Below are 63,834 nucleotides of genomic sequence, written 5' to 3' on the forward strand. Positions count from 1 at the left end.
TGAATTTGATTAGAATTGCAAGCAGTAGAAATATTTTGTTCATGCCACAAGATGTACTGGATCCTGGCAAATGGGTTACGGAACAAAACTGTCCAAATTTAGAGGTGCCGGATCAAATTAAGCACTGGATTTGGCATTGGTGTGTTCTCCCTCCAGAAGCAGCCCCCAAATAGTCTTCGGTGGGGTTTATCGGCAATTGGCATCCAACATTATTGTGCATTACCACCACCTACTGTACGAGTGTGGGCCAGAGAAACTAAAGCCTACCTGCCAGCCCAGTTTATCTTAAATTATATATATTTCAGACAGTATCTAATCATGTTCTACTTAGTAAGCTCTTTAAACTAGTTTCCTGTATCCCCTTCTCCCTCACACTGGATCKCAGMCTCTTTCCCTCTCATACTGCCCACACTGTATTAGTACATGCTCCAGTATCTATAWTTCCTGGCAATAATCACACTTTCCTGTTGGATGCTTTCCTATCACATTTAAAGTCTTATTTAACCCTTAATCTTGTAAAAATAGCTTCCTCTCTTCTTTCTCTTCCTGCCATCCTCCCCGACTTTCCTCTGTACTTGGAATAGATACCTGCCCTTAGTCTGTTCCATTGCTCCCATAAGCTTGACACCTGTAACATATTCGGGACATACGCCCGTACAGGATACTTTTATAGCCTAACATCACTTTGCAAAAACTCAACTTCAAAACTCAAAAGAAGAGACAATGACTCTTCGGTTTCCCAACTCTTGCCACCCTGTTTGTGTCGCCTCGAACGACGASCATCACATACAGCGGAAATCTTTCCCCTCAGCTGGTCAACTTTTACATTTACTGCTACCCCAGTTACCACTCCTTTCATTGAGAGCGAAACAACTCACTTTTCTTGCCCCCATTTGTTTTACTCCGAGTGCATTCTCCCTCAGACCAACAGAAATAATTATCACTAGACCACTTCCGGTTACCCTCACCGATTCCACATTACCCAACTCTTTTTTCACCCATCGTGAAACCACAAATGGATCAGCCAAAAGTCCACTTTTTCCATAAACTTCAATCCTACTGTCACAGACTCATCTTTTTCCTGACCCTCGGTGCATACCTCGGTCTTCGATGACTTCACCACATCTACCACCTCCGATATGTCACCCTCATTCACTTCCATTTCTCCTCCTGTCTTCAGCTCCCTCTGCGTACACTTTATACCATTCTTTAACAACCCATCTCCCTTTTYCCCACAATTTTTACCCAACTCAAGCTCACCCTATTCTTCCCTCTCTCTCTTAGACCTCCTCTCCCTCTCCCTAAGTATACATCTCGTTACGATAATACTGCACTACTCCTGACAACCATTTTGTTCTTGCTTTCTCTAGGGACTCCATTTCCACTTAATTTCCAAACTGGAGCTGCAAGCTCCCTTTTCAGTAGTGTGGTAGCTCGTTATTTCAATCATGCCCAGGTGTGGCAGACCTGGGCCAACTCAGTATCCAAGGAGACCAGCCAAGGGGGAGGAGTCTACAATAAATCAATCAGAAAATAAAAAAAGGAGGGAGAGGCACAGCAAACCATTGAAAATAATGTAACATAGAGTAAAGTACACAAATGATGCTAAAGGTCACTGCAAGCTCTAAATAAATATAAAATATACACAAAAAGAGCTGGTTTCCAATTGGGGGAAAAGCAAGGGAGGGCAACATGTGACAGGCACTTAACGGCACTATCAGATATAGAATAATGAAGCCAACTAGGCTAAAGCTCAATGGTTGCTTCCCGCCAGTCCCTGTCATGAAGCTCAAATCAACAACTGGGTGAGCCTGGAAAAACTCTATACTGAAGTTCATTCAGTTCAATCTATAAACTATTATATAAGATTCTTGATTTTGGCTTGAATGCCCTCAGTCTGGGGTACACGAAGAGTACACAGACATGGAAAATAGACTTCTCTCAAAGACCTCACACTATCTGCTCCTCCTCTGAAAACAATGGTAGTATATATTATCAAGATCCGGCTGAACTTGGTTGAATGTTTCCATCTGACTAGAGTTCTCTAATCAGTTCTGGATTACTTAATGGAACACTCAGGATCATGGTGGGTGGAGGCAGTAGGCTACATTCACAGACTAGTCTTATTGTCTGTGAATGTAGCCTTATTGAGACATAATCATGCTGTTAAAACTCAAACCACATCCGCACAAGTACATAAAAAATGCCTTTTGAGGCTAAGATACCATGTCTTGTTTTGATGTCTCACGTCTGTGCTAATATGGCTAAAATTAGCTAGCTATGTAACCAACAACTGTAACAATGTATTTGAGAGACAACAAGTGCTTATTGGGCATAAGTATATATTTTTTCAATAAACATTTGCAGACTAAATATAGTTTACATGTTGTCAGTATCACAGGAGTTTGATGGCACCTTGGGGAGAATGGGCTCGTGGTAATGGGTGGAGCGGAATATGTGGAATGGTATCAAATACATCAAACATGAGCTGTGTTCGAATACCTATACTAACATACTGTATACTACATACTTAATGAGTATATACTATATACTATTAGTTTATTTTAGTATACTGTTAAACGAACGGTATCCTTTCAGTTGAGCGTATTAGAGCTTCGCCTGTCTACCGGAAGTTGATGCTGTTGCTATTGTAACAGTATAACTTTAGTATGTCCCCTCGCCCCGACCTCGGGCGCAACCAGGGACCCTCTGCACACATCAACAACTGACACCCACGAAGCGTCGTTACCCATCGCTCCACAAAATCGCGGCTCTTGCAGAGCAAGGGGCAACACTACTTCTAGGTTTCAGAGCAAGTGACGTAACTGATTGAAACGCTACTAGCGCGTACCCGCTAACTAGCTAAGCCATTTCACATGCGTTACACTCACCCCCTTTCAACCTCCTCCTTTTTTCGCAGCAACCAGTGATCCGGGTCAACAGCATCAATGTAACAGTTTAACTTTACGGCGTCCCCTCGCCCCGACCTCGGGCGCGAACCAGGGATCCTCTGCACACATCAACAACTGACACCCACGAAGCATCGTTACCCATCGCTCCACAAAAGCCGCGGCTCTTGCAGAGCAAGGGGCAACATACTTCTAGGTTTCAGAGCAAGTGACGTAACTGATTGAAACGCTACTAGCGCGTACCCGCTAACTAGCTAGCCATTTCACATCCGTTACACTATGCAACCTCTTGCTAGCTTGTTAGCCTAACAAATGACTAGCTAGACATTTTACGACTTCAGGTGTATTATTCAATTCAATCTGGAGTGCCAAAGTGTGCTCAGAGTGCGCTCTGGGCGTTCGTAAATTCAGAGCATTGTCAGATTGTCTGTTTGTAAATTCAGAGCGTTTCGCTCTCGAAGCGTTCAGAGCGCACAACGACAGTCAAGCACCCAAGCTAACTTGCTAGCTACTTCCAGACACAAATGAGAGAACACCTCACTCTGATGATTTTACTCGCCCTAGCAGAGCTGGTTATGCTGTTTCATGTTGTCCAGAGCATTGGTGATTGTAACTGTGCTGCTGGCAACAATTTAATTACGCTTTTTTGCCGATGTTTACTGACACCGGCCATATTCAGCCAACATAACGTGTAAGTTAACTTATTTGAAAAGTCATTACTTTATTACATTGCTCAACATTTTCTGAACATTTGTCATAATTAGTTAAAGCAATTCATTGGTATCCGCTCTCGTTGGACTTCAGCTGCATATTTTTTGGCCATTTTCTCCAAATCTTAAAACGGTGTGAAGCCGCGCCCCTTTCTTAAAGAATTGCATTATGGGCCCTGAAAGGACTGAAATAGTGTCCACTGCTTGTATACTTTGTATTTTGGCGAATGTAGTACGACATCTGGGAACTTTTGGCATACTAACTATATCCATACTGTGACCATTAAGCATACTATATACTCAAACTACGTCACAACTACTACGGTTTGTGCGGTTAGTATGAGTATTCAAACACAGCTATGGATTCCATGTGTTTGATGCCATTCCATTTGCTCCGTTCCAGTCATTATTATGAGCCGTCCTCCTCCACAGCAGCCTCCACTGGTCAGTATTCCTTTGATTGTAAGCCAGGCCTGTCTGTTTTGCCTTAACGTTGTGCATATATTGGTTTTATTGGTTAACAACCCACCGATCTATATTACTCTCACCTCGTTTGAGCTCATCTGTTGCAATATCTCTATACGAGTCATATATGAATGAGTATAACCAGTCATAATGTCCATGATCTGCAGCCATCATGTCAACACAGACGGTTTAACCATTGACTGCAGCCAGGGCACATCCTTCACTCATCTCATCCTGCTTGTATGTGTGTAAAAGGTCACCACCAACTCTCTTAGGTAACTAGCTAGTTGTCATTGACAGGGCATTGTCATTGACAGGGCATAGTCCAGAGTTTCTGTGGTGAATTATGTAGGTTATTCCATGTAGCCAAAGTCCATTCTTCTTTAAAAAATAAAGTGGAAAAATATATTATGTGAAATGTCCTCGAGAGTGGATAACAGTGTATTGCAAGGTCTGAACAAGGGGGGAAACAGCTAACTTCCTCTAATTCTAMAMATTTCGCCATGGGGCAAAGAGAAAATGCTCCTTTTTTAAAGGAAATGTCCTGCAATTCTACACATATTGCCATTGGACAATATGCCAATATTGACATTTTGCAATGAGGCAGAGAGGCTAATTTCCTGTAATTCAACTTTTTTTGCCATCACTTCATATGCTATCTAGGGAGGAGGATTTAGCATTTTTAAAGCTAATTTCCTGTAATTCAACTTTTTTTGCCATCACTTCATATGCTATCTAGKGATGGGGAACCACCAGCGGTGGATTAAGGCCACCTGCTTATGCTTGTGCAGAAGGTTGACTTCTGAACATACTGCAGGTTATTACATAAAGAAAATGAGAAGTAAAAACAGGTTTAGCCCCTGGTTCGACCGTGATCTGGCAGAGTTCCTCAAGAATTGCATTTGGCGAAAGGCTCGGCACACGTATACTCAGGCTGACTGGCTCTCGTTCAGGCAAATGAGAAATGAGTGCATCAGGCTATCCGGAAGGCCAAAGTKAGTTACTTTAAGAAGCAGTTCTCTCTCTGTGGGTCTAATGCAACTAGCCCCGATGCTCCTCCCTCTTTTTCCCCTGCCCTGCTACAAAGTTTCTCCCTGCAGGCGGTCACTAAGTCCGAGGTGTTAAAGGAGCTCCTTAAACTTGACCCCCCAAAAACATCTGCKTCAGATGGTTTAGACCCTTTCTTCTTTAAGGTTGCTGCCCCTATAATCGCCAAGCCTATCTCTGACCTTTTTAACCTGTCTCTCCTCTCTGGGGAGGTTCCCTTTGCTTGGAAGACAGCCACAGTCCATCCTTTATTTAAAGGGGGAGATCAAGCTGATCCTAACTGTTATAGGCCTAATTCTATTTTGCCCTGTTTATCCAAAGTGTTGGAAAAACTTGTCAATAATCAACTGACTGGCTTTTCTTATATTATTCTCTCTGGTATGCAATCTGGTTTCCGCTCAGGTTATGGATGTATCATCGCAACCTTAAAGGTCCTCAATGATGTCACCATTGCCCTTGATTCTAAGCAATGTTGTACTGCTATTTTTATTGACTTGGCCAAAGCTTTTGATACAGTAGACCATTCCATTCTAAGGAGTATTGGTGTCTGAGGGGTCTTTGGCCTGGTTTCTCAAAGAGTGCAGTGTATGAAGTCAGAACATCTGCTGTCTCAGCCACTGCCTGTCACCAAGGGTGTACCCCAAGGCTCGATCCTAGGTCCCACGCTCTTCTCAATTTACATCAACAACATAGCTCAGGCAGTAGGAAGCTCTCTCATCTATTTATATGCAGATGATACAGTCTTATACACAGCTGGCCCCTCCCGGGATTTTGTGTTAAATGCTATACAACAAAGCTTTCTTAGTGTCCAACACGCTTTCTCTGCCATTAACCTTGTTCTGAACACCTCCAAAACAAAGGTAATGTGGTTTAGTAAGAAGAATGCCTCTCTCTCCACAGGTGTGATTACTACCTCTGAGGGTTTAGAGCTTGAGGTAGTCACCTCATAGAAGTACTTGGGAGTATGGCTAGACGGTACACTGTCCTTCTCTCAGCACATATCAAAGCTGCAGGCTAAGGTTAAATCTAGACTTGGTTTCCTCTATCGTAATAGTTCCTCTCACCCAAGCTATCAAACTAACCCTGATTCAGATGACCATCCTACCCATGCTAGATTATGGTGATGTAATTTATAGATCGGCAGGTAAGGGTGCTTTCAAGTAGCTAGATGTTCTCTGCCATTCGGCCATCAGATTTTCCACCAATGCTCCTTATATAACGTTTCAGGTAAAACCCAAGTGCAGACTGTGCTGAAGTAATAATGTTTATTACAGCAACAGGCAAACGACAGGCAGGGGTCGATAATCCAGAGTAGTGGGTCAAAGGTACAGGACGGCAGGCTCAGGTCAGGCAGAGGTCGGTAATCCAGAGTAGGGGCAGGGTCAGGCAGAGTGGTCAGGCAGGCGGGCTCAGAGTCCGGACACGGAAGGGTCAAAACCAGGAGGGCGAGAAAAGGAGAGACTGGGGGGGAAAGCAGGAGCTGAGAGAACCGCTGGTTGACTTAACAAACAAGACGAACTGGCAACACACAAACAGAGAACACAGGTATAAATATACAGGGCACAATGGGGAAGATGGGCAACACCTGGAGGGGGGTGGAGACAATCACAAGGACAGGTGAAACAGATCAGGGCGTGACACCTTATAGGACACATCACTGCACTCTATACTCTTCTGTAAACTGGTCATCCCTGTATACCAGTTGCAAGACCCACTGGTTGATGCTTATTTATAAAACCCTCTTAGGCTTCACTCCCCCCTATCTGAGATATCTCCTGCAGCCCTCATCCTCCACATACAACACCCGTTCTGCCAGTCACATTTTGTTAAAGGTCCCCAAAGCACACACATTTATGGGTCGCTCCTCTTTTCAGTTCGCTGCAGCTAGCGACTGGAACGAGCTGCAACAAACACTCAAACTGGACAGTTTTCCTCAATCTATTCATTCAAATACTCAATCATGGACACTCTAACTGACAGTTGTGGCTGCTTTGCGTGATGTATTGTTGTCTCTACCTTCTTGCCCTTTGTGCTGTTGTCTGTGCCCAATAATTGTTGTATCCTGTTTTGTGCTGCTACCATGTTGTGCTGCTGCCATGTTCTGTTGCTACCATGTTGTTGTCATGTTGTGGTTGCGCATGCTATATTGTTGTCTTAGGTCTCTCTTTATTTTTATTTTTAATCCCAGCCCCCATCCCCGTCGGAGACCTTTTGCCCTTTGGTAGGCCGTCATTGTAAGTAAGAATTTGTTCTTAACTGACTTCGCCTAGTTAAATAAAGGTTAAATAAATGAAATAAAATATTACACATCCAGGCACACCTCACGTGTGTTTACACACTCAAGCATATACACACACACACACACACACCAACACACACACACACACACACACACACACAACACACACACACACACCACACACACACACACACCACATGCGCGCGCACATGCGCATGCAATTCCTAGTGTACACACACACGCACATTCCTAGTGTACACACACACACACAAACACACATGGCATGCACATTCCTAGTGTACACACACACACACACACACGACACACACATTACTGCTGAGTGATCCCGCAATCCAGCCGCTTATTCGCATAAGTAGAACACGTTATGCGAGCGCAAAGTTGTACACATCCTAGGTACACACACAGCACACACACACACACACACACACACACACACACACACACACACACACACACACACACACACACACAGAGCTTTGCATTATACACTTTACTTTTGTATTGTGGTTTCTAGGCAGTTGACCTATATTCAAACTGCTACTTTTTTTCATTGATATTTATTTGGTAGGTGGTATTGATTTAGTACATGTGTATGCGTATGTGTACCACTTGATAAAAGCCAGGACAGGCCCGTTATCATGAGGAAGCAAAGGGTGAAGATGTTACCTCGGATTTTGAACACAATCTGGCAGCCTTTCAGTACACAGGACAAAGTTTGACTGGATAAGCAGCAAAACAAAGTATTAATTTCTCACGACCACTCTTTGACCTAGGCAAAACGGCAAACAGACACCATCTGAAAAACAATTAGCTAATTCTAAACATTCAAATAAATAGTAAATTCCTAGAATTCTGGGAGAATTGCAATGAACCGTAAAGCAAAGTTGTGATGATGTGACGAGAGCCAAATCACTATCAATTCAATATCAGTTCCGTGGTAGGATTGATATGAACAAAGCCTGTAATCTGACCTGGATGCATAGGGTTGCCATTTTCAACCCACCAGCCTCCCATGTTACCCTACCTCTCAGGCCCCATCAATTATTCAGTAGGCCAGGGAAAGTGCTGGTCTCCAGTCCCYCACTGAGTCTGGGACAGCAGTAGCAGGATCGTCCAGGACCGGGATGATGCTAAGGAAGTTAGGGCCAGGAGTCTGCAGGTGGCCAACCCTGCTGCTTTGGTGCCTGTATGTCTTCGTGGAGGAGCACACTGTCTATGGCCACAACAGAACTGTGGGAACCAGGGAGATGGAGAGGCCATTTTGTGAACAAGGTAGACACACTGTATGTCTCTGCATGCTTATAYAGACCTGAGAATAATTATGATCCTATTGTGAGGCTATTGTGTTTTAKCTGTGTGTGGCATGAGAGASAMAACCTGACTTTGCCACCTTGKRACAGCGCATGAAAACCCTTAGTGGTACACTACCACTACCGTTTTGTGGTAAAGCTCTATTCATTCAAACAGGATACTATTGTCCAGTGGGAAGTCCCACACCAGTGCCTTGTCCGAAGGGTACGTTTGGGCCGACGGTTGGTGCTAGATCCATGGACAGCTGTCTCAGCTGCCCAACCAACCACTATTGTCCGCGACCTGCTCTGACCTCCGGCATACCCTGTGGAGCCTGGGCACAGCAGCCCCTACCTGGCCAGGACAGATGTGTGTGTCTTGGAGAAGGGCAAACCTTCCAGGTGTGTGTTTGTGTGTGTGTGTGTGTTTACGTATGTTCTTGTGTGCGTGTGTGTGTGGGCGTGCGTGTGTGTGTGTGGGTGCAAAGCCCTTCCTTTTTGTTTTGTATTGTGTATCAATGACTCTGTCCTGTCAGTCCTCCGTAGTATCAGGCACACAGGTTGCATGCAAGAACAGTTAACACAATATACAGTATATCCACTTGGTTCATGGGTTCAATCTGTAGCCCGCGGCTCAGAATGTTTCATATCAAGTTTCAACATAGCCGGAGTCTAATTTCCATCCGTGTCAGTCACCCAGTGACTGTTGAGCCTTCCACTCAGCAGCTCATGTTCAAAGGGGAAATGACTCTAGGTACTCTGAATGACTTCCAGGTATTGGGTGTTGATCTAAGCGTTTGAATGTCAAATCAAATCAAAATCCAATTGCATTTGTCACATGCTTCGTAAACAAGTGCGTGGGGAGAGTCCAGTGTGTGTGCTTTGAGTCAAACGAGTTTTGCAAAAGGTCTAATGTCCATTTGTGTGTGTTTGTGTGTTGGTATGTGTTTGTGTGTGTGTTGGTGTGATGTGTGTGTGTGGGTGTGTGTGCATGTGCCAATTTAGGCCAGTGATGGGCAGTGCCCCTGTGCCCTAGGGTACCGCCTCATGGGCCAAGGGGACACTTGTTTGCACAGTGTGTATGATATTTGTAGAGATGGAAGAGCAAGGACACAACATGGAACCTGTCTGGACAGGCAGCAGTGGGCACAGCACTGTACCCAGCAGGTTAGGAGAAGTTAACTCACCCATGCATGCACACACACACCCTGCACACACACACAGAAACTCTACATTCTGTGTAGAGTGTACATTCTTTTCCTTTAGTCTGTAGGTCAACAGATCCCAAGTGTTCCTCTCTTCCTCTCCCAGGTGTGTCTCTCTCCAGGGGACTACCAGGGCTTTGATGGAGCTCTGGGCCTGTGTCTGTGCAGGGAACCCCCAGAGAGAGCTGTGTGTGGGGGYTGGTGTAGGAGCAGGCCAAAGCTGGCAATGCATTTAGTGTGTGCTGCTGTAGACTTGCAGCTGGTATTTAGCAACTCTGAAGGCCAGGTAAGCCATGATGTCTTGAGCATGTGTAGGAAAGAGTTGCATGGCAGACCCATTATGCGCACATACTCACACAAGGCACCACGCACACACACACACACTGTATGCAACCAATAAAAATGTGGATTTGATACACACACACGTACGATTATTTGTCTCTCTGAAATTAAACCATCAAGCGATGTCTGTCATTGAACAACCCCATGCCATGATTAGATAGTGAAAAAACACACTGATCTCTTTCATAATTTCTTTAAACAATAAAAGCTAATTTACCAACATTTCTGAACATGGATATATAGCATTTTGGAATGAAACTCTTCAATTACAAACACTTGATCCTGTCCCCTTAACTCCAACCAACATCCATAGGACCATTTTATTGAAAAAGTGATAGGTATACAGTACACTAGCTTGAGTTAAAACGTAGCTTGTACAACCACAGAAGATGCACTGAATAAACTTGGAAATCACATACTTGGATATCATATGCTTGGACATCATAGACAGCCACATAGAGTAACAACCTGACATAGTTATCAGTAAACGGCCCTGTGTGTTCTCTAACAGGTGAGTGTCTCCGGGAGTGTGCTGCTGGAGACCGTGTTCAAACGCTGGGACTCCCAGGGGACCTTGCAGTGTGACGGTCGCCACAATGTCTCCCTTCCTGTGTACACAGTGCAGACAAATGGTGAGCTCCTCAGATACAGCGTGCGACCAGTTACAATAGGCCCTTAATACATGGTAGGACCAATAATAACAATGACTGTCTTTGTGTGTGTGTCTGCTTTAAAAAAAAAAGATGCAGGGTTCCTTGGTCTCCTCAATGACATCCCAGCGGCGATTCAGAAGCTATTTCCAGAGAAAAGCGTGGGAACGCACATCTCTACAGGTTACCTATCATCAAAGAATGATTCAAMACCTACAGTGCTGTGAAAAAGTATTTTCCCTACTTTTGCGTATTTTTTATAATGAATGTTGTCAGATCTTCAACCAAAACCTAATATTAGATAAAGGGAACCTGAGTGAACAAATAACACAACAGTTACATACTMATTTCATTTATTTCATGAACAAAGTTATGCAACACCCAATGCCCCGGTTTGAAAAAGTATTTGCCCCCTTACACTCAATAATTGGTTGTGTCACCTATAGCTGCAGTGACTCCAACCAAACGCTTCCTGTAGTTGTTGATCAGTCTATCACATYGCTGTGGAGGAATTTTGGCCCACTTCTCCAGGCAGAACTGCTTTAACTCAGTGACATTTGTGAGTTTTCAAGCATGAACTGCTCGTTTCAAGTCACAACATCTCAATTGGGATTAAGTCTGGACTTTGACTAGGCCGTTCCAAAACTTCAAATTTGCTGCTTTTTAGCCATTTTCATGTAGACTTGATTGTGCGTTTTGGGATCATTGTCTTGCTGCATGACCCAGCTACATTTCAGCTTCAGCTCACAGATGGATGGCCCGACATTCTYCTGTAGATTTCTCTGGTGCAGAATTCATGGTTCCTTCTATTAAGGCAAGTCGTGCAGGTCCTGAGGCAGCAAAGCATCTCCAAACCATCACACTACCACCMCCATGCTTGACCGTTGGTATAAGGTTCTTACTGTGGAATGCAGTGTTTGGTTTTTGCCAGGCATCGTTTTTGTTATTTGTAAAGTCAGGTTCCCTTTATCTAATATTAGGTTTTGGTTGAAGATCTGATAACATTCAGTATAAAAAAATATGCAAAATAAGAGAAAATAATAAAGGGGGCAAATACTTTTTCATGGCACTGTAAATGTTATCCTAATTTTACTGTCCCAACACACTTACTGATAAAATATTCTCTCTGTGATTCATTCGTTAATCCATCCATCCATCTATCCATTCCTCCGTTTGTTTCTTTGTTCTTTTGTTAATTTGTTAATTCATTAATTCAACCATCCATCCATCCCTCCATGACTATTTTCAACCAGGTGACTCTGGTGTCAGAGAGGAAGGAGGGGCTGGGTCTGATTGGTCCAGCAGATCGACCATCTGGGGAGGAACCATAAACTCCAGCTCTGTGGGGATTCTGAACCCCACTGCATGTCTACACCTAGGGGACACACTGCTCTTCACTGTCACCAGACAACACTACCCTCAGTATGATGTGTAAGTCAATCAAACTGCTCCTGATAGTGGATTTTCTACACTTCGCTCTCAGAAATGTGTTTTTTATTTGCATAGGACTTGAAGATTTTTACAAATAAAATGTCAAACCTCTTCATCTGAGACAGGGTGCTGTTGCAAATCCAACGCACTTCTGAAAGTGCAGTATGGAAAAGCCACCATCTGCAACAATTATTTTGGCCTTTGCGTGGGTATCTTTCTATGAGCAGTATTTTCTTTATCCTTTTTTTACTGCTTCCTGTCTTGTTGTCCAGAGAGAACCTGTACAATACCAACCGTGACTTTGACTGGGGTTCTCTGAGGCTGCTGGCTGAGGACCTGACACTGGCCAGGACTCCACCGACACTCTTCTCCTTGGTCTTCACTCAACCTGGGGTGTACGCCTTCAAACTCAGTGACCATCAATACAAACACATGGTATTACCCTGTTTGCTCGTACAGAGCCTTAGAGGTCCATACCTAATGAACAAAATGGGTGAAAGATGCAATAGTTGTATAGTAATGCCCTGCTCCTCTTCATTTTTTAAAGTGTGTTATGCAGTAACTTTAAACGGATAAAAGTGAAATCCATAAGCCTTCCCAATATCTAAAGCCAATATGCTCACGTGCTCCTCTTACAGTATGTGAGGGTAATGCCAGCAGGTGGACAGTGCTATGAGGCTGGACCGTTCTTCCCCACTGTCCCCCATCATCTGACAAGGATGGGCATCGCCAAGAGACGACACCTGCTTCTACGCCCTGACTGGTTGGTGACAGGAGGACTGCTGCTTGGTGCTGTGGTCATCCTCAGCCTGTGTGTGACACTGCTGGTGAGAGCACTTCTTGGCGTTGACAGGCACACACATATGCGTCCTCACAGGCATGCCTTGATTGCAAGCGCACACACACGTCAATAAACATTATTGGCAAGTATAATGGGGAAATTTCCGTTTAGAATATGCATATGTGTAACAGTTAAGAACGTAGTGGAGATTGGGGTCAGTCGAGCCAAAGGGTTAGTTGAGTCACCCCTTCTTTCTAGGAAACTATACATAAAATGAATCATGTGACCAAATATTTAGKAATAAAAAAAGAAAGAAAAGTGGTAAGCAAGGTAGGTTCAAAAAACAGATTTTCACAAAGTCAGATTAATGTATTGTGTTATAGCTTTCATGATGCTTGTATCTAAGCCCAAACTGATCATTTTAATACTGTTCTATACATCAATTAGAGACTCTATAAGCTTATACAGTATATGCAGTCCTAAACCAAGCATGAAAGTGCATCTGTGTAGCTGTGTGGGATCATATAGTCAAAATGGTTGCTGTGGGGCAGTGGTGGAAAGTACTTAAAGTAAAAATACTTTAAAGTACTACTTAAGTCGTTTTTTGGGGGTATGTGTACTTTTATATTTTTGACAACTTTTACTTTTACTTCACTACATTCCTAATGAAAATAATGTACTTTTTACTCCATACATTTTCCCTGACACCCAAAAGTATTCAATACATTTTGACTGTTTAGTAGGACAGGAAAATGGCCAAATTCACACACTTATCAAGAGAACATCCTTAGTCATCCCTACTGCCTCTGATCTGGTGAACTCACTAAACACAAATGCTTTGTTTGTAAATTATGTCTGCGTGTTGTAGTGTGCCCCTGGCTATCCATAAAATAAAATAAGAACAAGAAACTTGTGCCGTCTGGTTTGCTTAATATAAGCAATTTGAAGTATTCTTTTAATGGATGACTTTCACTTTAACTTGAGTATTTTTCTATTAAGGTATCTTTTACTTTTACTCAGGTATGACATTTGGGAACCTTTTCCACCAGTGTATTTTTCCTTTCTGTATTGCACATGATTTTCAGTGTTCTATTTGTGACACTCAAGGTGCGGGTTGATGGTCACTAGACCTTGATACTGAATGTTATGGATTATTATGATTGGGATCTGTTGATTGCAGCCAGAATGGAGGTACAAGGACACTGAGTATTCACTGTTCTATTGTATTGATGACATTCTGTAGCAGGTGACAAATTCACTTGCTTTTTTGTTTCGACTTCCTACAAGCCTCTCGGGCTGCTGTTGACTACCTTTTYGATTCTAGTGGAGCAAAGGTCACGCACATTGTACACACAATTCTGTTTTTACACACAAGTCAGACAGATTTGTATTCCCATGTGTAGATCTTGTTTCGGGAGTATGGCTGGCCAGAGAAAATGGCCACCAGAGCCCAGTACCGTACACTCCAGCTCCAGTACCCCATGGAAGACTACTCCTCAAAGGGTTCCAGGGTGACGACATTAAAGAAGTACCACAGAAACCTCCAGGCCAGGATGACAGAGGCCTCTGTACAGCCCGGTACAGTATAATATATCCTCCTCATTCCCACTCACTCTTCACCCACCATAGCCCATGTGCAAGCAAGCTACCCAACCACCTTATTATACAACATTCCCAGGAACCGGACCATAGTATAACAGCTCACACCTGTACCCTTTACTACCTTACACAACCCTGTTTACACATAAGGGAGACTGACCCTTAGACACCCAAAAGCCACAACCAATCACACTGGTGTGGTGCTTGCAAAATACCACCATTCACGTGAATGCTCACGCAATATCAACAGCCACACATACTACAACTGAAACAATCTTGATCAAGTTGGACAATCAGCCCAAATACGCTTAGATTTGTTATATTTATATTTTGGCAATATATATTTTTTCAATTTACATTGCAACGAAATCACTGCAGTGGTGTAAGAACAAGACCAGTATACAGAAAAATATGCCCAGTAGCTGATTCAGCAYAATATAGAATGGGAAACTTGTTTTATGTGAACCAATGATATCATAGACAGGACAATCAGTGCAAGACAGTACAATAGGGACACAATGTTACAGCAATATCAGTAGTGTGGGTAAAATCACTGGGGAAGACAAGCCAGAAAAAAGCCACATTACAACCTATGTGTTGTGATAATCGCATTGTTTGCTGTATAACCTGTTCGTTCTATCAATCAACCAATCAATCCAATTTATTTATAAAGCCCTTCTTACATCAGCTGATATCTCAAAGTGCTGCACAGAAACCCAGCCTAAAACCCCAAACAGCAAGCAATGCAGGTGTAGAAGCACGGTGGCTAGGAAAAACTCCCTAGAAAGGCCAGAACCTAGGAAGAAACCTAGAGAGGAACCAGGCTATGAGGGGTGGCCAGTCCTCTTCTGGCTGTGCCGGGTGGAGATTATAACAGAACATGGCCAAGATGTTCAAATGTTCATAGATGACGAGCAGGGTCAAATAATAATAATCACAGTGGTTGTAGAGGGTGCAACAGGTCAGCACCTCAGGAGTAAATGTCAGTTGGCTTTTCATAGCCGATCATTCAGAGTATCTCTACCACTCCTGCTGTCTCTAGAGAGTTGAAAACAGCAGGTCTGGGACAGGTAGCACGTCCGGTGAACAGGTCAGAGTTCCATAGCCACAGAACAGTTGAAACTGGAGCAGCAGCACAACCAGGTGGACTGGTGACCGCAAGGAGTCATCAGGCCAGGTAGTCCTCAGGCATGGTCCTAGGTCTCAGGTCCTCCGAGAGAGAGAGAAAAAGAGAGAGAATTAGAGAGAGCATAATTAAATTCACACAGGACACCGGATAAGACAGGAGAAATACTCCAGATATAACAGACTGACCCTAGCCCCCCGACACATAAACTATAGCAGCATAAATACTGGAGGTTGAGGCAGGAGGGGTCGGGAGACACTCTGGCCCCGTCCAACGACACCCCCGGACAGGGCCAAACAGGCAGGATATAACCCCACCCACTTTGCCAAAGCACAGCCCCCACACTACTAGAGGGATATCTTCAACCACCAACTTACCATCCTGAGACAAGGCCTAGTATAGCCCACGAAGATCTCCCCCACGGCACAACCCAAGGGGGGCGCCAACCCGGACAAGAAGATCACGTCAGTGACTCAACCCACTCAAGTGACGCACCCCTCCTAGGGAMGGCATGGAAGAGCACCAGTAAGCCAGTGACTCAGCCCCTGTAATAGGGTTTGAGGCAGAGAATCCCAGTGGAGAGAGGGGAACCGGCCAGGTAGAGACAGCAAGGGCAGTTCATTGCTCCAGTGCCTTTCCGTTCACCTTCACACTCCTGGGCCAGACTTAACTCAATCATAGGACCTACTGAAGAGATGAGTCTTCAATAAAGACTTAAAAGTTGGGACCGAGTCTGCGTCTCTCACATGGGTAGGCAGACCATTCCATAAAAATGGAGCTCTATAGGAGAAACCCTGGCTCTTGCTTAGAAATTCTAAGCAAGAGCCAATAAGGAGGCCTGCGTCTTGTGACCGTAGCGTACATGTAGGTATGTACGGTAGGACTAAATTGGAAAGATAGGTAGGTAGTTCTTATGCCTTGCTACCGTGATATATAGGCCTAAGGTCGAGACAATAAGAAGACACAGTGGCAGAATAAATTCAACCACAACTTTGCTTCATCACAAAACCAGAGAGAAACCTCTGTCCACAAAGCAAATTACATGTAACAAACAGTTACATTACCCACAGCATAGTCAGGCAAGGTAATGTTTCCGACATTTTCGGACTACTAAACAACTATTAATTTAGAACCACAGAGAGTTACCGTAAGTCGCAAGGAAACAGGAGCTGCCTCCACTATTCCAGCACCATTTCAACTTCATTATTTCAACATCATCAARTCACCTATGCTTAGTCTAATACAGTGACAACTAGAAGATACCAAAAACAATTTAGTCCAATCAACAAAAGCTAAATATGATTTGGCTGTCCATGGTTCTGATTTCTCTGTGTACGCGTGCTTGCGTGCAAGTAGAAAAAAACATGTTGACTCACCCAGTTTGTAGAAACGCCAATGCCATCCCCCTCTCTTCCATGAGACGAAACAGTCTATAACTCRGTCATACAATACGCTTTTAGTTTTTAGTTTTTGTTATCCTAGGCTACCTGGCTAAAATGCTTGCTCGCTAGACTAACTTCCTTTCATGGGCAACGTTAGCTTGTTAACATTAGCCTACTACAACTAGCTACATATTGAACTTCTATCCTCTCAGGCYAGGGGCACAAAGGATGACTTTATGGTTGGATCAGAATCACCAATAAAATCATTGGCCAGTATGGAGAATTAAGTAAAACCCACAAGTCCAAATCCCTAAGTTATGAAAGGGACAGTTTTAGCTAGTTAGCTAGCCTCCAGAGGACAACAACACAATGAGATGCAACAATTCTAGTTTTTTCTGTATTTTGATGTTTTGCTCTCGATGTGATGTGAATTGTGTGAAGCCAAATCCAAACTGGCTTCCCTTGACCCTTTTTTTGGTGTGCCAGGACCGTTCACAGTTGAGGTCAGTCAGATTAGCTTTTATTTTTTACTTTATTTTATCAAGGGAGGCCAAATGCTCGCTGGCTTCCCTTGAGTTCAATGGCTTCCCTAGCATTCAATACTATGGGCAGAAACGTCATACCAGACAGCATCAAATAGGCCTAGATTTGTGGAAGGTACTACACAGTGCAAAGACCCCTTTGCGCACTCAACGTCTGTCGAGATATGTTGAGTTTCCTTGTAGCCTATTGCCTGAATGCAAAACAATGTTCTGTCTGTTTGCTAATTTTCATGGCCTAAAATAAATGTGTTCATATGGGCAGAATATTATCTATCGGCTATAGTAGAATATTATCTATAGGCTATAGTAGAACACATTTTTATCAKTTATGAAAATAGAACATTCCATGTGAAAACAATGTATCTGTAAAAGGCCGACATTTGGACGTTTCAATTAAAAAATACTGTCTCATGACTATAGAAACTGAAACATTGTGATTTTAGAGACAGAAAGTAACAATAGGCTATGATKAAAGAGTTAGGCTATACACTCTTAGAAAAAAGGGTTCCAAAATGGTTCTGACGCAGAACGCGTTTTGGTTCCAGGTAGAACTATTTTGGGTTCCATGTAGAACCCTCTGGAAACGGTTCTACATGGAACCCAAAAGGGTTCTACCTGGAACCAAAATGGGTTCTTCAAAGGGTTTTCCTATGGGGACAGCCTGAAGAATCCTTTTTGGTTCTACAGATGGCACCTTTTTTTCCTAAGAGTGTACTGGGCTCTCACCATCGTCCTCATTATCATTGTTCACATCATTCAAATTGAATCAAGTCACAATTAACAGCTTTGGTATCGACATCAGTGAGCAGGCTTTCCGAGTGAGGAGAGACACATGGGTAAGCCTACCAAAGGAAAACGTCTGAAAACAAAAATTATGAAATTCAAGCCACAGAAATACAATGTTTATGTAAAATGTCTATATGTCCCCCTAAATTTGAAGTCTAATATGTCCATTTAATATAAGAAAACATAACCAAATCCATTTGGCTACTGTTGTTTCATTTAGTCTCATTATGATATGGAAAATGTAGTCTATTTAAAAAAAAATACAGAATACCAGATTTTGAGTTGACTCCACAGGCTATTATTCTATCAAGATCTACCCGAGGTTCAACTTGAAGGCAAGGTCATCTTAAAACTATTTTGATACTCACCTCAAGTCTTGATAATATGAATGAGAATGTAGTCCATTTTGTTTTGAAATCAGTATTTAAAGTGTTGGTCCCATGCTTCATGAGCTGAAAGAAAAGATCCCAGAAATGTTCCATATGCACAAAAAGCTTATTTCTCTCAAATTTGTGCACACATTTGTTTACATCCCTGTTAATGAGCATTTCTCCTTTGCCAAGATAATCCATCCACCTGACAGGTGTGGCATATCAAGAAGCTGATTAAACAGCATGATCATTACACAGGTGCGCCTTGTGCTGGGGACAATAAAAGTCCATTTAAAATGTGCAGTTTTGTCACACAACAGTGCCACAGATGTCTCAGGTTTTGAGGGAGGGTGCAATTGGCATGCTGACTGCAGGAATGTCCACCAGAGCTGTTGCCAGATAATTGAATGTTAATTTCTCTACCATAAGCCGCCTTTAACATAATTCATAATTTTAGAGAATTTGGCAGCACATCCAACCGGCCTCAAAACCGCAGACCACGTGTAACCACGCCAGCCCAGGATTTCCACATCTGGCTTTTTTCCCTGCTGGATTGTCTGAGAAGGTGGGGGGGGGGGGGGCTGAGGAGTATTTCTGTCTGTAATAAAGCCCTTTTGTGGGGAAAAACTCATTCCAATTGGCTGGGTCTGGCTCCCCAGTGGGTGAGCCTGGTTCCCAAGTGGGTGGGCCTATGCTCTCACAGGTACACCCATTGGCTGCGCCCCAGCCCGGTCATGTGAAATCCATAGATTAGGGCCTAATTTATTTATTTCAATTGACAGATTTTCTTCTATGAACTGTAACTCAGTACAACATTCTGCCCATATGAACTAATGTATATAGGCCTAGGCTACAATGTGCCCATATAAAGGAATGTATATATAATATTTGTAGCCATACGTGATTTAATGAAAAGCAGCAAACATATGCATTTAATAAAAGACTCATGAACACAATCTTGCAATAGTCTACAGCTGGCTTCACACTCACAGCTTCCCCAGCGCTTCACAGCTTCCCGGGTAAACTCGACATATATTGTAGCCTCACGGGATTGAATGAGGAGTGGAGGAAGAAGTTCAGTTCAGCTGCCGTGTTCCAGGTAAAATATGACGCACTGTAGCGGTGCTTCAGGTGAGCTTCATTCATCCTCTTGCGAATTGAATGAAAAGTGTGATACACTAAAGCCTGGCTTCCTCTGACACTCATGAACACATGCCTCTGAATACAGATATCAGTTAGTCACAGTGGGCCAAAACCTAACTGGAGAGCTGTGCACGTAACTCCGACTTTCATGTATATCATTCATGGACATCAGTTTGAGACTAAATTTGAGTTAAGAGCATGGATCTCAAGTTAAGATTCGGCTTATTAGTAGTAATAAGCTAATAAAACAAAATACCTATTCAGGATAACCTCCCTTGTTGAATATTTATCTTTGTAGCCCTCATATATATATATACAGTATATGCCATCCCATTGGGCACACACTGGTTGAATCAACACTGTTTCCACATTAAACCAACGTGGAATAGACGTTGACTTGACGTTTGTTCCCAGTGGGATTTAGCAAATGCTTTTATCCAAAGCGACTTACATATGGGTGGCGCCAGCGGGAATCGAATCCACAGCCCTTGGTTTGCAAGTGCATACTTCATGTTATACATTCTGTGTTCTRTGTAATTCTGTGGTAGCCCTGGGCTTGGAGGCAGATGAGTTCTGGGACTATGAGCATCAGGTGGACCTGGAGGCCTTCAGCACGAACACCTTCTACAGCATCCTACTAAAACACAGTGTGTCTGTCACCGCTAGACTGAGCCAGCTCAGAGGAGAGGTATAACCTTGCAGAAATGGAATAACAATAGTATTATAATGTAACTCTATAGGATTAGATTTTTTTTTATAGATTGAGCAACATGATCTCACAAACTCACAGCTATTTGACATTATATACAGTATGTACATGTATTTCTATAGGTAAGCCAAACCTCTCACTCTCACCTTCCCAAGCCTCAAATATCCCGAACGTAAAGTCCAAGTAAATCGAGACAATGTCATATTGTATAGTCTTCTCATATTGTATGACAWATTGGAATGCTTGTGTTTTTTGGGTTACACCTGTTTTTTTTTTACCATATTCAGGGCCGGTCCTAGCCTTTTTGGGGCCCTAAGCACCTCATGGGCAAAACATTTTAGTGGCCCCACTTTTAAAAACGGAGAGAAGAAAATGACGTTTTAAAATAAGTTTGCTGCAATTCTACAGATTTTGTCATGGGTTGGAGAGAAGATTTAGCAATTTTATAAAAGATTTTATGCATTCTACTCATTTTGTTATGGGGCAGAGAGAAAAATCTGCAGTTTTATTGCTCATTTCCATCAATTCTACACATTTTGCCATAGAGTGGAGATACATTTTTGTAGTTTGAAAGAATTTTCTGCAATTCTACAAATTTTCCCACGAGTTATGCCATGTCCTTTATTCCTCGGAGAGTGGGGTTACAGCCAAGGTGTGCCATTATCAACGGCAACCCTGGAGCAATTAGGGTTAAGTGCCTTGCMCAAGTGCACATCGGCACATTTTTCACCTTGTTGTCTCGGGTATTTGAACTAGCGACCTTTGGAGGTCAGGGCCCCTGCGCAAGTGCCCTGCATGCCTGGTTGGTCATTTGACCATGATTAGTACAAGTTTAGATAGCTGGCTAAACWAATTTACTGATCTAGAAATGTTTTGCTGACATGGCTCAATTGAGTGACTGACATAACAAGAGAAACACGGATGTATGCTTATGCACAACCAAATTGCACCTTGGTGTATTCTGCTTTTATAACTCAACAGTAAGTTGAACATTTATTTTGGGGTCTGGGGCCCCTTAGTGCCACGGTGCCCTAAGTGGTCACTTATCTTGCTTATGCCTGGGGCCGGCCCTGACCGTATTGGTCTTTCCTGTTTGTGGTTAGAGTATCGGAGAGTGGTTAGGATTATTACACTTCTCCGGGGAGCTGGGCCGATAACGATGTACAGTAATATGAGCAGCGTGGACCCTGCACGTCTTTGTGAACCCTGTTTTGGAGACAGAAACTTGCTATGCTCTACAGTGTTTGTTTGTGTGTGTGTCTGCAGGTGAAGGACCTGTATCAGGGGGTGATGGGCAAGCTGAAGGGGCTCCAGCTGCAGCCGGGTTGGTCTGCAGTTGGGAAGACCAGGGAGGGCTATGAGAGGCTGCGGAGGCAGGTGTGTGTTGCCCTGACCTGAATCAAATACATGATACTTGCGCTGTACAAATACCAACGGAGCTAATGAAATAGTCCCAGAAGTGTAAACCTCAAGCTAAATCAAGTGCACCTTGTATTTGACCCAGGTCTCATTGTTTCACATGCATTGCATTCTATACTAACATTGTGGTAAGTAAAGTACTGCAATACCAGATGCTATCCCCCTGTTGCCATAAGAGGGCATTGTCATGTGCCACTGTGATCCACTGTTGCCTCCATCTCTCCCACTAAACACCACCAGGTGGAGCAGGAGGTGATCCGACGCAGGTCCCTGGCCCAGCAGCTCAGACATCTCTTGGACAGTCAGCTCGGGGTCTTGAGGACGGAGCTGATGGCCCAGCAGACGGTGCACAGGACCTTCGGGGCCCATCTCAGGGAGTGTGTGAGGCTACTGGGCCAAGCAGTGGACAACACTGACCACCCTCTCTGGGATGAACACCCACAACAGTAATGTCTGAATCTGTGTCCCTTGTCTCTTCCTGTCATGCTTGTGTGTTCTGGAAAGAGCTTTGAACTACAGCTGTTTTTAATTGGCCAGGGATTTTTTATGAGAATGTTAGTTTTTCTCAATCCTGTACAAGCATGTCTTGGACCAATGTTATCATTTTACAAAACACAGAACTCGGTGGCCTTTTGCAAAACTCAAAACATAAATACATTCAACAAAACTATATTATACTGTCAACATTTCTAAATGAATAAATTCATCAAAAGACCATGACTGCCTGCAAAAAGATTAACGCAACCATGCTTATCTCTCGAGTCCAAGCAGACAAAAGAGAAAGTGAGTCTGTCTCTTTAAAAATTCCAGTAGATTAACACATTTTCTTTGTAGTCACTAAATCATATTGGTCAAAATTGGAAGAACAACTATCCAAAGGTGCAGAATTATGGGTAATTACTCTCCTTTTATGCATATTTTATACACATAAAATAAAAAATAACAAGCACATTGTGTGCAGGATTCATTCATTGGTATCATCACTATCCAAATCCATGTATTCAATACATAGCCTGGTTAGTGCATAGTTTTGTAGATTTTCCATTGGCGCACAGAAACACAATCCACAATAGAAATAAGGAACGGTTAATGTATTGCRGGAATACAACTTCTATGAATGTACAGGCCTCAATCCACACCAAAGCAAAGCTGTAAAATGGCAGGTCACAATGTTGGAGATGATGACTTAGAAGTAACCCAACTTCATTCTATACATGTCTGCAATATTGTAAAAAAAWAATAATAATACATGTGTCCCTATTGTCTAGATATTTCCCTATACTGTACATGGTATGACGCTGATAGCGTGATTTAGAATTTAGTAGTATAACGCAGTAGTATTTACTTATTGCCAGAAAGAGTGAACACATTTCTCTTCTGATGAAAATATGTGTTCATATTCGGTCAACAAAACACTTAGATGACATTTGTATTTAAAGTTCAGCAAAAGTTGGTCTAAGATATGCAAGTCAGGTCCAAAGGCCAGAAAATAAGACGTTCTGTAAATGTATTTTAAGAATTTGATTATTGCTGTTCTGTTATTGATACGTTTCAATACAGACGCAAAAATTGCTTGTACATGATAAAAAAAACGAACTCACCTCTCATTGGTCTGTTAAGATCAGGGGTGTCAAGCTTGACTCCTGGAGGGCAGCACAACAAATCAAATCAAATTGTATTATCACATGTGTCAAATATAACTGATGTAGACTTTACAGTGAAACACTTGCTTACGAACCTTTCCCAATGATGCAGAGTTTAAAAATAATATTACAAAATTTAAAAAAGAGTAACCAACAAAACTTAAATACACAAGAATGGAGCGACAGTACCAGTCAAAAGTTTGGACACACCTACTCATTCAAGGGTTTTTCTTATTTTTTAAAACTATTTTCTACATTGTAGAATAATAGTGAAGACATTAAAACTATGAAATAACACATATGGAATCATGTAGTAACTAAAAAAGTGTTAAACAAATCTAAATATTTTTTATATTTGAGATTCTTCAAAGTAGCCACCCTTTGCCTTGATGACAGCTTTGCTCACTCTTGGCATTCTCTCAACCAGCTTCATGAGGTCGTCACCTGGAATGCATTTCAATTAACAGGTGTGCCTTGTTAAAAGTACATTTGTGGAATTTCTTTCCTTCTTAATGCTTTTGAGCCAATCATTTGTGTTTTGACAAGGTATGGGGTGGTATACAGAAGATAGCCCTATTTGGTAAAATACCAAGTCCATATTATGGAAAGAACAGCTCAAAGAAGCAAAGAGAAACGACAGTCCATCATTACTTTAAGACATGAAGGTCAGTCAATGCGGAAAATGTCAAGAGCTTTGAAAGTTTCTTCAAGTGCAGTCGCAAAAACCATCAAGTGCTATGATGAAACTGGCTCTCATGAGGACCGCCACAGGAAAGGAAGACCCAGAGTAACCTCTGCTTTAGAGGATAAGTTCATTAGAGTTACCAGCCTCAGAAATTGCAGCCCAAATAAATGCTTGAGTTCAAGTAACAGACACATCTCAACATCAACTATTCAGAGGAGACTGCATGAATCAGGCCTTCATGGTCGAATTGCTGCAAAGAAACCACCACTAAAGGACACCAATATGAAGAAGAGACTTGAAATGTTTGGGATGAGTTGGACCGCAGAGTGAAGGAAAAGCAACCAACAATTGCTCAGCATATGTGGGAACTCCTTCAAGACTGTTGGAAAAGCATTCCAAGTGAAGATGGTTGAGAGAATGCCAAGAATGTGCAAAGCTATCATCAAGGCAAGGGGTGACTACTTTGTTTAATCTCAAATATACAATRTATTTTGATTTGTTTAACACTTTGTTGTTTACTACATGATTCCTTCCATATGTGTTATTTCCTAGTTTTGATGTCTTCACTATTATTCTACAATGCTGAAAATAGTAAAAATATAMAGAAAAACCCTTGAATGAGTAGGTGTGTCCAAACTTTTGACTGGTACTGTATATACACGGAGTACCAGTACCAGATCAATGAGCAGCAGTACGAGGTATTTGAGGTAGATATGTACATGAAGGCAGGGTAAAGTGACTAGGCATCCGAATGGATAATACTTGTAAAATAAAGAACAGAGTAGCAACAGCAAATKATTATTGTGAAAGTGTGTGAGTATGCGTGTGTGTGCTGTGTCGGTATGCATATGTGTTATGTGTGCGTATGTAGTGTTTGTGAATGTGTCAGGGTTTTGTGTGGGAGTGACAGTGTTGTGTATGTGAGTGAGTTTGTATGTGTATATCATGTCTAGTGAGTGTGAGTAGGGTCAGTGCAGATAGTTTGTGTACCATTAATTGACGATTTAGCAGTCTGGCTTTTAAGAAGTCTTATGGCTTGTTTGTCGGATTGTAGCAGAGTGAACAGTGTAAGGCTTGGGTGGCATTTTTTCAGGCCTTCCTCTGAAACTGCCTAATATAGAGGTCCTGGATGGCAGGGAGCTCAGCCCCAGTGATGTACTGAGCTGTCCGCACCACCCTTTGTAGCACTTTGCTGTCAAGAGTGGTGAAATTGCCATACCAAGCGGTGATGCAGCCAGTCAAGATGCTCTCGATGGTGCAGCTGTAGACATTTGAGGATCTGAGGGCCCATGCCAAATCTTTTCAGCCTTCTGGGGGGGGGGGAAGAGGAGCTGCCGTGTCCTCTTCACGACTGTGTGGGTGTGTGTGGTCCATGTTAAGTCCTTAATGATGTGGACGCCAAGGAACTTGAAGCTCTTGATTTGCTCAACAACAACCCTGTCGATGTGGATACGCACGCTCTCCCCTCTTTCTCCTATAGTCCACAATCAGMTCCTTGGTCTTACTGACATTGAGGGAGAGGTTGTTGTCCTGGCACCACACTGCTAAGTCTCTGACCTCCTCCCTGTAGGCTGACTCATCGCCGTCGGTGATCAGGCCTACCACCGCTGTGTCATCAGCAAACTTGATGATGGTGTTTGAGTCATGCGAAGCCATGCAGTCGTGGGAGAACAGGGAGTACAGGAGGGGACTAAGCACACACCCGAGGAGCCCTAGTGTTGAGGGTCAGCGTGGAGGAAAAGTTGTTGCCTACCCTTACCACCAGGAGCCGGCCTGCCAGGAAGTACAGGATCCAGTTGCAGAGGGAGGGGTTCAGTCCCAGGGTCCATGAGTTTGTTTATCCTTGCCTTTAACAGCAGTTATATTATKACCAATTAACAACAATGGAGAAATGAAAACCATCAGGAATACAGCAGCCCTTGAGAACAGGAGCTATACAGCCAAGTTAGATAGACCTTGCTATGCTTTGTGATGAGAGCGTTGTGGTACACAGTTAGAACCTTGAGTTTTCCCAATGCCTGACAATGTGACCTGACCAGAAAAAAAACTCTGGGCCCTATGATCTTTAATACAGTGCTGTTCAGAGGGTGGCGTCACTGGCATCTGAGATGGCAGAGCAGGTGTCGGGGGAGTGCCAGCGGCAGGGGGCATGGGCGACCCTGGGAGAGGGCACAGGGGCGAAGCTTCTGTGTCCCGACACTGGCGCAGTCCTTAGCAAGGAGGACATCATAGGTGAGACCTCTTACCATACTGCACCAGGCTTGAAACCGAAGGCGTAATCATTAAATAACGGTTACAGTATCTTACAGTACAGGCACACAACTGCAATAAACAGTCGTTCTAGAATCTATTATCTGTCCCTAGACAGATAATAGGTTATACTCTAGGCTCTATTATCTGTCCCTGCTAAATTTGAGAAGTTCAGAGAAATACATATTTTATATGAATGAAGATAAATAAATAGTAGTTACACACAGGAGTCACCCTGATTTGTGTTGCGTTCACTCCAAAGCTGTAGCGAGTGAAATGACACCACCTTGTGGTAGAAAGATGTTATGTATTTGTCAATGGGACAAAAGGGACAATATATCATGTAAATCAGCCTACGTTCCAGTCAGATTAATTTTGCTTCATAGACACATTGGCTGTGGTAAGAGACTTAAGTCGGATTTACTGAAATATTGTTATAATGTTTGAYATACTGCTTCCTATGAGGTGGATCAAATCCTTCTCCAACTTCATTTCTTCCAGCCCCTGACGGGTCGGTGCGTGCCTGTGGAGCGGTCCATACAGACTCTATCACAGGTCTCATACTACCGAAACCCCACACCCACATGCTCCTGGCCAGCGGGCACAGTATGCCAGTGCCCCCTGACTTCTTCCTCCACCCTCAGACTGGCAGACTGCTGCCCGTAGCTGGCAACGTGGGCTATTACCCAGCCAGCTCTACCCTAGTCTTCACAACAGACTCATGTACAGGTGAGTCAAGAGCGCTGTGTGGTAACCACAACTAGAGATCGATAGTACATGCATGACGACTTCGTAATGCACTTTAACTTTGTAAGTTTACGTACAATAAGTTCACATACAAACAATTCACACTCTTTCACTTTTTGAAGGAATAGTAATAATTTAGATTCACTCAAATCCAAATGTATGATTTAGATAAGGTTGTAGATACTTAAAATGTCCTGCTCCTTGTTATCAGGGGATATGAGAAAGTGGGAGTTTCCCCTCCTGCCGTTTGTGCCATACCCCCTCTCCCGCCATTCAGCCCAGCCCGTGACCACCCAACTGAGGGGCCTCCGCCCTGGACAAAGACTGCTGCTAGGGAGACCCATGTGTGACCCTGACACAGGCGTCCTGGTGCCCATTTTAGCTGTGACCATCCACCCTCAGACTGGGCTGGTGTACCCCCTGGGAGGTGTGCATGTGTGCCCCCTCACCCGACTGCCCCAGCCCATCCAGGTGGGGTCTCCCATGTTGGACCCCATGACAGGAAATGTGGTGCTGACTGCCGGAGTCAGTCTAGATCCAATAACAGGTCAGTACTGCCTGGGTGAACAAATAACCCACATAAATGCTGTAGTATTACTATATTTATATAGTATTCACTGTAGTGTTTTACAGGCTTTACTAAAGTGTTTTTGCGGTCACCTTATAGGCCTACTGTCATTAGCGTATAGCCTGTCATTAACGTATGGATTGGTTGCGCATTGGTGTCTAGTTTTCTAGTGAAATTGTTGACTGGAGCAAATCGAGTCTGAGTCAATATCAAGAGACCAGAAGGGGGACAAGAGGTCGGAGATAGTCAAGACCGCGACCAGAAAAGTCAAATTCAAGACCATGATTGTAATTTTGTCAAATCACCACCATAATAAGAGTTCAACATGTACAGTATGGATTTATAAAATAATGATTATAATAATATACAAATAATTATAACTTACTTATATTGTTATTCTCAATGATTTTCAGATTTAATCTTTTCTTTTCTTTTTTTTAAAATCAGGATTTTTCTTTGCTGGTCTAGCTAGCTATAAATCTAGCTAGCTAAGTCAGCCATTGGCTAGGCCATCAGAAGCTAGATAAAGGCATCTACCATTCAACTTTACAAAAACTTATGGAAACTTCTGCCTTCTTGAAGGCCAACAAGTCACTGAGCAACAGCGAGCAGTAGTTTTCCTATGGTCCAGCTAGCTATCTTTTTTTGCCGGCTAGTTTGCAGAGGCTGCAGCAGGTGTTATCAAACAGGATGTTGTTGCTCATTTGTTAGCTTCTCCTTTTTCAAGAATAACTTTCAAAAATAAGTTAATTTTCAAATTATCATCATCTGATGAGTGGGACTGTGTTTTTTATTGCAGCGTGCTTGCTGTTGTTAGCCATCTCTTTGAAAATAACTTGTGTATGAAACATCGTTGCATTTAACGTAGAACTGACAGCATTTTAGCAACATGAAAATGTATTAAAATCTGTTCATATACACCCCCAGGAAGAATATGATACTGAAAAAATATTTAAAAATCTGACAAGCGACCAATTTGGTCATTTTCACATTTTCATAAATTCTTAGAATGTTTGGGAATTACGTATACTAAGGCATTTGTGAAAATGTTACAGCAATCAATATAGAGTGAGAAAGCGGCCGTGGGTTTGGACAATTAATAGACGCTGCAGTGGATAGCGATTTACATTTGTGGAAAGTGATTTACGTTTGTGGATTGGTGATTTACATTTGTGGATTGGTGATTTACATTTGTGGAAAGTGATTTATATTGGTGGATTGGGGATTTATATTTGCGAATACATTTGGTATGATGTTGATCCCATACACCTCACTCTGACCATTTTACTCACCGGAGCAGAGCTGGTTAGGCTGTTTACATTTTATCTACAGCGTTCTTGACTATGTCTAACTTTTCTTGCCTAATGTTTACTGACACTGGTCATATTCAGCAGTTGTTGCACGTTTGTAAATTCATCAGTTGTTCTGCGCTCTGGCACAGTCAGACGAGAGTGCTCTGAAATCGGAGTAGATAGCCAGAGTGAATTTGCGAACGCAAGAGATATGCTAACTGTATAACAGTTGTTCAAGTTATTGCTAGCTAACCAAATGACACCTGCATCTCTAGCTGTGTATAGCCACCGAAAAATAACATGATATGAGGGGAAAAAGTCAGTCAGTCAGTCACTCACCCACTCATCCAATGGCAGGACATGACATCCTTCTAGCACAGGCCTGGGCAATTATTTTCCATGGAGGTCCACATTAGAATATATTTTTTGCCATTACGGCCCAGAATCTTATTACAAAATCAAATAAAATGTTATTGGTCAAATACATATGGTTAGCAGATGTTAATGCGAGTGTAGCGAAATGCTTGTGCTTCTAGTTCCGCCCATGCAGTAATATCTAACAAGTAATCTAACAATTTCACAACAACTACCTTTTACACACAAGTGTAAAGGAATGAATAAGAATATGTACATATAAATATATGGATGAGCGATGGCCGAACGGCATAGGCAAGATAGAGTAGATGGTATAGAGTACAGTATATACATATGAGATAAGTAATGTAGCGTATATTAAACATTATATAAAGTGGCATTGTTTAAAGTGACTAGTGATACATTTATTACATCCAATTTTTAAATATTAAAGTGGCTAGAGATTTGAGTCAGTATGTTGGCAGCAGCCACTCAATGTTAGTGATGGCTGTTTAACAGTCTGATGGCCTTGAGATAGAAGCTGTTTTTCAGTCTCTCGGTCCCAGCTTTGGTGCACCTGTACTGACACCACCTTCTGGATGATAGCGGGTGAACAGGAAGTAGCTCGGGTGGTTGTTGTCCTTGATGATCTTTTTGGCCTTCCTGTGACATCAGGTGGTGTAGGTGTCTTGGAGGGCAGGTAGTTTGCCCCCGGTGATGCGTTGTGCAGACCGCACCACCCTCTGGAGAGCCTTGCGGCTGTGGGCGGAGCAGTTGCCATACCAGGTGGTGATACAGCCCGACAGGATGCTCTCGATTGTGCATCTGTAAAAGTTTGTGAGTGTTTTTGGTGACAAGCCGAATTTCTTCAGCCTCCTGAGGTTGAAGAGGCGCTGTTGCGCCTTCTTTAACACTCTGTCTGTGTGGGTGGACCATTTCAGTTTGTCCGTGATGTGTACGCCGAGGAATTTAAAACTTTCCACCTTCTCCACTACTGTCCCGTCRATGTGGATGGGGGGGTGCTCCATCTATGTTTCCTGAAGTCCACGATCAACTCAACTTGTTTTGTTGACGTTGAATGTGAGTTTTTTTCCTGACACCACACTCTGAGGGCCCTCACCTCCTCGTCGTTGTTGGTAATCAAGCCTACCACTGTAGTGTCGTCTGCAAACTTGATGATTGAGTTGGAGGCGTGCATGGCCACGCAGTCATGGGGGAACAGGGAGTACAGGAGAGGGCTGAGAACGTACCCTTGTGGGGCCTCAGTGTTGAGGATCAGCAGGGTGGAGATGTTGTATCCTACCCTCACCACATGGTGGCGTCCCATCAGAAAGTCCAGGACCCAGTTGCACATGGCGGGGTCGAGACCCAGGGTCTGACGAGTTTGACGAGTTTGGAGGGTACTATGGTGTTAAATGCTGAGCTGTAGTCGATGAACAGCATTCTTACATAGGTATTCCTCTTGTCCAGATTAGTTAGGGCAGTGTGCAGTGTGATTGCGTCGTCTGTGGACCTATTGGGGCGGTAAGCAAATTGGAGTGGGTCTAGGGTGTCAGGTAGGGTGGAGGTGATATGGTCCTTGACTAGTCTCTCAAAGCACTTCATGATGACGGAAGTGAGTGCTACAGGGCGATAGTCGTTTAGCTCAGTTACCTTACAGCAGACTGGGATAGGGATTGATTGAATATGTCCGTAAACACACCAGCCAGCTGGTCTGCGCATGCTCTGAGGACGCGGCTAGGGATGCCATCTGGGCCGGCAGCCTTGCGAGGGTTAACACGCTTAAATGTTTTACTCACGTTGGCTGCGGTGAAGGAGAGCCGCAGGTTTTGGTAGCGGGCCATGTCGGTGGCACTGTATTGTCCTCAAAGCGAGAAAAGAAGTTGTTTTGTTTGCCTGGGACATCGGGGTCCGCGATGGGGCTGGTTTTCTTTTTGTAGTCCGTGATTTACTGTAGACCCTGCCACATACCTCTCATGTCTGAGCCGTTGAATTGCGACTCTACTTTGTCTCTATACTGACGCTTAGCTTGTTTGATTGCCTTGCGGAGTGATTAGCTACACTGTTTGTATTCGGTCATGTTTCCGGTCACCTTGCCCTAATTTAAAAGCAGTGGTTCGCGCTTTCAGTTTTGCGCGAATGCTGCCATCAATCTATGGTTTCTGGTTGGGGAAGGTTTTAATAGTCACCGTGGGTACAACATCACYGATGCACTTGCTAATAAACTCGCTCACCCAATCAGCGTACACGTCAATGTTGTTGTTCGACGCTATCCAGAACATATCCCAGTCCACGTGATCGAAGCAATCTTGAAGCGTGGAATCAGATTGGTCAGACCAGCATTGAACAGACCTGAGCACGGGCATTTCCTGTTTTAGTTTCTGTCTATAGGCTGGGAGAAATGGAGCAACAAAATGGAGTCGTGGTCAGATTTCCCGAAAGGAGGGCGAGTGAGGGCTTTGTATGCACCGCGGAAGTTAGATTAACAATGATCCAGAATTTTGCCAGCCCGGGTCGCACATTCGGTATGCTGATAAAATTTAGGGAGCCTTGTTTTCAGATTAGCCTTGTTAAAATCCCCAGCTACAATAAATGCAGCCTCAGGATATGTGGTTTTCAGTTTACATAGAATCCAATGAAGTTATTTCAGGGCTGTCGAGGTGTCTGCTTGGGGTAGGGGATATACACGACTGTGATTATAATCGAAGAGAATTCTCTTGGTAGATAATGCGGTCGGCATTTGATTGTAAGAAATTCTAGGTCAGGTTAACAAAATGACTTGAGTTCCAATATGCTGTTATGATCACACCTCGACTAGTTAACCATAAGGCATACACCCCCCCCTTCTTACCAGAGAGATGTTTGTTTCTGTCGGCGCGATGCGTGAAGAAACCAGGTGGCTGTACCAACTCTGATAACGTATTCTGAGTGAGCCATGTTTCCGTGAAACAGAGAATATTACAATCTCTGATGTCTCTTTGGAAGGCAACCCTTGCTCGTATTTCGTCTACCTTGTTGTCAAGAGACTGTACATTGGCGAGTAGTATACTTGGGAGCGGTGAGCGATGTGCCCGTCTACGGAGCCTGACCAGAAGACCGCTCCGTCTGCCCCTTCTGCGGCGCCGTTGTTTTGGGTCGCCTGCTGGGATCCGATCCATTGTCCTGGGTGGTGGACCAAACAGAGGATCCGCTTCGGGAAAGTCGTATTCCTGGTCATAATGTTGGTAAGTTGACGTTGCTCTTATATCCAATAGTTCCTCCCGGCTGTATGTAATAAGACTTAAGATTTCCTGGGGTAACAGTGTAAGAAATAATACATTAAAAAAACAAAATACTGCATCTCTGTTGGCGCCGGTGTCACGTTCTGACCCTAGTTATTGTGTTAATTGTTTGTTTTAGTGGGTCAGGATGTGAGTTGGGTGGGCATTCTATGTTATGTGTTTCTATGTTGGGTTCATGTTAACTAGCCTGATATGGTTCTCAATCAGGGACAGGTGTTTTATGTTTCCTCTGATTGAGAACCATATTTAGGTAGGCTGTTCACACTGTTTGTTTGTGGGTGATTGTTGCTGTGTCTGTGTTTGTGCACCACACGGTACTGTTTCGTTTTGTTTAGTCTGTTCGTGCGTTCTTCGTGTTTATGTTAGTTCGCATGTTCAGGTCTGTTGATGTCGTTTGTTGTTTTGTAGCTTGTATTTTCGTATTCGTTATTATAATTAAATATCATTATGTCTACATACCTCGCTGCGTGTTGGTCCGAACAATGCTCCTYCTCGTCTGAGGAGGAGAACGACTTCGACAACCGTTACAGCCGGAAGTTACAGGATTATACATAATGTGTATGACTGTGTTGACAGATATATCTAATGTAAATCACAGCTTGATATGTTACTTATTTTACTTTTTGAACATGCAGAGAAATCAACCACATCCATGTTCTCCTTTTGGTAGGTATTTTCATTATTAAACATGCATTGAACTACATGGAGGGAAAAGTACACTGTGCATTCAGCACCACGGACAGAACTCTTGTTAACGGGTATGCACAAAAACACAAGAAGGAGAGAGAGCTCAACATTACATTTAAACTACTCAATCAGTGTGAGGAGTGAAGTCTCTGATGGGCATTGACTAGAGCAGTGAAGTCAGGTATAGTTTCTGACGTCGCTATGTGCAGGATTGATGAGAGGCGAGAGTCAGTAAGAAATGATCTGTGACTTGACTTGTTATATTTCTTCACTGAAAATGTCTGTTCACATACATAGGTTGACCCAAACAGTACAAACATCTTCTGAGCATGACTCCTAATCTTTGTAAAGTTTTGTTCGAGAGATGTATAGTACCTCGTCAGTGTCAATTAAATAGTTCTCTAATCACTGCTTCAGACTGAAGATCGATTAGCTCAAGTTGCAGGTCAGTGGGAGCGTTATCCACATTGAAGGTGAAAGGAGAGGAAACCAACAGTATGTCATTTTCCAACACTTTGAAATCCTCAAAACGACAAGAAAACTCACCGTTCAAAGCATGCAGCAGCGATGTATACTTCTCCCGCTGGTCATCTGATAGGGAACAGACTAGTAGTGTCGGAAGATGGGTGAGATTGTTGGCTTCTACTTGGCGGGTCAGTAGTAATTTTCCCTTGAAGGCTTTGACAAGGCTGTACATCTGATGTGCAAAAAGGCCCTTCCCTTGTAGTTTGGAATACCGTTCATTCACGAGGGCCATGATGTCCACTGTGAAGGCAAAATGAGCCAACCATTCTTTATCTTGCAGTTTAGTGAAATCCACATATTTTCCTTTTGTTTGCAGAAACTCAGCAATCTCCGACTTCAGGTCCCACACTCTTTTAAGCACCTTCCCCAAACTCAGCCATCTCACGTTTGTGTTGCAGGGGAGATCTGTATGTCCTGACTGTCTCTTCCAACAGGGAGACAAACTGCCTGTGGTTTAAACATTTTGCTCTTATGAAGTTTACCACTTTAGTGACTGTATCCACAACATGGCTCATTTTCAGAACACATTTACAGAGCACCTCCTGATGAATAATGCAATGCAGGAAAATCATTTTCTGATCTGGGTTCAGCTCAGCTACTTGATCGTGTATTCTTTTCAAAAGGCCAACGTTTTTTTCCTGTCAAGTTTGGGCACCCATCAGTGGTCACACTGAATAACTTTTCAAAACTCAGTCCCAGTTTTGCCACACACTTATTAACCTCCTCCAATAAATATCTCCCTGTGATTGTGCTCTTCAATGACTGCACTGAAGCAAACTCCTCTGTAATTCCAAAGTCATTTTGCCTCGTAAGAATATCAACAACTGTGCCGTGTCACGTGTATCACTGCTCTCATCCAGGGCCAAGGAGAAATAGGTGATATCCTTTACATTGTCTTTCAACTGTCGTTCCATATTCTCTGCGATGTCCTCATCACTGTTCGTCTTGACAGCGAAACATTTTCAAACAGCTCTTTCTTGTTGGGGCAAAGTATTGCTGCAAAGTCAATTAAACATTCTTTAATGAATTCACCCTCAGATTAATGTTTTGCTATGTTTAGCAATTTTGTGGGACAGTACATAGCTAGCTCTCACAATTCCGTTGTTTGCTGAATGCAATTTTGTGAAAAGCCCTTGCTGCTTTTGCAACTGAGAAAGCAACTCTTTCGATGCACTTGCCCTCTGCTCAGAAGACATATTTCTCTGCATGCTTCGTCTGGAAGTGTCGGGACAAGTTGTAGTCTTTCAAGACAGCGATGGTCTCTTTGCACACTAAGCACACAGCTTTCCCTGATACCTCAATAAAGAACTATTTCGATGTCCACTTTTACTGGAACACCCTACATTCATTGTCTACTTTCCGTTTCTTTGAAATCTTTGAAAAGCATATTTTTTTTTGTTGCGCAATTTCTAAATAGCTACTATTTGTAACTGTGACGTATGTGTCAGCCTGTCCGTCACTGTCTGTCCTCATGCAGTTGTTATTTATACGTGCCTTCAAAATATATGTCCCATAAGAGGTGGGAGTTAAATCATTACACAAAGGCGAGTATTCATTGGGCTTTTAATTTATCCAAATATGTCCAAATATGCAAAACAATTCTAATGAAGCTAGCTAACTTATGGCTAACATGACATTAGCTGTTGGGTTGATTGAGAAAACAAAGAAGTCACTGTTGTGATTCTATATGGCCAGATTGCTAGCAAGAATGACAAGACACTGCCATGTGGGGGATTGTAAGTGGCTCATTTCAGCATGTTTCATCTTGTTATTGATACAGAGTCTTGTTTTATGGTGTTTTAACTGATTTCATGTAAATGCAAATATGGCAAAAATTCGCTAGCTAGCTACTAGTAACCAACAACTGTAATGATGTATGAAACAGCAAGTGGTCATTGTGCACATGTATTTGTTTTCAATAAACAATGGAGACAAAATATAGTTTACATGTTAACAATCTAAGCCAAACTCGTCTGTTTGTTCCATGGCTGCACGTGTGTCAATTTTGTTGTTAAAGTGACAGAGAACACAGGTATTGTGGTTAGTGATATGTTAAGACAGTTGAATGTTAATCAGGCTTTAGATTGAATGAATTACTAATATCAATATGGAGCATTAGTGATCCCATATTTAACCTAGCTAAATTCAGGTAAATATGATTTGCCTGTTGTCCATATTGCTTCTGTGTTTTTCTGTTCAGAATAATCCATATTGTTATGGCACTGATACTATTCTGTCTCTGTAATAATAGGAGATCCATCTTCAGAAATCAAGGAAGAGAGAGAACAGAGAGAGGGGAGGCCCACAGAAGAGAAACGTATAATATTCCTCTCAAGCCAGAGGGAGTAGTACTTGCTAAACATTACCTCTTAAAAAAAAGAAAGACGCCACTTCTGACATGTCCTGTGTGTATAAACTGTTAGATCCTGATGCTCTATACAGTGCCTTCAGAAAGTATTTCAACCCCTAGTATGACAATGGCGCCAGAGGAGATGGCTGCCGTTTTTCGGTCTCCTAAMCAATTGTGTTATTGTGTATGTTTTCACGCGTTATTTGTTACTTATTTTTTACCTCATATTTCTGCCACCGTCTCTTATGACCGAAAAGAGCTTCTAGATATCAGGACAGCAATTACTCACCTCGTACTGGAAGATTTTTTCTTTAACGAGTCGGACGCAACGGATTTACTTCAGACACCAGACAAGGCCCTCATCCCCATCATTCGCAGGAGAAAGACAGAGATRTTKGGGATGTAGGTCGGGGTGCCTTGGAAGGATCCGATGGCGAGTGGGTAATCTGCCTTTACCATTAGTCCTATTCGCCAACGTATATAAAATAGATGAACTACGATCACGTATATCCTACCAACGCCTGAGGTAGAGTATCTCATGAAAAGCTGTAGACCACACTATTTACCAAGAGCGTTTTCATCTATATCTATATGGTCATCTGACCATAATTCTATCCTCCTGATTCCTGCTTACAAGCAAATAGTGAAGCAGGAAGCACCAGTGACTAGGTCAATAAAGAAGTGGTCAGATGACGCAGATGCTAAGCTACAGGACTGTTTTGCTAGCACAGACTGGAATATGTTCCGGGATTCTTCCGATGGCATTCAGGAGTACACCACATCAGTCACTGGCTTCATCAATAAGTGTATCAATGACCTCRTCCCCACAGTGACTGTACGTACATACCCCAACCAGAAGCCATGCATTACAGGCAACATCCGCACTGAGCTAAAGGGTAGAGCTGCCGCTTTCAAGGAGTGGGACTCTAACCCGGAAGATTATAAGAAATCCCACGATGCCCTCCGACGAACCATCAAACAGGCAAAGCATCAATACAGGACTAAGATTTAATCGTACTACACCGACTCAGACGCTTGTCGGATGTGGCAGGGCTTGCAAACTATTACAGACTACAAAGGGAAGCACAGCCGCGAGCTGCCCAGTGACACAAGCCTACCAGACAATCTAAATGACTTCTATGCTCGCTTCAAGGCAAGCAACACTGAAACATGCATGAGAGCATCAGCTGTTCCGGACGAGTGATCACACTCTCCGTAGCCAATGTGAGTATTCACAAGGCCGCAGGGCCAGACGCATTACCAGGACGTGTACCCTGAGTATGTGCTGACCAACAGGCAAGTGTCTTCACTGACATTTTCAACCTCTSCCTGTCTGAGTCTGTAATACCAACATGTTTCAAGCAGACCACCATAGGCCCTGTGCCCAAGAACACTAAGGCAACCTGCCTAAATGACTACCGACCCGTAGCACTCACGTCTGTAGCCATGAAGCGCTTTGAAAGGCTGGTCATGGCTCACATCAACACCATTATCCCAGAAACCCTAGACCCACTCCAATTTGCATACCGGCCTAACAGAACCACAGATGATGCAATCTCTATTGCAATCCACACTGCTCTTTCACACCTGGACAAAAGGAACACCTATGTGAGAATGCTATTCATTGACTACAGCTCAGCGTTCAACACCATAGTGTCCTCAAAGCTCATCACTAAGCTAAGGATCCTGGGACTAAACACCTCCCTTGCAACTGCATCCTGGACTTCCTGACGGACCGCCCCCAGGTGGTGAGGGTAGGTAACAACACATCCGCCACGCTGATCCTCAACACGGGGGCCCCTCAGGGGTGCGTGCTCAGTCCCCTCCTGTACTCTCTGTTCACTCATGACTGCATGGCATAACTCTAACACCATCATTAAGTTTGCCGATAACACAACAGTGGTAGGCCTGATCACCAACAACGATGAGACAGCCTATAGGGAGGAGGTCAGAGACCTGGCAGTGTGGTGCCAGGACAACAACCTCTACCTCAACGTGATCAAGACAWAGGAGATGATTGTGGACTACAGAAAAAGGAGGACCGAGCACGCCCCCATTCTCATCAATGGAGTGGAGTGGAGCAGTGGAGCAGRTTGAGAGGTTCAAGTTCCATGGTGTCCACATCACCAACAAACTATTACGGTCCTAACACACCAAGACAGTCATGATGAGGCCACGACAAAACCTATTCCCYCTCAGGAGACTGAAAATACTTGGCATGGGTCCTCAGATCCTYAAAAGGTTTTACAGCTGCACCATCGAGAGCATCCTGACGGGTTGCATCACTGCCTGGTATGGCAACTGCTCGGCCTCCGACCGCAAGGCACTACATAGGGTAATGCGTACGTCCCAGTACATCACTGGGGCCAAGCTTCCTGCCATCCAGGACCTCTATACCAGGCGGTGTCAGAGGAAGGCCTAAACATTGTTAAAGACTCCAGCCACCCCGGTGATAGACTATTCTCTCTGCTACTGCACAGCAAGTGGTACCGGAGTGACAAGTCTAGGTCCAAAAGGCTTCTTATCAGCTTCTACCCCTAAGCCATAAGACACATGAACAGCTAATCAAATGGCTACACAGACTGTTTGCATTGTCCCCCGCCCCCTCTTTTACGCTGCTACTACTCTCTGTTTATTATCTATGCATAGTCACTTTAACTCTACCTACATGTACAGTGGGGCAAAAAAGTATTTAGTCAGCCACCAATTGTGCAAGTTCTCCCACTTAAAAAGATGAGAGAGGCCTGTAATTTTCATCATAGGTACACTTCAACTATGACAGACAAAATGAGRAAAAAAAATCCAGAAAATCACATTGTAGGATTTTTAATGAATTTATTTGCAAATTATGGTGAGTTAGGAAGGGTGCCTGTATCTTTGTAATGACTGGGTGAATTGATACACCATCCAAAGTGTACTTAATACATTCAACATGCTCAAAGGGATATTCAATGTCTTTTCATTTTTACCCATCTACTAATAGGTGCCCTTTGTGCAGTGGTGTAAAGTACTTAAGTAAAAATACTTTAAAGTACTACTTAAGTCGTTTTTTGGGGTGTCTGTACTTTACTTTACTATTTCWATTTTTTTGACAACTTTTACTTTAACTTCACTACATTCCTAAAGAAAATATTGTACTTTTTACTCCATATATTTTCCCTGACAACCCAAARTACTCGTTACATTTTGAAAGGGAAAGGGAAAGGATTTGAATGCTTAGCAGGACAGGGAAATGGTGAAATTGACGCACTTATCAAGAGAACACATGGTCATCCCTACTGCCTATAGTCTAGCGGACTCACTAAACACACATGCATCTTTTGTAAATAATGTCTTGAGTGTTGGAGTGTGCCCCCGGCTATCTGTACATTTTAAAAACAAGAAAATGGTGCTGTCTGCTTTGCTTAATATATGGAATTTGAAATGACTTTTACTTCTACTTTTGATACTTAAGCATATTTTAGCATTTGCATTTACTTTTGACACTTAAGTATATTTAAAATCAAATACTTTTAGACTTTTACTCAAGTACTATTTTGCTGGGTGACTTTCACTTTTACTTGAGTAACTTTCTATTAAGGTATCTATACTTTTAGTCAAGTATGACAATTGGATACTTTTTTCCACCACTGCCTTTGTGAGACATTGGAAAACCTCCCTGGTCTTTGTGGTTGATTTTGTGTTTGGAATTCACTACTCGACTGAGGGACCTTACAATGATCTGAATGTGTGGGGTACAGAGATGAGGTAGTCATTCAAAAATCATATTAAACACTGTTATTTTTACTCCTGAACATATTTAGGCTTGCCATAACAAAGGAGTTGAATAGTTATTTTGACTCAAGACATTTCAGCTTTTAATTTTTTATTAATTTGTAAAAATTTCTAAAAACGAATTCCACTTCAACATTATGGGGTATTGTGTGTTTAGGCCAGTAACACAAAATCTCAATTTAAAATTCTGGCTGGAAAACAACAAAATGTGGAAAAAGTCAAGGAGTGTGAATACTTTCTGAATGCGCTGTATATACAAAAGTATGTGGACAGTCCTTCAAATTTGTAGATTTGGCTATTTCAGGCCACACCTGTTGCTGACAGGTGTATAATTAAGTGATAATGCCCTAAAAGATGGTGTTTGGATGATATATTGGCATGGGTGTTGTTAGGCTCGAGACTTAAGTCGAGGGGCAGAAAACTGTGCCAATATATCCTCCAAACATCAGCTTCGAGGCCATTATTACTTTGATACAGCAGGTTACCAAAATATTTAAATAATGATTTACATATTTTCATTAACGTTATGTTGATTCATTTATTCATACTATTTCATCCTTCCACAGGATATACTCCTGACACAAATCTATTGCTACCCGAGCCGGCTGGTCGTTCGGTTGCCAGAGACGCACCCAGTCGTTCAGTCTTCCAGTCTTCTTGTTCTGTATCTATGAATGTGACCCAGTCGTTTGTTCTAAATGTTCCATTGCAATACTGGCTGGCAACGTTCTTATCCCTTGCTTGCTAGCTAGCCAACTACGGCTAACTTAGTCACGTGAAACAGTGCAGCCAGAATAACAGCAACGTTGCTGCATTTGTGTTTGTTTAAACTGTTTTCTAGTGACATTTGTATGGGTACATCCATAACAATAAGCTAATGATGCGCGATTTCGCCTGGGGTAGAAAATGTGCTCTCTCATTAGGACACTTTTTTTCAGAGGAAGYTWGCCAACAAGACAGCTAACACAATCACTTCAAACTGAAGTTGGAAAGACTGCAAACTACCTGCACTTCGTTTCAYTTGACCTGTTTTCTATTGATAGTTCTTTGTATATAATTATCCATAAAGATTATGCTGATTCATGATTTCAGACACCGCCTGGAATGTTTTAGCCAATCAGCATTCGGGATTAGACCCACCCGTTGTATAAAATCGAGCACACAGCCATGCAATCTCCATAGACAAACATTGGCAGTAGAATGGCTGTACTGAAGAGATCAGTGACTTTCAACGTGGCACTGTCATAGGATGCCACCTTTCCAGTTAAGTCAAATTTCTGCCCTGCTTGGGCTGCCYCGGTCAACTATAAGTGCTGTTATTGTGACGTGGAAACGTCTAGAAGCAACAACGGCACAGCCGCAAAGTGGTAGGCCACACAAGGTCACAGAACACGAATGCAGAGTGTAAAACTCGTCTGTCCTCGATTGCAACACTCACTACCAGGTTCCAAACTGCCTCTGAAAGCAAACATCAGCACAATAACTGTTCGTCGGGAGCTTCATGAAAGGGGTTTCCATGGCMGAGCAGCTTCACACAAGCCTATGATCACCATAAGCAATACCAAGTGTCGGATGGAGTGGTGTAAATATCGCCTCCATTGGACTCTGGAGCAGTTGAAAAGTGTTCTCTGGAGTATGGAATCCTGCTTCACCATCTGGCAGTCTGACATATGAACCTGGGTTTGGCGGATGCCCCAATGCATAGTGCCCACGATTTTGGAATGAGATGTTCGACGAGCACGTGTCCACATACTGGTCATGTGTATGTTCCCATCACTGAAGGCAATCATACAGGCCGCGCTGAGCATTCCAGTTAGCAGCTGTGAGAGCTCTTTCAGTTTATTAAGACGTCTACATACCTGCTTAGGAGCCCAATGACCCAAGATAAAATGCATCATGATAATTGATGTAGATATACATACAAACACGCTTGGAAAATCTGACAAATAGGCAATGTAGCTTGATGCTACCCTCAACAGGAAAGTCGTTTTCAGCTGCAATATATTGTTTTTTTGTTCAATTAAATAGGTAGAAATATTGTCCTGTAGCCAATTGACCTTGGAATCTGATTTATTACGACAAATATTATAAAATCATGATTTTCAAGTGTTTGGTGCATGAGTTTGTACATATTATCTGCAAAGGTTTTCTGTSTCCCCCCCACTCTACAGTTATAATACGCGAATGTGAGTTTACGCAGTTGCAACCTAATCCAAAGGATGGCATAACCCTTTAGGCCAAGAGTAAGGGGCGCTTCATTTCGGTCGCGCAGAGACCCCCACTCCGAGTCAGGTCTTCCGGTCTGAGCCCAGGATGTTCTGAATGTCAAGTGAAGTCCCTGTTGCTGTCCTTTCAGAATCATGAACCTGTCACACACTGAAAGCCTATAGGTTCTCCACTGCGCAAACTTGTCTATAATAGATTTAAAGGCTGTTAAGATACCGTATTAATGTTTCAAGAAAGGAGTGTATATATTTGGCCTGGTGAAGCGGTTTTATGTGCTGACTGAATGGAAGCTGATGATTATGAGATTTTTTTACTCCGCTGGTCTCGGGAAGAAATTAATTAAGAGTCCTCACTGTCCGAGACCGAGTCAAGACCGAGTACAAATGTTCCCGACACCAAGACAAGACCAAGACACTCAATATGTGGTCTTGAGACCTGACTCGAGACCGGTCTGGAGTACTACAACACCAGTAAGCACTACATGATCAAGGGATACTACAGTGTGTAGTATAATATTCTCCAGTATACAACAAAATTCTATAGTAAACACCCCTCAATGATCGAGGGGATATTACAGTTTGTAGTATAGTATTCTCCAGTATACTACACAATTCTAAAGTAAGTATTACACATGGCCAAGGGATAGTACAGTGTGTAGTATAGTATTCTACAGAATACTACAGTTTACTACATAATTCTATAGAATTCTATAGTAAGTATTATAGTATTCTATAGTAATCTTTAGTATATTTTTATGTGGGTACGACCCAACTTCCATGCACGTTTGATGCAGTCCCAATACGGGCACCGTACTGGTGTTTTGAAATACTAACCAATGTTATACCAATTATTTTGGGTTTTAAGATCTAGCTGAAGCAAAGTTAAAAGTAGCTCTGCAAAAAGGACAATAGCCGATCTACTGGTGACTTAACCATAATTAGGACCAGGAGTTTTCCCTGGCCACATGACCTGAACCAGGAAAAACTGTAACTAGGACACTAAGTTTCTCATGGTCAAATGGTAAGGACAAACTCCTGGCCCTAGACATAATGTCATGTCCCTCTCTCTAGGAGCGGTGCTTCCAGTAGGCGGCCTCCTCCTGGGTGAGTCCTTCATCGAGCCCCTGAGCAGCATGGTGGTCCGGGTGGGCGGCGGTAGCATCCGGGCTGGGAAGCTGGTGCCTCATGCCGGRGGGTTCCAGGCTCTACTCAACAGCCAGACTCTGGTTGCCCGTATCCGCCTGGTGGAGCTTCTGCGTGGGCTCAGAGAGGACTGGGGCTCTGGGGAGATTGGTTTGCGGGGTCTGCAGGCCCGGAGGAAGGAGACTGAGCTGGGACGGATCCAGGCTGCAGCCAAGGAGTTGGAGCAGGCCTGGGGGAAAGGGCTACACTGTCACCTGCAGCTGCTGAGCCGGCTGGAGACCCTGCTGGACTGGGCCTGGGGCGTTGCCCAAGATGGTGGCGTCCAAGGTAGGTTGTGTTCACATCCGCTTGTGTACTTTGACAGTTATTTTTTGTCCAGGATTCAATCTGATCAGCCTTAACCCGCGGTAACCAACAAATGCATAGCTTATCATTGCTTTTGTTTAGGTGTGTCGGAGGTGTAAATGCATTGAAACGATCAACTCCATAAGGCGGCATCCAGCATTATAGCTATTGTGGACATTGCCATCGCATTAGTAGAAATCCCATGCAGTTTGAACTCTGGGATTTGTGATGTAATCTACACCTCATTTAGGCTGAAATAAATCCCTATTATTTTGTTTAATGATCTTCAATTTAAGTGTCATTATTTTCTGTACAGCCTACACTTTCTTGTTCTGATGGTTATGGTTTTGCGACAATGACCGCAAAGGTTAGCCGCTGACGGATTTGTCCGCTCCAACACAGTCTTAACAAGAGCAATAATAAGCTATGCGTTTGTCGGCCACAGCGGGTTAACGATGATCTGATTGAATCCATACTCCCAATGTTTAGAAAGAGAGAGAATTGAAGGCCAAGTTTAGGCCGGGGTAGACAGTGGTGGATGAAAACGGCTGAAAAAATACATCAATCCGTTTTGTCCGTCCAAAAGTGCCACTGTCTTCCTGGCCGCCACTTATTCCCACTGCTTTTGGGGTAAAAAGGGTTAAGAGTTATGGTAACCTGACATCTGTATCCTACTACATTAGGAGAAATCCATCTCCCTGGTGCTGATCTGTCCCTGCCGGCACTGCCTGGGTTGGAGTATCCTGATCCACAGGGCTCTGGCCTAACGGTCCCCATCCTGGGGGCTCAAATGGACCCTGTGTCAGGACTCACTGTCCCCCTGGCTGGAACCATGGAGGACCCAGATGGCAAAGGTGATTGGATGATGGATGGACTGACTGATTGCCTGATACAGAAGTACATTTCATATATTTGATTGCCATACATTTATGGTGTATCATATCAGTATTTCTGTGCTACTGTATGTTATTCGACAGGACTAGTTGCGATTCGTTTTGGGGCCCTGACAGTGGACCCTGTAACAGGAGTGCTGGCTCCTGTTGTGGGGGTTCGCCTGGATGTGTCCAGACAGACTGTTGTGCCTGTAACGGCATCATACTGCCTGGCTCTGGGAGATAATACTGACAGTGTGCTGGTAAGAAAGATAAATTACACTGGTTGCTTTTCTTTTCAACACGTTCAACTTGGCCATTGTCAATATACATGTTCCCAGAATGACAGGTTAAGCACGCAAGGTGGCTCCATCATGTTGCGTTTGAGTGCTTTTCAGTCCCTTGTTCAAACAACTAACATAATCAACACATAGTGATTGAGTTCCGTAGGATAAATCACACGTATCTCTTTTTGACCTGTTGCGCTTGCCAGGTGGAGGCCCTGCGGAAGGAGTGGTGTCTRAGGAACGGGTACTGGAAAGAGGAGAAACAGAAGGAGGAGGAGCTGCTAGGGGATCTGGATGCGGCTCTGCAGCACTGTGTCCTTGTGGCCACTCAGGAGGACTCTGAGCAGGTAAGCTGAACTAGGCTGGGCAGGAAGATGGATGGGGGTGCTCAGTCCTCAACAAACAGGAAAGGGTTTGTCTCATGCTGAATTGTTTGAATGCATACATGTCATTTTGATTTATGTTCATCTCCCTAGTGGCATTACTGTATAATGGAGATCCTTATCCATCCATCCATGTGTGTTTGTGTGTTTGTGTGTTTGTGTGTGTGTGTGTGTGTGTGTGTGTGTGTGTGTGTGTGTGTGTGTGTGTGTGTGTACTGTAGGCCCACTGGGCGGACACCGAGAGGCAGCTGAGGGAGGCTGCAGCGGAGCTTCATGAGGCTGGCCAGTCAGAAGCCCAGAGGAGAGCATCCCAGCTCTCAGACCTGTCTCTGCTCCTGCCTCCTCACGTTCTGCTCATCCTCACTCAAGGTATTGCAAGTCCGGCGTGACTTCAGTTAATCGTCAGAGAGTGGATTTGGATAGGCTTATCCACAGCTCAAAGCTATATTGTAATATACATTTGATTGCATATTAGGCTACCTTGTGTGTGTATATTTTATGGATTTTAACTTTATTTAGAATAAGGAATTCAGAGGAGGAGAGTAACAGTGGAAGAAGTGGTGGCTGGGATGTGGCTTATACTGTTACCACAACTCAGCACGTGTCTTACTGTGTTTAGGTGATGATAAGGAGTGGGAGCAGCAGTGCTGCTGGCAGACAGAGCTGGTGGCTGGGCTGGACAGGGTGAACGTGTGCGTGGAGAAACTGCAGCAGGACCAGGAAAGATGGACAGCACAGAGAAGAGAGCAGACGCCATCAATCCATGTCATGGTCAGATCTAGCATAGTTCAATCTGATTACGCAAACATATAGATCAAGTAAACACAAKGGGCCGGTTTCCCGGACAAAGATTAAGCTTAGTCCTAGTCCTAGACTAAAAAGCTTGCTCACTAGAAAAACAAAATTTTACGGTGCAGATGAATTGTATAATTTATTAAGGGGAGATGGATCGTAATCTGCAGATGAATGCATGTTAATGTACAAGAAATGAATGTGTCACAATGACTCACAAATATGGAAATGTGTTGTTTTGAGTCTCTCTTGTATCTCTCCCAGGATGGGAAACTGAGACAGAGAGAAATATGGGAGCAGCTAAACTCCAGGCAGGCAGAACTAGATGCTGCTCTTATAGCGCTGCGCTGTGTTCGAGAACTCTGCCAGCTCCGTGCAGATACAGCGCAGGTAAGCACAGGCAGAAAGCAATACAATCACGGTCAGTTGTGATACAGCCTGGATTCGAACCAGTAGTGATGCAGTTCCTTAGACCACTGCGCCACTCGGGAGCCCAATTGGGAAAGTGACAAATGTTTTGTAGTTTTGGTCTGTACTCCAGAACTTTGGATTTGATACAATGACTATGAGGTTAAAGTGCAGACTGTCAGCTTTATTTTCATCCATATCGGGTAAACCGTTTAGAAATTACAGTACCTCCCCCCACCCCCCCATTTTAGGGGACCAAAAGTATTGGGTATTAAAGTAGTAAAAGTGAAGTATTTGGTCCCATATTCACAGCATGCAATGACGACAAGCTTGTGACTACAAATTGTTTGGATGGATTTGCTGTTTGTTTTGGTTGTGTTTCAGATGATTTTGTGCCCAATAGAAATGAATGGTAAATAATGTGATATGTCAATTTGGAGTCACTTTTATTGTAATTAAGAATAGAATATGTTTCTGAACACATCTACATTAATATGGATGCTACCATGATTACGGATAATGATGAGTGAGAAAGTTACAGAAGCACAAATATCATCCCCCCCCCCAAAAAAAATTATCCTCCCTTTTTATTGTAATAAATAGGTTAGAATGTCTTGGGGGCATGATATTTGTACGTCAAACTTTCTCACTCATCATTATTCACGATTCATTCAGGATTATCTGTGATCATGGTAGCATCCACATTAATGTAGAAGTGTTTAGAAACAAATTATATTCTCATTTACAATAAAAGTGACTCCAAAATGACACAATAATGCATTATTTACCATTCATTTCTATTGGGTACAAAAGCAATTGAAACACAACCAAAACAAACAGCAAATCCATCCAAACAATGTGAAGAGACAACCTTGATGTAGTCATTGCGTGCTATGCATATTGGACCAAATACTTCACTTTTTACTGCTTTAAACCTTACAGTACAAGTCAAACGTTTGGACACACCTACTCATTCAAGGGTTTTTCTTAATTTTTTACTATTTCCTACATTGTAGAATAATAGTGAAGACATCAAAACTAGGAAATAACACATATGGAATCATGTAGTAACCAAAAGTGTTAAACAAATCAAAATATATTTTAGATTTTTCAAAGTAGCTACCCTTTGCCTTGATGACAGCTTTGCACACTCTTGGCATTCTCTCAACCAGCTTTACCTGGAATGCTTTTCCAACAGTCTTGAAGGAGTTCCCACATATGCTGAGCACTTGTTGGCTGCTTTTCCTTCACTCTGCGGCCCGACTCATCCCAAACCATCTCAATTGGGTTGAGGTCGGGTGATTGTGTAGGCCAGCTCATCTGATGCAGCACTCCATCACTCTCCTTCATGGTCAAATAATAAATAAATAAATCACAGACAGACAGAAAAACCCTTAAATGAGTAGGTTTTCTAAAACTTTTGACCAGTAGTGTATACTGTCAGTGAATTTCTAGCAATATCTTTGGTCCCCTAAAATGGGGGGACTATGTACAAAATGTGCTGTAATTTCTATACGGTTCACCTGACATGGATGAACTTTAATTTTGACGTAATAGTCATTGTATAATTTCACAACCAATTGTTCAGGTTCCCAATACTTTTGGAGCTCACTGTATATTTGTTATTGAATGAACTATCCCTTTAATATAGTCGACTAGTTTTGCCATTGAGCGTATCTTTCTATCCAGTCTGTGTTATCAGGTTCCTTCTGGTACAAGGAGTTTGGGCTGGCCAGGCTGATGGTCCCCAGTAACCCTCTGAAGGTGGTGTCGTTGACCCAGCAGAAAGCTGTGCCTCTCCTGGAGCGACTCATTCAGCTACTGGAGGAGAACAAACAGCCAAGTCTCTCCCCGAGCACCTACCACCAGCGCATCTCTGGTACCTCAGCAAGCATTATGTTGCATTTTTCAGTCTTGTTTTTTTCCTGATAAGGATGTTGTTTTCATAGCTTTTTTGTCAAATGTGTGTTTGTAGGTGTGTCAACAAAACAGACGTTTGGATTGGAGACATGTTCTCGTGCATGGACAGAGTCCGTGCCTGTGGTTAAAGGTAGGCGCAATAGACAGTGGTCCTAGTGGTTCAGATGGCTGGGTTGGTTGGAGCATGGTACTGGCAACACTAGTGTTGTGGGTTGTCACAGATAGACTTACTCTCTGCTAAAGGATCACACTGTTCTATGTGATAGAACCATTCTACTGCGGTTGCTCGATGTTCATAACACTGCCTTATCTAGTAAAAAGGGATCTATTTTTGATGAGTTACTGTTGTTAACAGTAAGAGATGTCTATGAAGGAATCTCCACCCAGTCTCTGAGAGAACCAATGAAGGCTCAGCCTCAGGACCAGGATTCTAAGGGCCCCAGTGTCCCCCAGCCCAGTCCTACTCACTCACAGACAGCTCACAGAAAAACTGCAATCTCTGACATACACTCACAAGGTAAGATTCATTGATTCATGATTTAATAAATGAATTACCTTTACTTCACCATAGGCTCTGCTGATCATATTTATGAAGAGTCCTAATGATGTCCCATTCCTTCACAGAGGGCCAGCCTATGAAGGAATCTGTTCAGCAGTCACATGTCTGTGTCCCCACACTGTCAGGTAAAGAACAACATTGAAGTGTACTGTTTATTACAAAAGAAAGATTTAACATGACTATTCTTTTGTTTTGACTATAACTGTGTGCAGAGAAATTGTCATCTCACCTCGTTTCAATTCTACTCAAGAGCTTTGACTATGTCTCCACCTTTTGGGCAACACATTGACTACATATAGTGTTTGGACGAATTACAGAAGTTCTCAAACATGATCAYAAGGATGACTTGTTGTGAAAGTAGCCCTGAGATAAGTTATGAGTGTCTCATAATGGCATGTAAATGTTTGGATGTGACCTGCTATATGTGTATATAACATTTTGCCAAAAAAAAAGAAACTGCTTTTAAATTGTACTTAGCTTTTGTTTTGTATGTAGACCCAGGGTTGTTGTTTAATTTAGTACTGTGTGTACAGTATACGTCTGTGATGATGTTTCCCATACAGAGGGGGAGTGGGATAAACTGCTGGAGCTCTCCCCACTCTTCCAGCTTCTAAAGGGTGTGGAGAGGAAGCTGAGGGGCCCAGCGCGAGATGCAGGGCTTCTGAGGGGGGAGCTCGACGGTGGGTTACACAATAACCTGTAGAGTAAAACGCAGATTACAAACATCCTGTGATGTGTTTGGGGCCAAGAATTGTAGAGATTCAAGAGGACCCTCACACACACGATTGCTCCACCACATACCACAATATATAATAACCGAACAATACACAATAACAAAGAAAACAATGTTTCGTTTTATATGTACTTCTCTTGTTGCAAACATTTAGTCAGCAAATAGTTTGTACCAAAAGCAATAACCAAACCCCCCCAAAGAGGAAGTAAAGGGTGACACTGGCATGGAGAAAGATCTGACTAAGAACATACTGTACCACCTCTTTGAACAAACGGCTTTGTGACGGACACTTTCAGCCAGTCCTTGTTCAACACAAATGTAATTTGACACGGTAGTAGTTAATATTTGAGACCAACTCTGGCGTTCAATAAGGACTCAATAAGAAGACTATTTCAGAAACGGTGAAAGTCTAAACAGAGAAACGGGACAGGAAGGAAGACAGTTGGGAAGCTTCATCATGGGATTGATGGCGGGATGGGCGAGATGCTTTATTAATCAAGTTGAGGTGAGATTAGATATAATTTCTGTGTGGAGCACTTTGAAACAAACTGTCATGGTATGCACTATACAAATAACGTAATTCTTAGATAMGGATTACCATCCACAGTGTTGGGAAGTAGTGAACTACATGTATTTCAACTAGTAATTTAACTACATTTTGCAGTAACTTGGTGGTATTTGAACTAATTTCAATTTAGTTAATTACTTTTTTCCCCCATGTAGCGGKGTAGCTAACTACTGGAACTATGTAATACTTTTCTTTCTTTTTCACCATCAGGCCTGCTAATTCTCACTTGAATCATTGTTTTTGTGATTAGTAAGCTAAGTTACACATTGCAGTATGTTACCATATGACCCCAAAGTGACCTGTTCTTGGAATTTGTAGTCAGATGATTTACATAAGATCATTTTTCACTAAGTACTGTAGTTTAGATGAAGTGAACTACTTTTTCAAAAGTAACTTTAGTTAAGTAAAGTATACTTTTTTTAAGGGTAGCTTTAGGGTAGCTTAACTTCTTCCAGTGTGAAGTAATTGGTAGCTTGGTAAACTATATTTTCAGAGTAGCTTCCCCAACACTGACCATCCATCATAATCAAATCACCCCACCATCACGGGGAAAAAGCAGCTAAGGTGTCTGACATAGCAACATAGGTGTCTGACATAGCAACATAGGTGTCTGACATAGCAACATAGGTGTCTGACATAACAACATAGGTGTCTGGCATAGCAACATAGGTGTCTGACATAGCAACATAGGTGTCTGACATAGCAACATAGGTGTCTGACATAGCAACATAGGTGGCCACATAAGGTGTCCGACATAGCAACATAGGTGTCTGACATCATAGCCAAAACATAGTGTCTCAGAATCATAGCAACATAGGTGTCGACATAGCAACATAGGTGTCGACATAGAACATAGGTGTCACTAGACAATAGCAACATAGGTGCCTGACGTGTCTGACATAGCAACATAGGTGTCTGACATAGCAACATAGGTGTCTGACATAGCAACATAGGTGTCTGACATAGCAACATAGGTGTCTGACATGGCAACATAGGTGTCTGACATAGCAACATAGGTGTCTGACATGGCAACATAACACCACAGCTGCTTCTTATCCTTCGAGTTTTCGCAACACCGGGAGTCATTATTCCTCTCCCTTTGGCGGTCGTTGTTGACATTTACATTTGAGTCATTTAGCAGACTCTCTTATCCAGAGCGACTTAGAGTTGGTACATTCATCTTAAGGTAGCTAGCTGCGACAAGGTGAGAAAACCATAGAAAATACATTGAATCCATAATAATATGATTTGTTTCAGTCGGACTATGAAATTAGTTACAAAATTACGCAACAAAAATGCAAACAAAAGGCCAAACCGGACCACTTGTTCAGAGAAAATCTCAACCAGCTGTGGTTGTGAAGAAACTACAAAAAGATCTGAATCAAAGTGAAAACAAGCAAAAGACAAAATAGCCATTGCCAAAAAGACAATCCCCTGTTAACAACTGCTTTGGTGCTTTGATAATTATTACCACATGTCCCACCCACAACACAACTTTACTTGACCTAAAATGTATGCTTTCAATTGTGATAATACACAGCCTTTTGAGAGTTCCTAGACTACTTGTGCTACCTGAAGTGTGAATTGATAACCCAGCAAGCAGAAATGGGCAACTGGATTTATGGATTCTTTCTGTATTTCAGGCAGAGCGAGCTCTTTTATTGACTATCTGGATGCACAGTGGGAGTGTGAAGGAGAGCTGCTCCTTCTTGACCCAGATCGTCTTAATCCCAGAGAGTTCCTGGTCTACCACCATGGACTATTCCTACTGCAAACACTACATACTCTCGAACTGGTTAGTCACTCACTTTCTCTCCCACATACTGAGAAAGGTTAGTGAAGGGTCATAGTTCAAAGCATTGTTTAACTCATTTTTCCTATCAAAAGGAGATTTGTTAATCGTTACTGTCTGTCTAAATGTATTTTTCTTTGTCAGTGTGAATGTTCTTAGCACCAATTGTTAACAATACTATTACTCCCATAGACTCCAGCAGTGTCACTCCAGATAGCAACTAGKCTTCCATCCAATAACTACAAATACAATGCCTTCCGAAATTCCTTCTTTTATCAGGTGATGTCCCAATTTCCGCTGTGTGTGTGTGTGTGTGTGTGTGTGTGTGTGTGTGTGTGTGTGTGTGTGTGTGTGTGTTCGGGTGTGTGTGTGAGAGAGTTTCTTATTTTGGAATGAAATATGCATTGGGGAACAGTGTGCATGTTGAACAGCTCTGAATCGTGCAGTTTAGCATCAGACGTTTGTGATGTTAACATCTGTGCCACACTGTTTGCTACTAACTGATGTCGTGTGTTGGTAGGAGGCTGAGGAGACATTGTTTGTGCGTCGCCAGAGACTGCAGTCAGTGGAGGAGGTCTCTCTGCTCCTCTTGCACTGCTTGTCACATGTCGCTGTTGGGACATGAGCGTCGACTCCAGTCCTACCTTCCAACGGGCTTTCTTCAAGGTGCTGCCAAACTCTGTCTGCGTCCCAGAAAGCAACCTATTTCCAACATAGTGCACTACTTATGAGCCCTGGTTACATTGGATTACAGTTACATTCTTTAAAAAACAACTGAAATATTTTGCATGACTTCTGATGTCAAGATGTGTGCTGCAAGTGTTTGCCTCAAACATAACGGAAATGGCAGATAGTTGAAAGCTGTGCCGAGCCACACTGCTCAGAAGTGACCTTTCAGTGTGAATGGAAGCTGTTCCTGTCTCTTTTAATCTTATCTATTTTGAAGTCTCAAAAAACTGCTTAGTTGCTTTCCACAGAATTGTTTTCTCTCCTAAAAAAGTCCGCCCACCACGTACTGAGAACTGAATCCTCGCAGAATTTATGTGAATCTTTGTGTCAAAAGGATCTCTAGTTTCAGTGTACAAACACTACAACTTTATTGTCCATTAGTATGTGGACACACCTTCAAAATAGTGGATTCGGCTATTTCACCACATCTGTTGCTGACAGGTGTATCAAATTGAGCACACAGCCATGCAATCTCCATAGACAAACATTGGCAGTAGAATGGCCATACTGAAGAGATCAGTGACTTTCAAATTTCCGCCCTGCTGGGCTGCCCCGGTCAACTATAAGTGCTGTTATTGTGACGTGGAAACGTCTAGAAGCAACAACGGCACAGCCGCAAAGTGGTAGGCCACACAAGCTCACAGAACACGAATGCAGAGTGTAAAAATCGTCTGTCCTCGGTTGCAACACTCACTACCAAGTTCCAAACTGCCTCTGAAAGCAACATCAGCACAAGAACTGTTCGTCGGGAGCTTCATGAAATGGGTTTCCATGGCCGAGCAGCTTCACACAAGCCTATGATTACCATGAGCAATACCGTCGGATGGAGTGGTGTAMATCTTGCCGCTATTGGACTCTGGAGCAGTTGAAAAGCGTTCTCTGGAGTATGGAATCACACTTCACCATCTGGCAGTCTGACAGATGAACCTGGGTTTGGCGGATGCCCCAATGCATAGCGCCAACTGTAAAGTTTGGTGGAGGAGGAATAATGGTCTGGAGCTGTTTKTCATGGTTTGGGCTAGGTCCCTTAGTTCCAGAGAAGGGCAATCTTAATGCTACAGCGTACAATGACATTCTAGAYGATTCTGTGCTTCCCAACTTTGTGGCAACAGTTTGGGGAAGGCCCTTTGCTGTTTCAGCATGACAATTCCCCCGTGCACAATCGAGGTCCATACAGAAATGGTTTGTCGAGATCGATGTGGAAGAACTTGACTGGCCTGCACAGAGCCTTGACCTCAACCCCACCTGTAGGATGAATTGGCAAGCCGAATGTAAGCCAGGCCTTGTCGTCCAACATCAGTGACCGACCTCACTAATGCTCTGGCTGAATGGAAGCAAATCCCCGCAGCAATGTTTCAACATGTACGGGAAAGCCTTCCCAGAAGAGTGGTGGCTGTTATAGTAGCAAAGGGGGATCAACTCCCTATTAATGCCCATGATTTGGGATTTTGGTCATATAGTCTACCTTTGTGCGATTGTAGTCTGTCACCGTCTCCGGTTTCTTCTTCTGGTCAATGCCAATGGCGACAGTGGGATGCATGGTGCTGAGGACCATGCAGCTCACCTCTCTGTTTGTTCACTGTTCCGAACAGGTCTACTTTACAATCAACTTGGCTGCCAGGGAAATTGATGTAAAGAAGTTGTCCATAGACACATGTCTGCCTTTGTCCTGATCTTGTCCATATTCTGATTGTGCCCACATATAAACCGTTGCATCTACACATGGTATTAAAATGTCTCTCACCCATCCACCGTGTCCACACTGTGACCGGATTTCCCTGCATGCAAATCATTTGACAGATATTGTTTTTCAAAATAATATTCAAATAAAATGTTATTGGTCACATACACAGGGTTAGCAGATGTTAATGCGAGTGTTGCGAAATGCTTGTGCTTCTAGTTCCGACCATGCAGTCAAATCTAACAAGTAATCTAACAAATTCACAACAACTACCTTACACACACAAATACACACATGTAAAGGGATGAATATGAATATGTACATATAAATATATGGATGAGCGATGGTATGCGGCATAGGCAAGATGGTGTAGAATACAGTATGTACATATGAGAAGAGTAATGTAGGATATGTAAACATTATTAGAGTGGCGTTATTTAAAGTGACTAGTGATACCTTTATTAAGTCCATTTATTAAAGTGGCCAGAGATTTGAGACTATATGTTGGCAGCAGCCTCTCTGTTAGTGATGGCTGTTTAACAGTCTGATGGCATTGAGATAGAAGCTGTTTTTCAGTCTCTCGGTCCCTGCTTTGATGCACCTGTCCTGACCACGCCTTCTGGATGATAGCGGGGTGAACAGGCAGTGGCTCGGGTGGTTGTTGTCATTGATGATCGTTTTGGCCTTCCTGTGACATCGGGTGCTGTAGGCAGGTCGTTTGCCCCGGTGATGCGTTGTGCAGACCGCACTATCCTCTGGAGAGCCTTGCAGTTGAGGGCGGTGCAATTGCTGTAACAGGCGGTGATACAGCCTGACAGGATGCTCTTGATTGTGCATCTGTAAATGTTTGTGAGTGTTTTAGATGACAAGCCAAATTTCTCGCCTTCTGAGTCTGACCAGTAGGCCGCTCCGTCTGCCTTTCCTGCGGCGACAGCGTTGTTTTGGGTCAACCTCTGGGATAAGATCGCAAGTCCAGGGGGAAGGTACGAACGAAGGATTTGCTTCGGGAAAGACGTATTCCTGGTCGTAATGATGGTAATTTGACATTGCTTTTATATCCAATAGTTTTTGCCGGCTGTATGTATTAACACTTGAGATTTTCTGGGCTAACAATGTTAGAAATAATACATAAAAAAAACTAATAACTGCATAGTTTTCGAAGGACCTGAAGCGAGGCAACCATCTCTGTCGGGGCCATTTTCCATGGGATGCATATTCATAAACGTATTTTAAGACAAATATTGATGCCATAAGTCAATGGTGCCACCTGTGATTTCATTTGGAGGGGAGGATAATTCTGATTTACATGGTTTCACTGTCCAGATACATCTACACTTGTAAGATATGCAGACACAATGCATCCCTGACAATGTCTTTTAATTGTCTACACCTGTCCAAAATTCTGGGCATAATGCATCCCTGACTACCTTGTGTTTCAGTGATTGTGGGTTTTCCCTTTCTGCAGTATATGCCTTTTGATCCTGGCACTCTTTGTTACTATAAACTCTTGAGTTAAGCACGCCAGTGGAGGCTCTAAAGTTATCCTTTTTAGATAAAACATACAAAATATATTCACGTCACTAAATAATTGATTAAAACACACTGTTTTGCAATGAAGGTCTACAGTAGCCTCAACAGCACTGTAGTGCACAATGGTGTAGCTGGATACAATTACTTTCCGTCCTCCTCTGGGTGGGTACATTGACTTCAATACAAAACCTTAGAGGCTTGTGGTTCTCACTCCCTTCCATAGACTCACACAGTAATTATGACAACTTCCGGAGGACGTCCTCCRACCTATCAGAGCTCTTGCAACATGAACTGACATGTTGTCCACCAAATCAAAGGATCAGAGAATGAATCTAGTACTGAAAGCATAAGCTACAGCTAGCTAGCACTGCAGTGCATAACATGTGGTGAGTAGCTGACTCAAAGAGAGAGAAAGACAATAGTTGAACAGTTTAATTAATTAAAGAAGCAAGAGAGAGCGAGAGATTTTTTTTCACTTTCACTTACTTGGCTAGCGAATACAGCTAACTAGTTTAGCCAACTCAAACACCTGGCTCAAACAGAAAGGGATGCTATGTTAGCTAGCTGGTTATGGCTATTCAACAGTGGAACTCTTCCAAGCCAAGGTAAGCTTTTGGTTTTATTTGTTATTTTATTTGGATCCCCATTAGCTGTTGCAAAAGCAGCAGCTACTTTTCCTGGGATCCACACAAAACATGAGACATAATACAGAATGACATAATACAGAACATCAATAGATAAGAACAGCTCAAAGACAGAACTACATACATTTTTTTTTAAAAGGCACACTGCTGTGGAAATTCAGTACTGCGAGAGACTTGATAATTTCTTATTTAATCTTATTTAATATTGATTAATTATTGCAATAATGAGGCTGGTCGACCCAGCCTGTATTTAGCGTCATCTATCATTCCTTCAATTCTGACCAGTTACCCAGTCCCTGCCGATGAAAAACATACCCACAGCATGATCCTGCCACCAGCATGCTTCACTGTGGGGATGRTGTTCTCGGGGTGATGAGAGGTGTTGGGTTTGCGCCAGATATAGCATTTTCCTTGATGGCCAAAAAGCTCAATTTTAGTCTCATCTAACCAGAGTACCTTCTTCCATATGTTTGGGGAGTCTCCCACATGCCATATTCTTTCCATTTTTAATAATGGATTTAATGGTTCTCCGTGTGATGTTCAAAGTTTCTGATAATTTTTTATAACCCAACCGTGATCTGTACTTCTCCACAACTTTGTCCCTGATCTGTTTGGAGAGCTGTTTGATTTTGAGATAATGAAGGATTGTTCTACTCCAAAGCTATCTCTAGTAAAACACATTCTTGTCTATGTAATGCAGTCTTTAACTCATATGTCAGCTCAAGCCATCTCCAGTGACCGACCATATACCCTGATTAGCTGCAGGGATCTAGAGTGGAGCCCATGAAAACACAGAATTAAACAGAACAGATATGTCCTGTTTGTTAAGTATTAATTGCTAACTATTAATTTAAACAAACCAGGTAAATAAGATTTTTTGAAACCAGGTATAACACATAGCCTACTTATCAATGCATACACACAAACTATCTAGGTCAAATAGGGGAGAGGCGTTGTGCTGCGAGGTGTTGCTTTATCTGTTTTTTGAAACCAGGTATGCTGTTTATTTGAGCAATATAAGATGATTATTAATTTACCTTGGCCCACCGGTGTAACTGCTAAACTGCTGACTGTACACTGTACTGCATGATTGCAACAGGTTTACTAATGCATTAGTTGATGATGTTAATATGGTGACAATGATGTGGGATGTGTGTAGCGGTTAGCGATTATGATATGAAGGTTTGGCTTCGAAAGTTTTTTTTCGCTTGGTCACAGAAAGCTGATGTGTTGTGCACTGAAGTTCACAAGCGAAGGGGAAAAGGTGAAAGGAGGGGAGCATGTAGATGCGAGAAGGAATACAAACAGCATGATCCCTTTATTGTTGTATGTGGCTGCTATGAAAGTGAACTGTGTTTGCATGTGATTAAAGGTGTATTCATTCCACCGATTCTGTTGAAAAACGTTTCTTAAACGGAAGCAAACGGGRAAAAAACAGGGATAGAAAAATACCTACATTTGTCCAATAGAAACTCTTGTTTGCAACTGTTGGACTAATAATAGATAGATCCCCTACTGTAGATGGAGGCAAGAGTGTGCAATGCGGTATTGAATGTGTCAATGTCTGTCACCTTGATTACTCAAATTTATCTCGATCTCATTGTAAACTTTAATTTATAGGCTAGGTTGTAAGCAACCTCATGATGGGTATAGGGAACATTTGAGTATCATGTAGTAGCCTAAACTTATTGATGTTACATTGAGCTGGGTGAATGGAATATGAATGACAGTCATCCAATATGCTGTAATAGAAATAAGGCCATGCTCATTWAAAAAAAGAATCGTCCTCCCTCATCTTAAACGACACCGACCGCCACAGGAGCACGCCAATTCCTCATTCTATTATAACAAGGCTTATGATATGTTATGATCATTATAAGGTTATTATAAGACATCATAGACACTCAAGACAATTAGATTTATCATAGTTTCATAATGCTCTATGTCTGCATCTATAAGGTCCTACAGTATGAATATGTTTACAAGGATATCTAAGTCTTCATGAGAAGGTTACGTTATAATACTTTTTTAAAGACTAATTTGTGCGTATAAGAAGTTATAAAGCATTATATGTAATATGCTACTGTTTTTCTTTCTTAGCTGCTGCAAGCGTGTCTGGGGGAGCTATTCGAGGCCCGACTAGGGAGTTCCTCAATGGATATGGAATGTACTGCTCCACAGAGCTCCATGCCATGGGACTCCCACCCCACCTCCCTGCTGGAGGGGCTTCAGAGGCCCAGTCGAGGGCTCCTTTCACAGGAAGTATGTTCTTCCTCTCCGGGGAATCGACATTAGCACAATGTCTTGCTGGCATTTTACCTCAACGATTATGATAGCTAGAAACAATAAATAAACCATCTATTTGGGTCTTTCCATATAAAGTGATACCGAGTTTTATTTCTAAAGCATTCCACACGTGATGGAAAACAACTGTCTAGYGCGTGTCAGCCTCAGTCAGTGAATCTTTGGCAATTATCATGTTCCATTCCTGTTTCCTGTCTTTTTCTTGAGCAGGAGGTGGAGGGACTSCTGCAGAAGCACAGGGAGGATTTGGTGTTCCTCCATGTTGAAAGGCTGTTGAGAAAGAAGAGCTTGGGGCTCTGAACCATGGAAGTGCGTTACAAAGCCCAAGAGGAAAATACTGATCAAGCTCAGTGATTCTCAACCAGGGGGGCTTATGACATGATTTAGGGGTCCCTGGATTTTGGGAAAGCATTTTAGTAAGCGTCGGAATGGAAAATGCTGAGAGCCCCTCACATACAGTGCTGAGTACAATTCATGATGGGTGATCTGCTTGGGAAAAACACAGTTGTGTATGGACTGGCAACTGATGAAAGACCAACACTTTCTCCTTGGAAGTGTGACAGGGAGGTTCTTCATGCACACACACACCAATCCTTTTACAATCTGTATACAACCTGACCGTGACGTCACAAAAGACATCAGACTGACATCACTGCARCCAGGTTTGCCCACTGGGACTAGAATGCTGGGAGGGTGGTGCAGGAGGTGTCCCTCAACCCTATGTGTGTTGAGATAACATTTTTAGGATCATCAGTTGCTGTTGTCAGTTACAGGCACAATCTGTGATATTTCCTGCTGTTCAATGGTCATATCAATGAGTACCAATTGGTTCTTGAGGAATATAACTTATAAATAAATGCCTTATGAACTTCGTGTAACTGCATTATTCTATCATAATCCAAAATATAGGTTGCAATGCTCTATGTTTTTGCTTTTTTTTGTCATCTTAGTTTTTGTTAACAATAATTGTAGAATTTAAAGAAATGTGTATGTTTAAAACTATCATATCAATCTTTTTGATAACCCTTGTATCCATAGCTGAGTGTATGAATTTGACAGTGGTTGCATTACTTCAGTTCCACCTCCCTGCTTAAATGGCGGCGGCTGCTGTTGGGCTGAAACATTGTGGTGTTAAAATCTAGATTGTAGAAGAGGTTTTGAGTTTTAGGAACTTGGTATACGCAGTATTGACACGGTACACTGTAGGAGGAAAGATACGTCTTAAAACCTTTTCAAAAATCTAAGACTGATTTATAAACTTTTTGCCATGATCAGTCTGTACTTTTGATGTAAACCGTTATGCCTGTATTGCTTGTATCAACATTTCTATGTCTCAAATGTGCTTGGAAATAAACAAACAAAGACCATGAATTATGGCGGATTCATGTGTTTATTATTACATTTGACAGTCAGGAAGCTTCGTGTATTTTCTCAAACCAGCAACTACAACATCCACAGTCAAGTTCTACCTACTTGTCTCTGAGTATGGAGCGCAAGAGCTGGTTAGTTAATGGCTTTCAAGGCGTTTGTTTACACTGGGACTCAGTTAGAGCACAGCTTGTCCTCATCAGGGTAGGTCTGGGCTGGTGTGTTGTATGAAGTCGTAAAAAGGAATGCAAAGGGCAAAAGATGGTGCAAAAACATATCCTCCTTTTTCACTCCCGACTAGTGAGTTTCAGTGCAACAATAATGATGAGCAACACAATCCCAACAACAAATCCAACGATGTTGAGGATCTTGGCCATCCTGGAGGCCTCTGCAGCTGCGGTTGCCTCTCCAACTGCGTTTGCATTATCCGCCTTCAAACAGACAATGAGGGATAATCAATGCATTATCCCACTTTCACTTAGATAACCATAGAATCCACCTTAAAAAAGCACACAAGCTATTCAATAGTTAATCAGCAGATGTGTTTGTAAATACCTTTATAATTGTTGAATAATTGATTGAGTCTGAATTCTGGAWATCTTACCCTGCATGAGCAAACTATTGCCGCAATTCCAATTGGGAGACAGCAGCATAAAGTGTTGAAAATGGACCATCCCAGGTAGGATGGCACTGTGGTGCGGGCTTGGGCTCCTTCCATTGTCTCTGTTTTGATGTAGTTGGACGTACTATAKTGAACCAAGTTGGAGCTGGTCAGTGCCTGTCCCAAAAAAGTGATGGGGGTTGGGGAGTAACAGACCTTTATTGAGGGGGTGTGGACTGTGGGATGTGGCCTAAGAAAGAGGTGTGTCATTTTGGGGAACGTGAAAAACAAAGGGCAAAGTAATGATGCTAATTTCCTTTGCAGTAGGGAAGGACCAAGGGACTAGTGCRGAGATATGAGAGAGGAGGAGGAGAGACTAGCAGGAAGTGGCAGCCTCCAGTTATAAGATCCTAGCTAGTGAAAGTGGTTTCCAAGTAACATTTGAGATACTTTTTATGCTAGGCATACCACTTATTTTTTATGATTGGTACTACAATAAAATAGCAATCAATCCATAAAGAAAGGTTATTATTAAAAACATTAATTTAATTTCTAGTGTTGGTTTGATAACAATGTTTGAGGTCTTCTTATAAACTGCTTATAATCATTACTAAAAAATAAAGAAATTAATTTGATAACACTTCCTGTGAATATTATTTTCATAATGCATAATACATCCCGAGTAGTCCATTCAAAATATTTCTCATCACCGGATTTCCAATAAAAATGACTTGATCTGAAATCAACCCTCTATTTACATTTACATTTAAGTCATTTAGCAGACGCTCTTATCCAGAGCGACTTACAAATTGGTGCATTCACCTTATGACATCCAGTGGAACAGCCACTTTACAATAGTGCATCTAAATCTTTTAAGGGGGGGGGGGTGAGAAGGATTACTTTATCCTATCCTAGGTATTCCTTAAAGAGGTGGGGTTTCAGGTGTCTCCGGAAGGTGGTGATTGACTCCGCTGTCCTGGCGTCGTGAGGGAGTTTGTTCCACCATTGGGGGGCCAGAGCAGCGAACAGTTTTGACTGGGCTGAGCGGGAACTGTACTTCCTCAGTGGTAGGAGGCGAGCAGGCCAGAGGTGGATGAACGCAGTGCCCTTGTTTGGGTGTAGGGCCTGATCAGAGCCTGGAGGTACTGAGGTGCCGTTTCCCCTCAACAGCTCCGTGAGGCAAGCACCATGGTCTTGTAGCGGATGCGAGCTTCAACTGGAAGCCAGTGGAGAGAGCGGAGGAGCGGGTGACGTGAGAGAACTTGGGAAGGTTGAACACCAGACGGGCTGCGCGCGTTCTGGATGAGTTGTAAGGGGTTTAATGCACAGGCAGGGAGCCCAGCCAACAGCGAGTTGCAGTAATCCAGAACGGGAGATGACAAGTGCCTGGATTAGGACCTGCGTCGCTTCCTGTGTGAGGCAGGGTCGTACTCTGCGGATGTTGTAGAGCATGAAACCCCACCTCTCTATAACAGGAGGTGTTAACCACCAATAGGAGCAACACTACATGACCAAAGGTATGTGGACGGACACCTGCTCATCGAACACCACATTCTAAAATTATGGGCATTAATATGGAGTTGGTCCCCCCCTTTGCTGCTATAACAGCCTCCGCTCTTCTGGGAAGGCTTTCCACTAGATGTTGTAACATTGCTGCGGGGACTTGCTTCCATTCAGCCACAAGAGCATTAGTGAGGTTTGGCACTGATATTGGGCGATTATGCCTGGCTTGCAGTCGGTGTTCCAATTCATCCCAAAGGTGTTCGATGGAGTTGAGGTCAGGGCTCTGTGCAGGCCAGTCAAGTTCTTCCACACCGATCTAGACAAACCATTTCTGTATGGACCTCGCTTTGTGCACGGGGACATTGTCATTGTGAAACAGAAAAGGGCCTTCCCTAAACTGTTGCCACAAAGTTAAAAGCACAGAATCGTTTAGAATGTAATTATATGTTGTAGCGTTAAGATTTCCCTTCACTGGAACTAAGGGGCCTAGCCCGAACCATGAAAAACAGCCCCAGACCATTATTCCTCTTCCACCAAACTTTACAGTTGGCTCTATGCATTCAGGCAGGTAGCGTTCTCCTGGCATCCGCCAAAACCAGAATCGGCCATGGAAACCCATTTCACGAAGCTCCCGACGTACAGTTCTTGTGCTAATGTTGCTTCCAGAGGCAGTTTGGAACTCGGTAGTGAGTGTTGCAACCGTGGACAGAAGATTTTACACGTTACACGCTTTAGCACTCTGCGGTCCCATTCTGTGAGCTTGTGTGGCCTACCACTTCACGGCTGAGCCATTGTTGCTCCTAGACGTTTCCACTTTATAATAAAAGCACTTACATTTGACCGGGGCAGCTCTAGCAGGGCAGAACTTTGACGAAATGACTTGTTGGAAARGTAGCATCCTATGATGGTGCCACGTTGAAAGTCACTGAGCTCTTCGTTAAGACTATTCTACTGTCAATGTTTGTCTATGGAGATTGCATGGCTTTGTGCTTGATTTTATATACCTGTCAGTAACTGGTGTGGCTGAAATAGCCAAATCCAGTCATTTGGAGGGGTGTCCACATACCTTTGTATATATAGTATAAGTGTTTAAATTGTGCAGTATTTAGCAATCATAATAAGTGT

At 42.9% G+C, this 63,834-nt stretch overlaps 1 protein-coding gene across 1 annotated transcript; it reads left to right on the forward strand.

The window, feature by feature from the left end:
- Positions 1 to 8,275: 8,275 nt before the first annotated feature.
- LOC111949798 (uncharacterized) lies at positions 8,276 to 60,608 on the forward strand. Its single transcript, XM_070433931.1, has 32 exons — positions 8,276 to 8,663; positions 8,859 to 9,082; positions 9,686 to 9,847; positions 9,992 to 10,171; positions 10,739 to 10,859; positions 10,971 to 11,060; positions 12,131 to 12,308; positions 12,581 to 12,743; positions 12,947 to 13,135; positions 14,493 to 14,667; positions 20,587 to 20,726; positions 22,014 to 22,124; positions 22,407 to 22,612; positions 26,569 to 26,726; positions 27,246 to 27,473; positions 27,703 to 28,038; positions 43,619 to 44,017; positions 44,719 to 44,889; positions 45,013 to 45,170; positions 45,401 to 45,541; positions 45,799 to 45,946; positions 46,197 to 46,348; positions 46,634 to 46,759; positions 48,467 to 48,656; positions 48,753 to 48,827; positions 49,053 to 49,214; positions 49,322 to 49,381; positions 49,820 to 49,936; positions 52,201 to 52,352; positions 52,542 to 52,628; positions 59,034 to 59,195; positions 59,448 to 60,608. The coding sequence occupies exons 1-32, from the start codon at positions 8,516 to 8,518 to the stop codon at positions 59,535 to 59,537; spliced, it is 5,199 nt and encodes a 1,732-aa protein (XP_070290032.1). The 5' UTR covers positions 8,276 to 8,515; the 3' UTR covers positions 59,538 to 60,608.
- The last annotated feature ends 3,226 nt before the right edge of the window (positions 60,609 to 63,834 follow it).

This window comes from Salvelinus sp. IW2-2015, linkage group LG22 (genome assembly GCF_002910315.2).
Source record: "Salvelinus sp. IW2-2015 linkage group LG22, ASM291031v2, whole genome shotgun sequence".
NCBI classification, from domain to species: domain Eukaryota; kingdom Metazoa; phylum Chordata; class Actinopteri; order Salmoniformes; family Salmonidae; genus Salvelinus; species Salvelinus sp. IW2-2015.